The sequence below is a fragment of the Haemaphysalis longicornis genome, unplaced genomic scaffold (genome assembly GCF_048455015.1).
Source record: "Haemaphysalis longicornis isolate Haplotype H1 unplaced genomic scaffold, Haemaphysalis longicornis Haplotype H1 scaffold_7, whole genome shotgun sequence".
NCBI classification, from domain to species: domain Eukaryota; kingdom Metazoa; phylum Arthropoda; class Arachnida; order Ixodida; family Ixodidae; genus Haemaphysalis; species Haemaphysalis longicornis.
In genome coordinates, this window is record NW_027526422.1 from 139463535 (window position 1) to 139517922 (window position 54388).

Here is a 54388-nt window from a genome sequence, read left to right on the forward strand (position 1 = left end):
CACCCTCCACCCAAAGGTGGTCTCCACCCTGTGATCAAAACAATGTAATCACAGAAGTTCGAAAATATAAGTACCTTGGTGTTACCCTATCTTCTAAACTCAATTGGTCCGATCATGTATCCGATGTCTGTATATCGTCTCTTCGTAAGCTCTGGTATCTGAGGCGGAAGCTCAAAGATGCTCCAGCAAACACTAAGCTTATGGCGTACAATGCTTGTGTTCGAGCGAAATTAGAATATGCTTCAGTGGTTTGGGGTCCCTTTACCATAAAGGACATTTCTCAGTTAGAGAAGGTGCAGAGAAAAGCCGTCCGATTTATTTACGGAAAATACCGCAGGCATGACTCACCCTCTCTTCTGATGAAAGAAATACAATAATATTCAAACGTTAGATGATCGCAGACGGGTAAGTCGGCTGATATTTCTCCATGATTGCTTGTCAGGCAAAATAAAAATACCTCTTCCTGGCAGCGTTAAACCACGTGTAACTAGGGCTACGAGACGCACTCATGAATTCGTATTAACACCTATTTTCGTTCGAACGGTTGCCTTCAAAAACAGTTTTTTCCCCAGGACCGTTGAAGAGTGGAATTATTTGCCTCTTCATGTTTTAAAAGCAAAAGATTTTGCAGAAGCGTTACAGCGTCATCTTTTTTTAAATTAATATCTTCTATCGTGTGATTTTGTTATTCATGTGTAAAAAATGCAGGGTACCATGAATTGTTTCTGATATATCTGTTGCTTGTGTTCCCTTTCGTACTTAATTCGTACGTATGTTTTGTATAAGCCCCTCCTGCTTGGGTCAAATTCTTGACCTGCAGTATCTGTAAATAAAAAAAAAATACAGTGGTGTTGGTTTGTTCCCGCGTTTCTTTACGTTCCGTAACCTAGATGGCGCCACCATACCGTGGCAAGCGTTTGGTTTATTTTTGCCCGCATTTAAACCTGGCTTGTTTTTGTTGTGGGAGAAAATATTCGTTCCCTGAAACAGTGCTCGCTCGACAAATGGGGTCGCGCAAGACACCGTAGCTTGCGTCAATCGGCCAGTGTCGTCTGAGACAACCCCAAAACCCGTAGTGCTGTGCAGCTAAACCAAGCTGTGCGCAGTACGAACAGCAGAACGCATCAGTACTTCTATGTTTACATGTGGTTTCGTAACTTCCACTGTTTGTCCCATCATTCTTATTGCTTTGTAAAGAATGTGCCCTAAATTTAAGCGCAAATCCCTCGTTCGTGTAGTTTGTAAGCTCTACCTAATTTGCGTCTGCTTCTGCCAGCCTCCGCCAATCGCAGAGCTTAGCTCATGTGACATCACAGGTTCTGTTGCGGGAAATGAGCTGGTGGGTCGCATGACCATTCCCGTTTTTCCTAATTATGTAGCTTATTTGAGCGAAGTTTACGTTAAAAGTGGTGTCAGTATGATTCTAACGAGACAATCTTTTGAATGAATCAAACTTGTGTTTTCTCTTCATGGCTCCTTTAAGTGTATGAGTACTGATACCTTGCGGTTGTTCCTGGGCACTTTAAATAAATTTATTGTGTGATTTATTACCATTAATATTACTCACAAACAAAGTCCTGTTCTTGCCGGCCCAAATCTTGCCGGGACTCAGTTTTCACTGCACGATCGAATTGTGACCACCCGCCGGCGGTCGGCTTACTGATTTTTTTGGCGCTGTGATCAAAGAGCCGTGCAGTGGGCGCAGCCAACCAATTCCGAAAAAGGAGGAAGGCGATAAACATGTTTATTGCGGGAAAAAGTTGAGTGGATTCTTCAGGAGGTGAAGTCCTCAGTACAGGACCCCATATGCCTTGCCAGCCGCTACAGACCGCTCTACAAGCCGAAGCTGGTCGGACAGGCACGAGCTGGACTGGACAAGGCGCGCTTCCAGAGCTCGGCAGAGTTGTAAGGATTCGGCTTGGAGAGAGGGTGGGAGGAGCATCTACCAACCATGTGGAAAAGAGTGCAGTCTGCTCCACAGAAGGGGCAGCTAGGAGACGTAATTTGTTCGGAGTAGTGGCACACCCTTTTCGAGTGCGGAAAGGTGTTTGTTTGCAAGACACGGTATTGTTGTGCCTGCTCGATAGATATGTGTCGGTGGGGTTGGGGAAGGGACTGTCGGGGCAGGCGTAGATGTTGGGTAATTTCTGTGTATGTCAGGAGGGGACCAAATCTCTACGAGGCGGGACTTTCTATACACCTTTCCTATGCGGGCTCCATGGGCGCCGCCATTATCTGAGGCGCGCGCGCGCAGCGACGTCTGGCGTCTGCTTGGTGGGATATTCCATCTTGGACTGTTTCAAGGTCTCCCCGAACGCGCCGAACGTGTGCTTTGCTTGTGTGTACGTGCCTAGCTCGCCCGTTCTATTGCGATATTCCGGCTGCAGAAGCATCCGTTATATACGGTTTTTGGTCCAGTGTATGTGCAGTATTTCTAGGTATTGTGATCTGACATTACACCTGCGTTACGAGCCGCAATTTTGCGATCGACGATCACGTGCGGCGGATGTCGTCGAACGACGCAGGCGGCTGCACGCCGTCGACTTCAACAGCCGCTGCACTCATCGAACCGGTCGACCTTGGAGGTAAATCAAACCATTTTATTACCTAAAACATTTCGATTTTATTCGCCACATACGAAGCTGTACGTGAAACAATCGCCTATCGCGATGATTTTGAAACAGTCGTGCTTGTTTACGTTTACCTTCGAACTTATGCGACCCAAGGGCTCTTCAGTGATGACGCTTGCCGTTTGCTCGACGTGTAGGCGTTGCATTTCTTGGACGATACAGTAATGTGTCTAAGCGTCTTTGTTACCGTAATTTTGGGTATATGCGGGGTGCTGGTTCTGCTGGCGAACATGAGCGCGGCCAACGAGGGCTTGCTCGAGCATATCGCAGACGAGTTCAGGCACCCGCGCGGGCGCTGCTGGTGACAAATAGTTGGTGACGAACTGATTAAACGCACGTTTTTGTCGATGAGAGCATTGCATGGTATCGGTGGAACGACTTCGAGCAAGGAATCGTCGCCAAATCCACCCCGGCAACGCCCGCGTCACAACTAACACTGGTAGCAACAACCGTGATTCTAGCTACTGAGTGAGCGGGAGCGGTTTTCTCGGTTGGGTGAAATGCAAGACAGACTGCACCCACCGTGCGTTGTGATGCGGGTTGGGTTGTCGAGGGTGGTGGTGATGGCGCTTACTAGACCTTGCCCGACTTCGCAGTGTGTCGGCGGCAGTAGTCACGAGTAGCGAGTGGATTTTTGTGTTCGTGTGCTGGTCACTGTCGCTGCTATTTTTTCGTTATCAGTCGACGTGAAATCAATCGACGATCAATCAATTCCTAATCAACTACATGCAAATTGGTAGCGATCGATTGCTAACTGCAGACATTCAATGTTTATGTATTTCACCGAATCTGTGCTACACTAATGTAGCCGGACTGTCGTTTTTTAAAGGGGAGGGGGGGGGGTGGGGTGTTACAGCTATTATTTGTAAACGGCCCAACTTCCACTGTAATACTGCGTTTTCACTTACCCACTCAGCATTTCTTAGAATAAGCTGTGTCGTAGACAGCATATGCAATGGTTTTCTTTGTTTTTTTTTAAACGACGCCTGACGAACATTTTTTCTTGCTTCTGTCTTCTAGACAAGCAAGTGTACAGCCATCCTGATGAGATTGCCTCATGGACAGACGACATCCGTCAATGGCCGTGCGTGCAAGCACCAGACGTACTGTATTATCTAATTCAGTCCAAGGCCTGCGACCTGCAAGCAATGAAGAACTACAAATCTTCGGACGCTTACAATTATGTGCAGAGTGGCTGGGTGGGCAAGTTGCTGCTGCACAAGATTTCTGAAGATTTTAGTTACGTCAAAGGAACCGTGTGCCCATCACAGGCTGTCAGCTCTGCAGCCAGAAACGCCTGGGTGTGCGTTAAGAAAAGTGGCGAGGTGGTCACTGCTGGCTGCTCCTGCATGGCAGGAAAGGGCCGGTCATGCAGCCATGTGGGAGCCATCCTTTGGAAGGTGGAGATGGCTGTTCGGCTCGGTTTAACAGCAGCAAGTTGCACAGATACGGCCGCGCAGTGGAATAGAGGCACACGACGGAATGTGGAGCCAGCCCCGCTGGAAGACATTAGTTTCAAACTCCAGAACACCACTGTAGATGACCCTCCAGCAAAACGCAGAAGAGAAGCGTTTGCAGTGATGACCGCAGAGGAGCTAAAGAAAATGCATGAAGGATCGCCCTTCCCTGGTCTCTTCAAGATTCCAGGTATGTTCAACATGTTTTAGCATGCCGTTAGGGGAGCTAACTAGCATTTCTTGCTCATGTGGACATCCTCATACCGAAGGTGGGCCAAGATACTCAAAATAGTGTTACAGAATAGAAACGTAGCGATACATTTGCTTTAAACATAAAATGCGGATTCCGGGGTGCATACTTTTTTCACTTAACAACTATTTCAGAGATACTTCTGTAAATTCACCGAAAAGGGACCTCAGATTCAGGTAGAAAAATATAGGGATTGAAATACTTTATATATTTTGTGCAAGGAGATTCACCAGGACGAAATTAATAAATCCTGTGATGTAGGCAACACGGTGTGCATCGCAAAGCATAATTTTATCTTAACAAGAACAAATTCTAAATGAACATGTGCACTAATCTTGTATAAGCAATATTTTCAAGTCATAAAGGAACAGCAACACACCACTGTTTTAAGTTTTTTTTTTCCTGGTAGTGTCAGGTTGGTGTGAGCACAACTTGCGAGGCATATGAGTGAGAGGTGGTTCTACCGCCCTTGGTGATCAGATTTTCCTGTTGTAATGAATAAATGCCGCATTCACGGTTTTGTGGTCGTGAATCATGAAAATATGTTGTATCGAGTTATTTAGAGAAGCCGTGAATGACATCAACCAGCATAAAAAAGGGATGGCAAAATGGAAGACTTCCACCACAAATGACCCACTCGAGTTAACATAGTGTCCGCATGGTAGAAACATGTCGGCTCACTTCAAGCAATTAATGTAATAAGATACTTGTCAGGCTGAGTATCATGATGCAATCGATACATCACAAAGGTGTTTCTTTACAGAGGTGTGCATACATTAGTTAAATGAATGTTGGGACAGAAATTAAGATACCCAAAATATCTCTAAAGTAATATGATAATGCCCAGCCTAGCCTAAATCATATTGCTCTTGTGACTTAAAAAGAGTTTTTTCTCAGCCATACAGTAATATTATGTTAAATGCATATATTTTGTCTTGCCATTTGGCAGCTAGAGTGGTAATTAGTGACTAAGAAGCTAGTTTCTCATTTTAATGCTGCGTTCTGCACCAGAGATAAAGTGCTATTCGTGTAGTTGCAATAAACATGGTTACAAATTTCGTAGCAAATTTCATAGTAATAGCAAATTCACAATTTGCATGGTTTTTTCTGGCTAGAATTTCCTGTTCATAATGGGATGTCCAATTTTTTATGCTGCAGCTGTATTTCTGGTTGAGGGAAAACCAATACTAGGGTTTTCTGCTTTCTTTGAGTAGGTCAGAAGTCTGTGTACTCAAAATTAATCCAGGCTTGCATTACAGTGCATGTCAGTCAGGTGTTGCTTTTATGGTGAACTCTGGAAACTAATGTAACTTCTGCATTCATTACACGCAGGCACTCAGCTCTTTGAAACGCTGAACGCACCAGAGCGGCACCGTGACCTTCGACCAACATCTGGTCAACAAACTGTACATAACCACGGAGGTGACAACTGTGCTCAGTGCCAAGCTTTTTATGACAGTTATGTCATGCTGTCATCAGCAGGTGCCACTGCACTTCAGCACGAGACGTCAAGCCAGTCGACACCACTGTGGTTCTTTTCAAGAAGACTGCGCTTGACGGCATCGAACATCAGTAAGGTGCCAAAAAAGGAAGCAACGGCTTGCGACAAAGCAGCGGAAAGGATGATTTCCCCCATTTTTTCTGGGAACGCGTCCACACGGCATGGCAAGCAGATGGAGCCAGTCGCGCGAGCCCAGTTTATTGCGAAGACTGGGCTTGTTGTCAGCGAAACTGGCAACGTTGTGCATTCTGAAATGCCGTGGCTTTCTGCCACGCCCGATGGGGTGATTGAGAGTCAAAACGCGATTCTTGAGATCAAGTGCCCAAATGTCACCGACTGCTTACCTCTGATAGATAGTGGGAAATATGATGTCAGACGAGACAAAGATGGGCTTTTAATTCTGGCACAAAATGGTCCCAATGGCTATTACAGCCAAGTTCAGTTTCAAATGTTCTGCACGAAGAGTAGTTGGTGCTTTTTTTATGTGTGGAGTGCACAGGGTGATGTTACTGTCCTGGTTCCTTTCAGCGCTCACTTTGTTGAAAGTAACTTGGCACGGCTACAAAAGTTTTATTTTTCTGAAATGCTTCCCCGACTCACAACTATGTACTGCAGTGGAAAGCTGGAAATTCTGTACCGTTACGGCCAAATCTGCCGAATGTAGATGTGCACTCAGTAGTGTTCTGTGCAGCCTGCATTGTGTAATGAATAGGTAAAAAGGAGCAAGAGACAATTGTTCATGTCGTTTTTACACTACAACAGTTTATGGCTAAGGTTCTGTGGATTTTTTGTGTCCGCCAACATATTTGTGGGTGCAAAACTCAGTTCCTGAATGTGATGCAAAAGTGTGGGACTTTCATGTGTGCGCTCTTGTTTGTCTTCAAAGTGTCAAGTCGTGTTTGCATGTTGTTTGTTTGTGTGCTTGCAAGGCTTCATTTGGTTCCGAACTTGCATTAGCTCGAAAAGTTTCCCTCCTCCGTTTTGAATTTCGCTTCTCTTTTCCCATCGTAATGTCCCCGGGAGGCTGCATTTACTCCAGACATGCGGACTTCGAAAAGTTCCAAGTCTGCGGGACGTGTAGACTGCTTAAATGTGCCGTGCCTTGATTCTCCACCACGAACGTATATGCCTATCTCCCTAATTCCTGACTATCTACTTAGATTATTTCTGTTTATTTCTGCTCACACCTGTGCTTGCCGTACGTATTTTACCATTTGTAGTTATCGTTTCGTGAAACATTGGGTTGAATCACCAAACCTTCGTTATCTATTGGATGATGCACAAGAGCCGTCAAGATCTTAATCGAACCTGTCGATCACATTTCATGCCTGAGGTGTGATGTTTGTGGTTCAAGTGAACTTTGATTGATTGTGGGGTTTAACGCGCCGACGCAACGCAGGCAATGAGGCCCGCCGTAGTGGAGGGCTCCGGATTAATTTTGACCACCTGGGGATCTTTATCGTGCGCCGAAATCTCGTACACACGGGCGTTTTTGCTTTTCGCCTCCATCAGAAAAGCGGCCGCCGCGGCTGGGAATCGAACCCGCGACCTCAAATGAACTTTCATCTGTGCCTTATTGTGTGATTTGCACAACATTCTTGTGCCCCATCACTTTGCCAGTGATGTGTGCGGTTTTTTTTGCCTTGAGTCTTCTGTGTGCACCTTACACGAAGCCCATGTTCTTTTTAGAGACCCACTGTTCGTGTCAATGTCTGAAGTGTAATTACTGTGCATTTCTTTTTCTGGTGTGTACCATGTGACCTCATGTGGCAGTGAAGGTTGGATTTTCACGTTAGAACAACTTTGGACTTCCTCAACAGCACCTCCGTTTGTATTGTGTACATATTGTACATAATGTGTGCAGTTTCTCTTTCAAGCAGTCTGGTGAACTGAAATACAGCGGCTTGAACTTATTATTTTTCACAGACTGAAACGGTTGCTTTTTCTGGTGAACACTTCCGGAAAACATCGACCTGTCACGTGCACTGTGTATTCTTCACTTGCTTGCTCCCTAGTTCCTTCCTGCTGTTTAACTTTCCTGATGCCTACCATTCTGTGTAATTGCAGCTGTTTTATTCACCTTTATTTGTGCACACAATTGCCCATTCTTCTGCAACGCACAGCGTGCCTGTTGCCTAAAATATGGAAAGTAACTGTTTTTTACCCTGAAAATTGGCTTGTTCTTGAAAATGTATTTTGGCTTTTAGCCCCATTTGTTTATTTCATTTTGGTTCTAAACCTTCCATAGCTGGAGCAGATATTGCTCACCACTTCTTCGTCTTCTTTTATGGGGGAAGGGGTGAACACAGAATTTTTAAAAGGTACGACTCCACAAACAAGGAGGGCCTTGTAAATAAATTGCTGTAAAAAGATTATGCACTAAATTTCAAAGCACATATAGTTTTGCAAGCTTACAATCCATTCAATTTGCATTTGATTTCAGTCGGCCTCAGGTGATCACATAAGTGGGCCATATCGCAGTCCTATTGTCTTTTCATTATATGGCTAATTTGAGTGAAGTTTGCAATAAATGCAGCGTTATTCCGAAACAATCTTCTGAAAGAACCGAAATTGTTTGTCTGTGTAGCCCCTTTAAGTCAAGTTTATAAAAATCTCAGTTCGGGGCTCTGCCCATGCAACTTCAAAAAAGCACCATCAATGGACAGGCTGTTAGTCCGACAAAGACAAAACACGACTTTGTTCAGTTTGAAAGAACTAGCCTGTGGTATCTCGTTCAGCTACCTTCCAGCAGTGAAAGATGTTTTGTTAACTGAAAAAAAAAAATGCCAGTAATATTGAAGCACTTTCACATTTCACGCTACAGTAGCGTCTCAAGGGCCAGAGTGAAACCGTATGGGCCAGCAGTAAAAACGCAGGTACCAGTGTGTTCACTGCGCGTAAGCATTCAAGTGATTTTATTTATTTACACTGTTAGCCCTGGTTGGGCTATTACAGGGTGGGTTTGCTAAAAAAACAAAATACGCACGCAGACAAGGATTCTTAATATCCTCGTGCTGCATAAAACGAGAAAGTTGCATACTACAAATATAGCACAACAAACAAACAAACATATAGCACAAATACATTTTTAAACGCAGTGACCTAAAAAAAGCACAGACAAGCAGCAATTATTCAACAAGGGTGTGCGCAAAAACTAGCGCACAATGTATGTTGCAGCACAACGAGAGCCCTTTGATGCTTTTCTGGTCATGAAACTGTGGTCGAAGGTTGATATAGGTACCAAAGCTGCTTCTAGGGGCACTGCTGTGCACAAGAGGGCAACAAGCAGTCGTGAGAGTTAGGATTTCATGCAGGCCGTTCTAAAGTTTGACAATTATGTGCGTGCTACTCGTACTCCTATGTTATTATTTGTCATAGATGATCAGTCATAGCTTACTTACTAGTGCAGGCGTACGGCCAACTTGTGTGTTTGGGAATACCTTATGCAAGGAAGATCACTACCTTAAAAAGTCCACGTGTTGTGGTAACTTTCTCCATTTATAGGTACCTTGCAACTGGATCACCTGCACACACGCAATTCTTCGAAACGATAGCTGAGCCGCATTGGAGAAGCACAATCCTTGACTCACAGATGCAAATTGCTATGTCAACCAGCTCAAGTTTTCTTTTTTACAGTGAAGCTATTAGCCTCTCGTTGGTCAGAAAATTTCGTGTCGTAAACAAAAAAACCCAGACAGGACACATCAATTCCCGCTCAAGACGTCGAGCGCATGCGTCAGGGTAATCTGGCGTACCGCATAGAGCTCGGTATTCGTGTAAAGAAAAAAACCACAAAACAAGCATCGAAACCGCACTAAGGATAATAAGGCGCGAGTGAACAATAGGTACCATGCCCCCCCTCTCCCCATGTATTCTGGCAACGCTGCCCCTATAAACATTGCCTAATGCGTTGCACACTTTTCAATGGGAAGGGTAAGGATGCTTAGTTCACGCACTCATCCGCTATGGGGCGCGCGCCGGCGGACATCTTGCCTTGCGTCACTGCTCGCGATTCGCGAACGCTGCACCCACTTCTCCGACGTGTCTGTCAGCTTTCCTGCTGGGTTTCAAGAGCCGTTTCGCTCACATCTTAGTCGCGACGGGGTGGTAGTTCTGGGGCGCGCTGGGGGTGTCGCTCACTTCATACTTGCTCCATTTTTCCAAAGATAACTGGCAGAGGCAGAACTTAAATAGTGTAAGAACATTTTAATTGTTGGATAGCCAAATAGCGAACAGAAAAACGATATTCTCGGGTGGTGCACCCATTATTTTACTGATTTTTTTTCTCTCTGGACAATTAAGGGAAGAAAAAATTGCGTGCACATTTTTTGTTCAGCCGCTAATTACTTCCACCATTACTTTTCCAGAATTATCACGTGCTTGTAACTTTCAGAAGATTATAGAAAACAAAAGGATAAGCAGCTGAGGATCCCGCCACGCCGTCAGGGTGCTTCTACAGTACAGTCCTCAATTTTAAAAGTGCATACCGATGCGGAGTGTGAACAGCAGAGACAAAACAAGACCGAAATGCGGAGGGGATAGAGGTGGGATGCCCCACTCAGAAAATTTCAGGGCCTGGGATCCGAGTAGATAAGCGCGCAATGCCGGCACCAGCCTGCGGCAGCGCAAGGGATTTTGCTTCGTGACAAAGGAAGTTTTATCAGCGACAGGCCAAGACAGACAGGCATGGTGAAAAACAAGAAGGCGTAGGAGCGCCGCCTCGGGAACGCTAAACAAACTTTCCACTATTTTGCATAGTCTCCGAAAAGTGGCGCTGGCTGGCGGACACGAAAGCACGCTGGAAGGCTACGGAGCGGGGAAGGGTAGGAGAGAGCAACAGGAGAGTGGCTGTTTGGCCATTTTTCGCTCACGCGTTAGGCAATGTTTATACAGGCGGCGTTGGTTTATGCTTCTGCACCTGAAGCGACAGCTCGTTACACAACACCATTTAAGGCATTGTTGGGCTCATGTTGCGTGTTGGCTACTTCATACATGAGGCACAAGCACATGAATCTAGTGCGACAAGGACTGTGCAAGTTTTCTGGCGGGCAGTGCCAGTCGAGTAGCGTTTGAACCATGCTTTCGTTGCCGTTATGGCTGTGCTGGCAGCCCCCTTCTGACACCCAGCTCTGCGTTGCGGCCACTTTTGGCAGCAAATGACGCTCCCATAACGTGATGGAGAAGTTTCTTGACCAGAAAAGCATTGAACTCTGGTAGCGCAGAAAAAAAAAATCAGTAGCACAGCATGATCAACAAGAAACCATGGACAAGCAGCAAGTATTCCACCAAGATGTGCGCAGAAAATACTGCGTATAACGTCTTACAGTGCAACGTCTTGATAACACAGAAAAAAGAAAATGCAAAGGAGACGGCAAAACACTATACTCGAGGAAAGAAAATATGGGCGTAGCTTATGACCACTTTATAGCGAAACGATATTGGAGCAAGGCTTATTCAAACTCATGAATAGAGACTGACATAACTACAGCCTGTGGTAATAAATTCCAGTTTTCTATTCTAAAAAAAACATTTCAAAGTGTCTACCCTGATAGAATAAATGGAATTAGAGGCCCCACTACAAATGTCCAGACATGTTTTTTGGTGGTGGCTTTTGGTTGGTGGCCACGAATAGCACCAATATAATCCTGTGGCGTCATAGAAAAGTCGCAAAAAGTGGCTGTGAAGTTGCCACTGCTTGGTCTGTTTACTCAATATCTCCACTATTCCTCTGAAGTTTGCAATACAATTGGTATCAGTGTTATCGGGACAAAGCAGTCTTAACAAACCAAGCTTTGTGGCCCCTTTGTCTTTGTGGCCCCTTATAACACTGGTGGCATGGCAATGGTGGATGGACTCTTGCCGCTTTCGTGTCACTGTTATTCGTTCCCCCTCCCCTTGCTCCCTCACATTCACCGCGTTCGGAAGAACCAGACCTCCCTTTTCCCATTGCTTCCTCAAACTTTGCATGTGTGTTTTCCACGCTGACTGTGCAAGAGTGTACGTATGTTACCAACATGTTGCTCCGAGGCGGAAGAGCCAGACATTCCCTCTCCGCTTACTCCTAACTCCTCTCCAACTTTTTTTTTTCACACGTGCACTGGTTCCTGCAGAGGACCCTCTTGGATACGGACAGATGTTTTGCCTAGACCGTCGTTCTTCAAGCACTTATTCGCGAATAAGCTCACTTTTTAGGTTGCAGAGACCTGCACAAACAAAAATCATCCTACTGATAGTCTTCTTAGACTTAATTGGCAAAGCTTGCTTGAATATCCGGTACGTTTTGATCCGGTTAATGGCCCTTTCCACATGAATGCGGACAGAGGCAATCCGCCTGGTCTCTGTCACCTCCTTTTCCGTGAGCTGCTTCTTTCCTGCAAAATAAATGCGAAAACATTTTTAGCCGCCATGCATTGCAAGTTAAGGACACGTACCTTTCGTGAAGGCTGGGGTGTTCAGTTTTATTCCCTGCACCTGCAGCTCGTCGTCCAGGATAAAGCCTCGGTCGGCCATGATTTCATCCCCTGGGACAAGATAGTCGCCTACACTGCTGTCCCTAGTGATGAATTTATCTGAGGCACGGCCCCCATATGCCTTTGAGACAAACATAATGTAGCCACTTGGCGCAATTGCTACAAGAAATTTGACGGTGTTGTGGGCTTTGTAGTTGCTATACGTCTGCGCCCTAGCCATGAGCTTTTTGGCACGCTGTAGCATGACCTCTGTGCAATCGAGAATGCATGTGGTGCTGTCGTAGCCATTCTCGATAAAAGACGCCGGCATGCTGTTGGTAATGTGGCTCCTTGGCAGCCAGACAACCACATACTTCATAACTTCGGAAAGTATGCCAAGCATGTAGTTTACCTGGTTGCCAACACTGGACACCGATAGCCCAAAAATGCGAGCCAGATGCCCATAGAGGAGCCCAAGGCGAAGCCTCATGAGGCACATCATTAGTTGGTCAGCTCGGGACAGTTTGCACGACTTTTTTCCAAGTGCCCCCACTGCCTCGACAAGCTTTCTGAACACAGCTTCTGAAAGTCCAGTGTAGAAAAAAATGTCATCTCCAGATAGCCCTTCAACAAAAGATGGCTTCTGAAACCCAAGTGGTGGGCTTTGACCATATGTGTGATCTTGATGACAGGGATTCTCCCACTGTGTTGCAGTGTCACAGGTTGAGGCCTGTAAAGAATGCAAGACAAGAGCTTAAACATGAGAAATTTCTTCAAAATTTCAGCGACCGCCATTATGACACACCAACTGAAACTGCAGTTAGCTTTACGTAAATTATTACTTAGCTCAACACACCAAAGGTCCACAAAGGCTGAATAAATTGCATGCATTTTGTTGCGTCCCCAGTGACGCTTGCATTTCATGCTCTCATCTACTGCACCGTGGCATTGATGTAAAGGCTGGTGACTTCCAGCACTTCGGTGTTCCCCATGTGTATGCATGCATCTCAGGGAAAAAAAAGATTGCAAAATGACTCAAAAGGCTGCACCAAATTAGAATCTGTGAGGCCTGTGTGCAAGGTAGCTGTGAACAGTCGTCCATAGTCATTACCGTCACACATTAGTGGGCAAAGCCAACTGATTTAGCCAAAATGCACTAGAAAAATAGTTCGAACAATGGCACATAGACGTAAGCAAAAATGACAACATATTTATTTAAAGCTTTTGAAAGCTTACAATGCCCGCACATAAATGGTTACACTACAACGCTATTGTGTATTAGCTACAAAAAGAACGTGGCAAGCTATTTTAAAGGGACCCTGCAACACTTACCATCGACTACTCGTAATGTATTTGGGGGTAAAGTCTATTGTCCCAGCAATCTCCTCCCTCAAGAATTATGAAAATTCGTTCACTATCACCGAAACTACGCAAGATGAAAAATAGCGCATAAATGTTCCCTCTCAACTCAACCGTGGACAACGCGCCGAAAGCTGCGCGCTCTCTCCCGGAGAGGGGGGCGGCGCGCGGCGTTCTGTTCGGCGGCCTTCGATATGTCACAGGCCGGGGAGTTTCGTCCTTTTCCCCGCAACGTAGACGGGTCTATTTCCGGTCTAGTGCCACAAAAAAGCAGGCATGGTGGCCTGCTCGCAAGCAAGCGCTCAGGCTGGTAGGGCGTTTTTCTAGCAATAAACGATTGTTGCCGAGTGGGCTCGTTGAAAGTGGAATATTTAGTTCGTCACTCAAACTCCACGCGCACTCAAAACAAAAGAAACACCAAAAGCATGCGGACAGGTTCAGACATAAAAGAGGTTCATACACAGCGCCGACGACGGCTGATCGTCACAGGAAATGCCAGACTTTAGCCGCGAAGTTGACCGGCGACAGCCAATAGGACAGCCATGGCCCGATTGATGTCGCAGAGGCCATGCCAAGGGTGCATAATGAGGAGAATTGAAGAGACAGCGGTTGGTTGTTCCGCGACTTTCACGGCGATTTGCTCGCTTACCGCTTCACGTCCACGTGTAATATTTGGCTCGGGTGTTCCTGGAAGTCTAATCTAAACGTCGCGCAGGTTTACTTGCACTGCACGAAGAGTGTCGCAGGGTCCCTTTAAGTAGCCCAGAGCTAAGCCCTTGTGAGAGAAGGTGCTGTAAGGTATACAAAACACATTGTCAGAATGAGTGCGTTGACTGCTGCTGTGCAGAATTGATGAAATAAGCTCAACCCACCAGTTGGGTGTGAACTTTACAATGGTGGGTTTCAGCACTCCCCACTTGTCTTTGTTCTACAGTAATGCATAGGCGCTTTGACGAGAGCTTTTAGTGTCGAGACCCCTTTATTAAACAAAATGCCAAATTAACACCAGTCAAATGCATTGCATTAAAACAAATGAGAGGTTTTCTGTCCTGTAGTAGTAGCGTTTCAAAGCAAAGCTTTCTACCCTTAGCAACCAACAGTTATTTCGTGGCGTGTGGGACAAGCAACTCCCAACGCGGCGGGAGGGGAGGGGGGCAGGGGGCGCTTTTCACTCATGGAGCACAGTGTAGATGGTGCGGCGATAGGGCGCTATTACCCAGCGTTCCCCGTGCTCACCCCAGAGGCCGCGTCGGCAGGACACTTCTGTCGGCTTTGTCGTCTGGTTTAGCGACGGTGTTGGGCCTGTTCTGGCGCTGCTTCACGTCCGTTGTGCGCTTACTACGCATGGCTTGATTAAATTGTTCGACAGCACCTTCAGGGTAATCTGCACCCGAATAAATTATACCCGTGCCACACGTACACGAGAAATGACATTTAGTGCTTAATGCCTTAAGTTAACTTTCAGTCACCGTGTCTTCGTATGGAGACGCAACTTTCTTCGTCGTTTTCCTCATAAAAACGAAGAGTTCATGCTGAAGAGCGGTGCGGCTGATGTTTGAAACCTACGGAAGTGAAAGGTAGCGCCATGTTATGTGGAATGGCGAAACCGCACTCAGAAACATCGTTTCAAAATAGACGCCACCAAGTTTTGTGGGGGCTCCGGTGTGTTTCCGTCCCAAGTTCTCTTTTATATGCGGCGCAAATCATTTATAAAGGCTACTTTCATGTGCAGAAATTATTATTTCGCCTCCTTGTTTGTAAACTGCCTCAGAATATTTATTATTTTTTATAGGGAAAAGCAGGATTGAGTAATAATGTCTCTGTATGAGGACGCGACGCCATTTGCGTGATAAGTATTCCAGAGAGACTGAACTTTTTTTCTTCCCTCTAGACACTGCTATACCTCCAAGTATGGAATTTTTCTGCAGTGAATATAATAATTCGTGACTGAAATAATTAAATGGCATTAATTCGCTGCTACACGCAAAAATCTTATGCCATTCGCTCTAATCTCATTTTTGGTTTAAGGAGTTCCGCACAACTCATTCGCCTTCACGAATGCCTTAAATCTGCCTACTCTCAAACGCGAGGAGCACAAAATGAAACCAACGAAACTCTCAGCACCAGAGGGTTGACACGGAAACGTAGCTGAACTTTGAAACAAGACGATTTTCTCTGCTCTCTTGGTGGCGAAGTTCTGAACAAGACGAAGTTCACTAAAACAGCAGCAAAAAGGCAAAACATCGCGTTGCTCATCGTTCCAAATTTTACGGATTTGGCTACCGCTGGCAGGTGATGGCAGCTGCTGAAGCCACTTTTAGAAACAGCTCACACTGTTTCTTAGAAAACACTATTTCTCATAATGTTTCCTTTCACAAAAACATTTTTAACCCTTGACAGACATCTTTCTCTACATTAAAAGCTACTAAATATGAGTGCATTTCTCTTTTTGGTCATTATCACCATCATGCCAAACACATTTAATAGCTTTGCGTGTTTGCGTGCAGCACGGCCCGCCCAAATAATGTCGTTCGGTATCTTAAGGCCTAATACAATTAATGTCATTTTTCGTGTATATGTGGCACGGGCATGAAGTAGTCATACGGCAAAAATATGTCAAGGATTCATTAGCACGGTGGGAAAACAAAATGTAGAGACCACTTACAGACATCTGGCCGCTACAGAAACGCCACCTTTTGCGCATTGCTTGTCACGAATGGGACTCCGAAATTGCTGAATACCAATTCGGTTGTGTTTTAACCCGTATTACAAAAGACGAAAGGAGCAACTGGTTCTGATAAATAGCGATTATAAAATTTCTCTCAGCTTTCTCACAATCATCAAACTTACTAAACTGACTAGTTTAAATCTGTATAAATGGGAATCACCAAGCTCACATGCCGGATTGTTTCAGTGTCTGCGCTTGTGTCGTGCGGTGGTGTAGCCTCGAGCTAGCACATCAGGATGGCTAGGTTCCTCTGTCTCAGCCTTCAAAACACGCTCCTTTCCGTTTTGTTTCTGCTGACGCCCGGCCGGGCTACAGCGGCAGTGTCTGCCGCTCGAGCCTGGCCGTGGCCCACGCTGCTTCGTTGAGGACGGCAGCCCCACCAATCCCAGGGAACGGCTACCAGAATCTCTGGTTTCACTCTTTCTAGAGCTACGTGTGTGAATTCAAGTGACATCGCACGTGGAATTGTTGTGAAGGTCGTTCACAGTTTTGCTTTCAAGCAACCTTCACAGCGTGGATTGGAGCCAGCTTTTTTCAAAAGGAAGCCTGCATACAATGATTGTGAGGGTGCTTCACTCTACTTACTTTTGGTATTTGCTGCTCCTGTGGGCTAGTCTTGTCGGCAGAGGCTGGAGTGGCCAAAGTCTGTGTTGTCTGGAATAGTAAAGTTTGTGATTGCTCTAACTGTCGTGTATTTAGGGAAGGTGTGCAGAAGCAGCCTGGTATAAATATCATTCAACTTACAGCATCTGTAGGTAAGGGGTTGGTCCTTGCGCCAGCAGTAGTGCCTGGTTTAGTCGACGTTTGTGTTGCCTGAAATAAAACGGGTTCACAGTAGTGTAGTTAACTGAAACAATGAGACATGTCTGCACCACAGTGAATGCAATGCTTCATCTACTTACAGCATCCATGCACTGTGAAGAGGTTGCTGCACTGCAACCATCAAAGGTGGCCAGCATGTACGCTGTCTGCAGTAAAACGGGAAGGGGAAATTATGTGCATGCTAAAAAAAGCCTCTAGCATGCACTACTTTAGAAAGCGCTGTACACTAGAGTAGAAGGCTACTCAAGAGTGTAGCATGCACTAACGCATTAACTGCTTGGCTACTTGCACAGCTTCCCTTCCTTCCCAGTTACCCACAGGCCAAGAGTCATCCAAATGTCAAGAAATTTCTTCCTCCTCCCCTCTAGCATGCAAGCAGTTCAGTTCACATGCTCAACTTGTCATTTCGACAAATAACCAACTTTATGGGCTTCTTCGTTAAAAACAGCAGGTTTTTCTCATGCAGCAATGGGAGTTTGCCTCGATGCGAAGCTTTGCAGTGCCGAGTGCACGCCTAACTAAAACATACTGCACTTGTGAGGCATCTTCTACTTTAACAGCACTCTTGTTTGTAGCACCTTAATGTCCCATTTTTGTGCACTGTTGCCTTCACAGCTGTTTCTTTTTTTTTTGAGGGGGGGGGGCTAAGTTATGAAATAATCGAGGGTTGCACAAAAGCTCGCCTGGTCATGGTGGGTCATCGTAAAAGGAGAACAACACCAACCAATGAATTTTAGTCAAATAAACATTTCAGCACCCACATGGGATCATTGTTTATAATGCACGAAATGGTCCTGAACTTTCCAAGCAGTGTTCTGGCGTTCGAAAATATGGCCAAAGACGAGCTGCCTTCCACATGTTTAATTAAGGCTTGGGTTTGGGCAAGTTTGTTCAAATAATGTTCCACATGTTTGCCTAGAACACATGAATTTTTAGTTGGCCATTTCTCACTTCTTAATGCTCCCTTAGACAACTGTGTAGGTGTCCACTTGCACATTCAGCAAACATTGACCAGTGCATGTGGTATTACATTAACCACACTACTTGTACATACTTTATGGGTGATGTCTGGTTCAGGCCCATCAGGTGCCTCTGCAGGAACATCAGCGGCAGTTTCTTCTGGGGTCTGAAACTGTCAGCACAAAGAACAGACTAGTTGTAATGACCATTTTCAAAAACCTCGGCTTTATGCAAGAAGTCCGTGTTGCGCTTCTTACAAGGCTGGTAAACCGTTACACGTGAGCACTACGAATGGCACGTACCGAAAAAGAAAAAAGGTACTGACTACAGTGACGGGGCCCGTCGCTTTAAAATCTGCACTACAGTGACGGGGCCCCTGCACTACACGTGTTTTGCCAGTCAGTCGTTCGCACGAGCTGCCTGGCGCACGAGCTGCCTGGCGCTTGTTTATGGAAAGGCCGTGTCTAGCGTTCCGTCCAGAGGAAACACAACTCGCGTTGAGAGCAGTCTCTCTTGATTTTTACCCAACCGGCCAAACCGCTACCGCTCCCTGACTAGCCAGAATCACTGATAATTATTAATCATTATTAATAATTACAGATGGTCGGACTAACTCTAGCTCTATCCGAACGGATCTCCAAGCCGCCACCCGACGCCCGCTTCACAATATTTCAGCGAGAGCAGTCGGTCTTGATTTTTACCTAACCGGCCAAACCGCTTCCACTCACTGACTAGCCAGTCACTGTTAATTATTAATCACTGGTAATAATTACAGGAGATCGGGCATAACTGGCGATGGCTACGTCGACTTTGGCTCCAGTGAGCAGGAGTGGTTCGGCCGCTTGAGTAAAAAACCGACCGACTGCTCTCACCGCGTGAATTGTTTTGCTGTTACAAAACGCTAACCACGTGGCCACACACACACACACACACACACACACACACAAAAAAACACGGTGCGAGAATCGAACCACAGTCTACAACGTCCATAGTCAGCGGCAGAACCACTACACCAAATCCACCAACGAGAATCGGCGGCCAATCGGCTGGTTTTGATTTTGTTATATTAAGGGGGCCCCGTCACTGTAATGATTCTTTTAGAGTGACGGGGCCTCGTCACTGTAGTGCAGATTTTAAAGCGACGGGCCCCGTCACTGTAGTCAGTACCGAGAAAAAAAGAATCTGGAGTCAACCCTTCCCTTTCCTTTCACGTGACGTAATCGTACTGTATCGCTGCGTTCTAAACAAGATGCGGGATCAAATACCTTGCTGAGAGATGCTGCAGCTGCACACAGCGCCTCTAAACCCATGTTACACCTTGAAACCTGCATGTGCGCGAGAAAAGTGCCAGTGGTTATTGTGAAAGCTCGATCTTCTAGATGAAAGTCTCCGTCTCACCATCTGTTTTGGTGCGGATGTCGAGGCCTTTTCTGTGTCTGATCCCTCAGAGTCCAAGAGGACGCTTTCGGAGTTCGTTGCTTCCGGCGTATTCTCATCTCTCCTCTGCAAAACAGTCACGGATAAGCACGGTCGCATTTTACGGCACTTGTGAAGTGAACAACGTACCTTTTTTGTCGCCGTTTGGTAATCGTGCTTTACTAGGCGTCGCCTTCCAACTACAACCTACGATACAATAAATTTCCAGTTTTTAGTAACAGGAAAATGAATCCCGATCAACACACTGGTTACCTTTCTTTCGTAGCCGAGACGGAGCATCGGCACTGGGTTTCGGTCGCTTCGTTTGCCGTCCACGAAGTGCTCCGAGCACAGACGCGACGATTCTGTCGGCGTAAAACCTTTCCGGTTGACCGCGCTTAACCACCGCTGTCTTAAATCAGGGTCGGCGGGAAAACGATGCAACAAAAACATGTTGCAGCCGCACTCTTCTTGGGCGACACCGTGAGTGCCGCAGGTCTGCTTACGCAAGACATTTCTTTTCTTTTGGTTGTTGGTACAACCGTATGCAGCGCAGTGCTGCCCGGTTGAGAAAGAATTGCTGTACGGCATAAATGCCTTAGAAAAACGCAAAACCGGACCGAATAGCTCGGAAACGCATGCAGGGATGCATGGAGCACGCCACAAACAACAGTCCAGAGGCAGCGAGCAACACTGGGGCCACCAGTACTCTCCAACCGGATCGCTAATGGCGCGGTGCTGCGCACCGGTTTGAGGTTTCCGCTGGAAAGGTCTATACTCCTCGTGCGGCGTGTTATTTCTTGCGCCTGGTCATGCGTTGTCTCGTTCCCTTTCCCTCCAAGGTGGGCAAGCGTCCGTATGATCTGGATCTGTCGCTGCGGCGGGTAGCGGAGTAGCATTGCGCGAGCCGCAGCGTGAACCGTTCCGGCCTGGAAGTGCCGGCAGGACTGTTGGCTGTTCGTCACTACAGTAGTAGCCTGGGTAGCCCTTTACGGCCCAGCCCACACAAACGTGTGGGTCAACAAATTCGTTTACTCAGTGGCGCCTGTTTCGGTTTCACAGCCCTGGGTAGCCGCTGCGAACGCCTCCGAGACTTCATTGGTTTCGGTAGTTCACTCATTTTGCCACCAGGGGACGAGAAATCGCACATTGAAAACGGCGCCCCAGCAGGCGCGATCACGATAGCCGCCTTCAAGATTAAAACTGATATTTCTTCTTGCTATTCTCGTATTTTCTGAATAACAAGCTTAAGACACGACTTGCAGGACTTGGAAAAACACGATCGGGTAAAAAATACACCCGTTCCCTTCGTGTGGGTTCTGTCATTACGCTTGAAAAATGCACCCACACATATGTGTGGGCTGGGCTATCGTCGTTACGAAAATTTTGCTGGGCGGTATTGGCCGCGAGGCCCACCACTGGAGAGGCTGGCGCTCCGATCGTTTTGACGTCACTTGTAGGATCACCGTTCCTACCTTGCTGCACAGTTGGCTTGCAGCGCGTGACACTTTGCTTAGGATGCGCGTTCTAAAAGTATTTTCGTGTTAATTTCCGTCGTTTGAAGTTAATTCTCAGTGCGTCAAGCGCAGTTTGACGTCGTGGGGATTTTATAATCGTATTAACTGTAGTACATTCTCCGCAAACAACTTGAGCGTGGTGGCGTACGTGTGCGACCGAAGCGTAAGCTGCGGCTCCTTTCCCCGATCAACAATGATTGCCAAGCTAAGTTTCTAGATTTCCCTTTTTTGCAACAAATGTGTAAAGCAAGAAATCATGAAGCGTTTACTGCTCGCAGAAACGCTCCGCGCACACACCGCCGTGCCTGCCCGCACGGCCGACGGAGCAGCTCGAACCGACGCAGGTCGCGGCAGCAACAACTTGTCGCCGCTTTTTAAAATCACGCTAGTTGTGGAAAAGTAATTCGACAGCGGTGAATGTGGATGTTAGAGGGGGGGGAAAATAGTGCTAGGTAGTGTCATCAGTTGTGGCTTTCAAAGCGATGCTCAAATAACTGCCGCGATCTACGCCGACCGTCCCCGAAGGTCGGTCCCGGCACCGCCGGCCCGTTCACGCGCGGTGCGGCGAGCGGCCGAAGGATATGTGCCTGCGCCAAGCATCGGCCGAGGCCGTGGCAGGTTCTTGATCGTCGATCGCTTAAACGGACGCGGATACAAAGTTACACATACAAAAAAGAGGGTGACAGTGAAGTGAAAAGTTGTATTAGGGACTCTCATTCGCAACTGTAACGATAGCGGCGAAGAAATATCTTCCGCGACGTTAAGCCAAAAGTTCCGAACATACCATTACGTGCATCCGAAGCCGGCGGCGAGCGCTTCGAGAAGACCCTTTCGTCGCGCGCGCGCACGGGTTGCGTTTAGGTTCCCCCATCACTTTGGGGGGCCCCCAACGCTCGGTTCTTCTATTTTAAAATTCCCAATTACCCTAATTCAGTAACGACGTGTTTCCCCTCGTACACAGCCTCGCCTTCTGTGAGCAATCGTTAGTTTTATTGATGCTATAGGATGGCAGGCTCACTGTAAACATAAAAGAGCCCACGTTACAATTATACATTCCCACGCCGAAGTCCTAATGAAACCTAAATATAGCCATGTTCAAACCCGCTCGCAGGCGTTGAAAACTCGTGTTCGTATACCATTTATACATTGCGGACAAGTTGTCGCGAAAAGTAAACATATTAGCCGTGCAGAGTACAGGCTAGGACAGTGATCGTTAATCAAATCCGGGAATAACTATGAAAAACATTGTAGGGGTAATAGGCACTGCTTAAGCCAAACTGCGCATCATAGCAGTACTTGTAAGCATGCGCGGCGAAGCAATCCGATCACCGTTCTCACGTAGTCATTCATTTACCAGGCAAGGCGCAGTAGGCGCGGTGAGATCACAAGTGAGCGACGCGCTTCCGTCGCTGTTACAAGGTGTTTCCTTGCACACACAGTCTCGTACACGTCACGTCGCAAGTATTTCATAATGAATTTACAGTGTACTTTTCTCGGCATCAGTTGCATCGTCATTGGCGTTAGCTGGCTGCGTACGAGCTGTGGGGCGCGGCGGTGTCACCGGGAAAAAGCGAGTCGCTGATTGCTCGCCCGGATTATTCGGGTTGCAGACAACTTTTTTTGGGTAATTTGCATCAAATCCACAAAGAGCGCAGGGGGGGGGGGGGTACGGTGGCCACACACACACACACACAAAAACACGCGGCAGCATACGCAGATGAAATGGGTTGTAGCAGACGACAACCCGACCCGGCGTCCAACAAGTGACGTCATTCGTAGGTGGCGCCACGGTATGTCCCCGGGGCCAATAGGCTGGCGGGCTAGTGAACTGCAGCGCTAGAGATAAATAATTTTTTCTTGCTTTCTTGGTGCCTCGTTTATTCGCGGTTTTGTGCTGGTTCATTGGTAATCTTTTCTTGCGCCTTAACCTTGAACTAGTTCAGTAATTACTTGTGATAATATTATTATTTATAATTATTAATTATATTAATTAAAAATTCATCATTATTTATTTTCACAAAATCCTATTTATAATATAGGTACTCCTGAAAACAATATAAAACTTCTAAGTAATACATAAAAATGGAGTTTTTCTGCGCCTGATGCCGTTTTTAAGGTATTCTTTCTATGCGCAGATCATACGAATAGAAGCCCAACCCACACATATGTGTGGGTTTGTTTTCTGTGTGAAATACTCTGAGCTTTCCATTTTCACTTGTCGATGCATCATTGGGAAGGGGCAAATGCGCAAAACGTAATTACTTGTTGCCATTTTTTTTTAAATTTTGTTGGGCAGGAAAGGGGTAGAGGAGATGGCAAGTGCCATGGCCGCCTCTTCAGCTTCAGCTGGTGATAGTGTTTTGAAAGAGGCAGCGATAGCCTGACCTCCTTGGGCGGGGCTTACTGCCAAGGCGAACGCTGGATAGGAGGGGTATGCTGCCGCGTCTGTAAAGACTGCGCCAGCCCCTTGACTGTACTGTCGTACGATGGCCTTCACGTGAACCTTACGCCGTCCACTGGGGTGTTCAGGGTGCAAATTACGCCAAGAATTGTGCTTTAATGAGTTCCTGAGTAGGTCGGGGGAGGGGCTCTAGAAGTTGGTCGTTGTAGCCCGGAGTATTTATTCCCAGTCCTGAGAGGACCTTGCGGCCCGCGTTGGTAAGACCAACCGTCGGTATTGTTGTAAAAGATGTCCTTCAACTAGTTCAGACGCCGTATTGTGGATTCCGAGTTGAAGGAGTAGGAAGGTGGATGTGTTTGCCGGAAGGCACAGTGCGTGCTTGTATAATCTTTGGATCATTGTATTGACGCTTTCTTCTTCGTGTTTGTTGAGCAGAGCATATGGGATTGCGTTCGTGATGCGGGAAATAATAATGGCGTGCACGAGACGTAGCGCCGCCTTATCCCCGAAGCCGCGCCTCTTCGTGATGATTCAGTGCAGCATATGGGACACCTGGTCCGTAGTGTGCTTCAGCCGATTTTGCGCGTTCAAGGAAACCTAAAATTGAATTCGAAAGGGGATACCGTTCAAAGAACAAAACTTTCGAATTGATGTTCCTGCTAAATATATTCACGTAAACGCACCCCCAGCAGTTAAAACAGGCCTATGGACTCCACACTTTACTCGGAGAAATAATCTCACAATGTTTACAAATCACTGCAGTGTCCATCAACCGGTGGTGGCAGTTAATAGGGAGCTATTCACTGCTGCGCCTCATTGACCTGGTGTACATTCGACGCGTCAAAACTTGCAACACGTTAACATCGTCATGTACGGGGAACCAAACAGTCGTATGAAGAGCTTTATAACCAATTCCAACTTAATACGCGTAATAAATTACAATGTTGAAGTTATTATTCAATTGATACTACTTGACGAGTTTTACATTCGTGTACGGAAGCGCTTGGCTCTGGAAAAGGTTTTCTGGTCGCCAATAAAGTAAAGCACTTGTAGAACTAGTCACACTGGGCCAAAAAACCGTTTCAGATCACTTCCTCAAGAACTCTAATATAAATAAAATTATATATGGCATTATTTACCCTGACGTTAGTGGCCATTACCTAATAAACTTCAAACATCAAACAATTAGTTGTGGACGCCAGTTCAGGTGGATGGTTGCACGTTTTAACGCAGGAGGTGACCTAGATACGAAAAATATGGCGGATTTGGGTAGTTTTTCGGCGCAAGTCACTGGAGTTCAAATCACAACCTTTCACCCACACTCCAAATACGCTGCACAAAAAAAGAAAACCAGGTGAATTACTATTCGGTTGGGCTTCGTGTGAACACAGAAAGTTGTAAGCCCAATAGAAGGTCGATTCTTGAGAACTGGTGTGCTAGTGCACGTTGTGCAGATACTAGTACACGTGTCGTAAAAAGGAGACTCACAAACCTATGCAGCACCGAGAGACATCTACAGTCAGCTGTGTCATTCGCATAAAGGGCTGTGGCACCAGGCAAGATATATAGAAATTAAGAATGTTTAGGTAGAAGAACATCCGTAAACTACGTATGCTTTGAAAATTCCTAAAAGTTTCTTTTGCGGACCTTACACGCAACCAGCTTAAACAAGATTCGTAAGAAACTTCTCCAGCACCGTAACTCTTCAACGGTGACAGAGGCTTTTAGGAGCGAAGTGTTGCACGTTAGTCGGAGGATATCCTGCTGAGAAAAAAATATTAACGGTGGGGAACTTCGTGGGAAGGCTCTGACAAAGTTTTTGCAAGCGCCAGGCGTACGTACGTCCCACACTATGATAAAACCACATGCAGCTGCCCCTGCTCACGTGTGGTACTCACACTGAGGCTTTTTCAATCTTCGCTTTCACGCGCAATCATTGCGTTTAATTCGCCTTGGTTCGTTCGACCAACTTGGAAAAGGCAAGGCCCATCTATCAAAAAGCGGCTTGAAGCATCTCCCCCGCAACGTCCTAGCGGCGACGACCGTTGACCGACTTAATGTTCCATTCATCTCGGAACGAGCTCCGAAGGCTGCAGGCGAGTCGCTGTTCTCTGCTTGTGAGCGTGACGCCACCCGCTGAGCTGAAAGGGGTGCTTCGCGAATATGGCTCGGCTACGTCCCTCGCCTACGCATACGCGGGACGGCCGACAACGCACTGCTCAGCGTTGCGGTGGTTTCCGAAGACCCTGTTGCCTGAAGATACCGTATTCGTCAGGCAATAACCACCCTTGCGCTTTCCAAGCGACTTTCGCATAGAGTCTTCAAAAAACAGCGTTGAGTCGAAAAGTAAATGGAGCAAGTGGGTAAGCAAATAAATAAAAAAAAATTTACTCTACCCGACCGTTCATTACAAAGTGAATTGTAACACTGTAGCAAACCATAAAAATATCACAGGTAATTGCAACGGTAATTTAACATACTTTGCATTGGTTCTGTCATCGGAAATCGCCCGTCCGAAGCAACAAAGTGGAGGACTGCGCAGAAACATTACGGGTCCTCAATTCTGTGCCGCTGTCGATGGTGCGAGTGTTTAAATCCTTGATTTACTTCCAATGTTACCACGCAGGCATCTATATAGTATCCGTCGGAATTGTTCGATTTCAGTAGGGCTAGCTCAGACATCGACCCACCATTTTTGCATAGTGCATCCTCTTAGCGCCATTCAAGACCACGATGATAGCTCGTTCAGAGCGCTGCCATTAGTAAGGCGGGAAATGCAATTTAATTGGTCGCGGGCCGATATCGCTACCGCACGTTTTAGCCTACACGCGAGAAGTGTCGTTAGGGAATGGATCAGAAATAGTTACCTCCGCCGCCTCCTCATAAAAAAGATCAGTTTTTTTTACATTAAATGAGACACGCTACATAGTGCACTTTTATGACGATTGTTCTTCCCAACAAATCTTACAGAATATATTGCATATGAACCTTATACATACCATCGCTTGTGTGCCGTTAGTCGCTCAGACGAACCATTGCTTTAAAATAAAAACACTGGAGTTTTACCGGAGGTTTACCATACTTTTTTTCTTGAGAAAACACATACACGGCTAGAAATCTGGGGACAAAAAGCGAAGTGTTGCCTTATTGGGGCTGCGTGGGTAAGAAATGCTGTAAGCAGGATGAACGTGATACTTCATAGAAACAAGGCGATCAATAAATTGTGTAGGTAAATGTCATTACGAGTGAAGGAGAAGGAAGACCCGCTTTATTAGGCAGAAGCACGGCCGCTCAGTTCAAGCAACACGTTGATTGCGTAACATATGCTAAAGGGACTTCTTCGGAAACAAGAATGCATGTGGTGCCCTCCCAGTAAGTCAATATGAAGCTACAAACGCCGCTTCCCTCGGCCCCGATGACACAATGGACCCCTACTGAAGGAGTCACGAACGCCATTATTCTTTTACCATGGCGCTTGCTTACTAAAAAATTATCGATATAGGGCAAAACATTTCTTGTTTGTGGGGATTAACGTAACGTATTATTACCATAACTATGAAGAATGGTAATTATTTAGTGGTTTTTTTTACTCCCTAAAATAGATGGTTAGACACCCTGTTTCCAACGGAAAGGCCTAAATTGTAACACTTTATACAATTTCAGCACTTCGTGAAGGACAATGCAAAGTTGTTTTAGGGTCCTAAATTGAGGCCGTTAAGAAAAAACGTTGCACGGCCAGCAGCGTTCTGCCGCACTGTTTAAATAGTCATAGTATTTGCTGCAAAACCTTCTGCAAGCCACCCATGATTTTGTACTTTATACTGGCTTGTAAGTAATCTGTTACTGCTCCCTGCCTCTCATACGTTTGCACAATATCTCTGCTACACACAACAGTTTTCATTTTATGGTTGCTTTGTTTTACTGCTCCCACTTGGGGCACTTGCGGTTTAGGCAAAAACGTGCCGTTTGCGGTATTCAAACCTGTCTGTGTTTGGGCGTGTTACCCCGCATGTACACTTTTCGTGCAGAGTTTAAAAAGAACCCACAAGCCAGTAGTGGGAATAAAACATATACGCCACAGATTAAGCTGCCTAAATTAAAAAAAACGGAATACGGGCACATGCCCTGCTCTTAAAAAAGAGTAACAGTTTGGTTATGCGCAGTTTTTACGTCATAAGACACAAGAGGCGCAAGGGTGATTCATTTTCGTTGGTATAATTTCGCTAAACTGGACACGGAAATAGAAACCAAGAGTAAGAAAGGAACATTGTTAGACATACCAGTGAGGCTCATCTGCTGCCGGAGAGAGAAAAAAAATGACTCAGTCCTCTACGCACTTTGAAGAATCCCTAAGTTTCGACATATAACACTGCGGAGAATATGCAGATCGTCCAACGCATTCGCCAGGTTGTTGGCGGTATGTATTGAAGCTAATTAAGCGTCAAGAGTATATAACTGCTACAGTTATTACAGCGAAAAACGTCAAAACTGCTTCGTCACAACACTGGCACATACCCGAGAGCCGGATTATTATTATTTAGTGACTCAATGACTAAGGCGTTGTGCTGCTCAGCCCAAGGGCGCGGGTTTGATTACCGGCCGCGGCGCCGCTCTTCAGAATGAGGAATCTAGCAAAATTGAATACAGCAAAAATCCTTAGGCGCATGTGAAATATCCCTAGGTGTTGATATTAATTCGGAGCCCTCCACAACTGCGTGTCTATAGTCAATGTTATCCTCACCATGTGAAATACCTGTAGTAATTTACATAATAATTTTGTATAAGTAGAAGCTGCCTACATTCCAGGAATGGCGAAATTCTTGCTTGTCTGGTGTTTCGCTCAGTCAGAGCGGTCATTCCTATGCACTGAACATTCCCCAAAGAATCAATTGTTTTTTGTATCGAATCTGTATTCTACAGAGGGGATGCCACATATGAGGATACGTTTTCGTTCACGTGTACATATTTGGTGTCCTCGTTGGCGTAATAAGAGAGCTAATTCCTTTCTGTTTTCTTCACTGCATTCTAATTCCATCTGGGAGATGAGAGCTTTTAAAATAAATGCTACACAAAAGGCAGGCGTTCCTAGAAATAAACACTGCTTAAAATATAACCTCCAAAGTTGTACTCAAAGCGCAAAATACTTGGCCGTCCATTGACACCCGAGAGGTAACAGCAACCTAGTCCGCAACACGTTTGTCTTGCCACAAGCAGCATAAATGCTGACAGTACTGTCTGGCAATATGGTGTAAAATATACGTGTGTTGCCACCGCAGCGCGCCACTTTCAAAACGTGTAGAAGAGGGCGCTTATTATCGCGTTAATGCGGCATGAGGGGAACGGAGACCGACGCTGCGTAGTGTCGACGAACTCAACCTCTTTTCACTTAACGCATATCGTTTGTCTTGTGCCGACGCTTTTGTGATCTTGTCTCTTTTGTCCTGTTGTGCAGGCATCGCGAGAAGTGAAGTGAGAGTGAGGAGAAAAATAAAAGACGCGAGACAACGATGAAGCGAAGATTTCATCTCCTTTATTTAAGCGTGGAGGGGACGTAGAGAGAGAAACTTCGGTCTTCGTCTTGTTTGTTTATACGTGCTACACTTCTTCCTGCCTTCTTGAATACCGCTCCTTTTCTTAGAAGAACGGAATGACGTGTGTGACCCGGAGAACGCAACTGCAAGGGTGTTTTGTACGAACCGGCAAGCGACTACGCATGCGCCTCGCGGCCCCCCGAAGAGAGGAAGAGGGGAAAACCAACTTTAATTTGTTTTCCACACCGCCTCTGGGACGGGCGTCATTTCGGTGTTTTTTTCTCTGCCGGGAAGTGGAGAAAGGGCGGAGAGGGTGCGGAGTATAAAAGACGGCCGCCTTTCTGCCAGACCCCATACACACCGCGAAAATTCTTCAGCAAGCCCTGATCCTCACGCGAGTGAAGAGTTCTACAACAGCGTCATGGACGGAGGTTGCAAATGTGGAGGTATGTTGTTGCTCAACTTTGGCCTTTGTGTATACACTATAGAAAGCATTCGCATTTCAGTTCACTGTTGGCGCGGACTTGGCGCAGTAGAACATCTGGAGTTATGACGTATGCTTCTTATGGCGCCTACGCCGCTGGACAACAGAACTCGAATACCTGGAAACGTTTTAGCGTCTAGAATGGAATAGAATGCGTTCAGAATAGAATCGGAGAGAAAGCCGGACGCTTCAGTGGAAGCGTGACGTAACATCGGAGCGTATACAAATAATCTAAATTATATGCGTGCAACCTACATTTCACGGGAAGTAGCGTACTCAGTAAAGAGCAGATGTTGTGGGACACCGCTTCGTTAAGCGTGAAGCGCCTTAGGGAGAGCCCTTTAGACGAAAGGGGTACCTTGATGTGACAGTGCGATGGCGAGCCTCCACCAGCAACAATTTTATTCATACAAGGTTTTTTTCGCTGGAGAAGGAGTCTTTTAAAAAATAAACAGGACGACTAGCTACTAAACCAACAATCTCATTAACAACAGCGTTCGCACATTCCCATAATTGACTTATCCAACTTTCCAGGACGTCTGATTTTTATTGTCTCTCAATTTCCCAAAATAGTGCAAGCTGTTTGGACGTTCATTTGTGATGAAACTGCAAACTAAGGTTACTGTGCGACATCTCGCTATTATTGGAATGAAAAAAAAAACGATTAGGAAAATCAGGTGATTGCTTCTATCCTGGAGATTTGGATGAAGCTACAACTGTAGAACTGCTTTTTTTAAATCCTCGTGGCTGTTTTCTTTATTCGGATTTTGTTGGCGCTAATGTGGGTCAACGTTAAATGATATGCAGACTTTCTTGTGTACCATCTGGGAACAAAGTGACGACATGGTAAATATTACAATGACAATGCTTCAATAAACTTCAAAATGAGTCAGTTGAAAACCACTTGAAGGAAGCGCATTTTGAGCCATAGCACCTCAGCAAAAGGGGTTTTGTTTGTGGGCCATGAAGTCGCTCTGGGTGAACCACTGTACGCATATACCGGTGACGGGTTTTTGGTCTTGCAAGACGTGTTTTTGGGCTGGCGTTGTTTGATAATTCGTGTACAGCGGATAATTACAGTACTAGAGTGCAAAATGCGTGTCTTTTATAGTAAGAATGAAAATAACATTTTATGCGGCATAGCTTTTTGGTGTCCATGATCTAGCGATTTTTAATTACAAGGTATAGGTGTCTCTTCTAGCCTGAAGTACTCACCCTGTTTCTTGTCATGTATTTTTGATCTCACCCAACTATTCAATGACACATTTTTAAAGACTGTTCTGACAAAAAGAAGCACCATTTACAACCCTAAGCTGGGGAGTAAGTCTATTAACAATTGCGCGCTTGGTGTGGCTGCGAGACGGGCTAAGTTAGGCTCTCCCTCGTACACATTGTGCACCGCACTCATGTGAAAGCATTTGTTCCTGTGTATTTGATCTTTTGTTGCAGCCGGCAGTCGCAGCCATCCCAAAATTGGACATCTTCCCTTGACCGTGCTTTAAACGAAGAATAAAATTAAGTAGCCTGCATCGTGTTGTTTAACCTGTGTAATCCTTTTTTTTCTATTTCGCTGTAATCTGCAGCCGTAGTTAGCGAGGTGTATGCGGAAATGAAAAAAAAATGCCCTGCGCCATTCGGTATCACCCGCACTGACTGGCGATATGTTGTCACATTGGCATCTTTTTGCCATTTAGCTTGCTCCCAATTTAACGTAGTTGAATTTTTGGCTTGTTCACGCACATAATTCAAAAGGTAATCATGCCAGCAATCCGCGGAATGTAGCTTTACGGGCTTCCCACTGCTTCGTCACAGCTAATACCCACTACTAGGTAGAAAAAGGCGCGCTTGAGTAGCCTTTTTGCTGCAATTTTACAGTGAAACAAGTGTATACCATCAGAATAACATTGTTCAAATGGCCTACACATTTCAGTCTTATCAGGTACGGTTACTAGGCAATGTTTGAACCTACGCGTATCTTTGTGTGGTCACTGTTCGCATTGCCATTGTAGAAATAAAAAATAATTTTTTCTACTCTTTAAGTACTAACCCTATAGTTCTTGATACGAATTCCGCCCTAAAGCAACAAGTATACATATGTGGGGTTATTTCATTTATTACTGTGCTTTGGTGATGCTAGAGTCTGTTCCCCTGTGGGTACAAGCAGGCACTTCCTTCGTGCACCTAACGCCATCTGCTGGCTCTCTTATAACATTCTCTGTATTGTTTTATGCACGTGCTAAAAAACCTGCTCTTCCGCCTCAGTAGCGTAGAGGTGGAATCGTTTGTATTAAATAGAACGCTCTGCCTCGCAGGACCCGTGATGTTTTTTTTTACTGTGAAATGCAGTTTTTGCTCAGTTCTGCACATTGCTTTGGCGTGTAAGGGAGGTTTGGCATCCTGGAGGTCGATTTAGAGGTGGGGAGCGACATATCAGCACGTTTAATTACATTCTGCATCCTATCGCACCGGAAGTGCCACGCTTGGTCTAAATTCGAACGCACTACGTGTTTGTGAATTTTGAAGAAATGGGGCCGTGGTGATAAAGGCGTGCTTTCTTTATTCTGCGGGGAGTGCAGGGTACCCGACTATGGGGAGGGGGGGTTTGATTGTGAAAAAAAATACGCTTATCTTGTTCGAGACCTAATCGCACGTCGTCTTTTCGTCCTTTGTCTCGCAGATCCCAACTGCAAGTGCACGTCGTCGTGCGGATGTGGCTCGGGAAAGTGCGGCTGTGGGAAATGCCGGAAGTGAGAAGGCCCGCTAACATGAAAACCAACGGTGCGTATACGCCCCTCAAGTGGAGTGCACGGACTATGGTCGTGGTCGCAATTGACGTGAATTTTTGGCATGTACGTTTTGAACGGCGCAGGAACATCTTAGCATTTATTTTACTAAAAAGATGCGGCATTTGCAGGGCCAGAGTTTTATGCACCGACTTTTTTTCGTATTTTTTGTGCTGCATTATGTGGAAGTAAAAAAAGGAGGGTGATTTTGCATTGTGACTTCTGAGCCCACAGCGACTATTAACTTAACCGGATTGCATCAAAACAAGCCAGGAAATTACTTGCTGCAACGTCTGTCCGAGTGTGCACTAATGATTCTAGCCTAGTCCTTCGAGCGACATTTTTTGGACTTCATGAGGAGATCGAGAACAATGTTACTATCAAAAGAATCTTAATCTTGAACGGCAAGGTTTGAAAAAAAATCTCAATATTGCTTCCCCCTCCGCATAAACGATGTTCTCGGCAAAAATGGGGAATGCAGAGAGAGACAGAGAGAAATCGAGAGGGACCCAGAGAAATTGGTTCCTGTCCGTATTACGCGAATTGCAAATTGAACCGTAATAAGGCGTTTTTAAGCATTCACGGGTAGAGATACCGCGGCATCCAATCCCTAGGTATAACTGTGCGCATTGGAGGGCATGTCCGTTTTACTGCAAATCGGAGCCTGAAGCTAAATTCTGTGGTTTTATTTCTGATTTGATTTGATTTTTATTTCTTTGCAAAAACCAATGGGAGATTGAGACTAAAGGCGAACGTGGCCTGACAGAGGCCTCAGCCACCCGATTTACAGCGAAGATAACAACACGTCTGTTCACAAATCTCAGGATGATAGCCCAATCGTAATAGAGAAATAGCACAAAGCAAAGTCATTGCTACACTTCTTATGTATTATACAAAGCATAGGTCTCAAATTCACAAAGGGAATTTAAGGGGTTTTAAAGGGATTTAAGTTTTGCTTCAGAGTAATTTAGCAGAAAGTGTTCCGACCTGTGGCTTTTTCCGCCTGATTTAAACCCGACACGAGCACAGGTGATTCCTCTGGCCCACAGTATATATGCTAAACATAACATCCCTAATTTGCATGAATTTTGAAGAACTAAAGAAGAATTTAGTAAAAACGTCACCATTATAAGGAGAGGCAAACTCATAACACGGCGAGGGATAAGTAGACATCGTATCCTGTTTTAGGTTTCTTGCCCTGATTGGGCAAACCACACTGGAGGCGTTTGACACGATGTTGTTGAGCAACACCTGATATGCGGAGAAAAGGGCGGACATCTTACCAAGTTATTATGGGCATGTAATTTCACAGTGACTCAGATGGTAGAACCCTTCGATTTAGGATTGTTGTGATGAGCAAAACGAACAATGATTGAACAGACCCGAAAACCAAAGTATTGTCCGAATAGGAAGAAAATGAAGAGGCTTGAAGCAGTAAGCATTTATTAAATTGACGTAGCGCCTAAAGTTATTAGCGTACGACGAAAAAATACCTGATAAAGCACGCTTCGTACGCTTCTGATGGATTTAAGGTCACCACAGGCGTGCATTACAGGCAAAGCACCTTGTGCGCATGTTAGTAAAACAACAGGATGGTACTGCTGGAAAACACTTTCTTGGTGGTGCTGGCGGTAATTTTGAATTCATTTTTGTGACATTGCAGAAACAACCATAACCGGATGGCCTGCGTATTGACACGAAACCTGCAACGACCGAAGTAACTGATCCCCAGAAAACCGGAACGCCTGAAGAATATTTTCAAGCCGCACGGCGCTGAAAATCGAAATGTAATAAATCGATGGCAGCAAAAGTTCGATGATTGGGTTATTGTTTCAGTGAGCACGTAGCGGAAAAAACATTTTAATAAAGCAAATTTGCCAGAACTGTCCCCTCTTGTCTGCAAGCTACAGTATCAAGTAAAAGTGGCACGGGACACAAGTTGATATCGACGTATTAGAGCATCAAAAAGACGTCTGCAGAGAATTGTTCATATCATGTTAGGCAATGAGATGAACAACAGAGGTGCTTACACTGCTAGATGACCGTGAACCTACTGACAAACATGTATGTTGTCTAGAGGTGTTATTACTTTTGTGTAGAAACTCAATACGGAAGCTACCGCTTCAATGCACTGCACTACTTGCCGATTCCTTATCATCCATCACTCACACGGTGTGGGCACGTCTACCAAAACAGTACAAGTTCAACATGATCACATGACAGTTACCACTCCAGGGTAAATGAAATACATTTTTCTCAGCAGTCAAGTAACATACCGAAATGTAACTAGACTGGAGGCGGATGTTTCCGTGGCTGACGGGGTGCTGGCTGCTGTCTGACGGAAACGAGGTAGGCCTATCTCCAAGGCGTGAACACATTCTTAAGTCTCTGAAAAATATGGTCTCGGTCGCCAACGCACTCCCTCCCTCCCTCCCTCCCTCCCTCCCTCCCTCACTCACCCACGCACTCCCTCTGAACTCCTTCCCTCTCTCCCTCACTCACACACTCCCTCACTCTCTCCCTCACTCACTCACTCACTGAGAAACTTTAAAACAACCTGTATCCGAGAATATGTCTTTTCCCCCTTTTCAGCTCCAAGAAATTCACTTACTGCTTGGTCAGGCAAGCGGCGGAAATGCCCTGAGTAGGCTAAAACGGGCTCCACTTTTAAGCGCCCTTGTTAAGGGGAAGTTGTTCATACAGTGAAAATGGTAAGACGCGAAGCGTTTCTGCGAAGCAAAAGCCTTCATTACGCGCCTAGTCAGAGATCAAATGCACAAAGAGTGCGCGGTGAGGGCGTGGATTTCGCGCGTTCCGTGCCGGCGCTTCAGTTTTATTCTAAGCACGTCCTCCAAATATGGACTAAGAGAACGCGCCAGCTCGAGCAGAACTGGACACCCAACTTACGCTGTTGCCGTATTCTCCCGGTAAATCTACAACACACCGCGGAATCGTGTATGCGAGAGCCTTACGCGAAAACAGCTCCTAGGGTATACAATGATGTGAACAGTCGGCGGTTCTGCGATAAAGCTCGGACAACCCAAAACTGCGCCGGTTAGGGGGAGGTTTTTGAAGTTTTTCTTCAGACGAGGAAAAAAAATTCGGCAACTCGGCGCAGTAAACGCAAACTGAGTAACTGCAGCGTCCGTAAGTGAACCCGCCGTGGTGACTTAGTGGCTAAGGTTGCGCTGCTGAGCCCAAGGAGACGGGTTCGACACCGGCCACTGTGGTGGCCTTTGTGATGGAGGTGCAAAAAGAAGGCACCAATGTGTCGATATTTCGGGGCACGTTAAAGACCCCCAGGTGTTGGAATTAATCCGGAGCCTACCACTACGGCACGCCTCATAGCCCAGGTGTAGCTTGCGCGGGTTCAACCCTTCAATCAATAAATCAATCAATCAATCAATCAATCAATCAATCAATCAATCAATCAATCAATCAATCAATCAATCAATCAATCAATCAATCAATCAATCAATCAATCAATCCTTATTCGAGCAATACACAATAAAAGCTTCGCCTCGTTCACTGCAATGCCAGAAGTAAAGAGATGCCAGGAGTAGATGCCAGAAGTAAAGAGATAAATGATTTTTTAATGCTTCCGACAAAGACCCACAGTATTTTCGGCGTGAACGCGATGTCTATTCAGAGAAGCCCGTGAAAGAATAAGAACGTGGAAAAGCACATTTCACCCAAGAGGTAAAAGAGCAGCAAGCCTTGAGAGATACTCGGATCTGCTCAGTATTAGTGCTGTTGCTAGACTTTGGAAACAAAATGCGGGAAACAAACAATAAAAAGCAGCCATGACATTTGTAAGGCAATAGGTACCGATTGCTGTCGTGTGGCACTGTTTTTAAAGAAATTTTTTCAGCGAGTTCACTGAAAAATAATTTTCAAGGAATAGAAAAGCTTAGACCACATAGCGTGGAAGTGTTGATGTTGTAATCAAGAGCTATCCACAAAACGTATTTAGCGAACACGTGGGAAACAAATGTGCATTCGTAGTTTTCCTCAACTACGTTGCCGTCGCCGCAGATGCGGCCTGTACTTGCGAATTTTTTTTTGTTAACGGTATACACACCATATTTGGCTCTCGCAGTGGCCCCAGTTATCAGTTATAACGCTGGCCGCTCAACACTACCCCCGGCTAGAGTAATTTCCACTGGTCCGACTCTATGGCGTCAGCAGCTTTATTTGTCCACCTTTATTTATTTCTTGGCATATTAATCAGAAACGCTTTATTTTTGGCCGAGAGCGGCTGTGAACGGGGAAGCATGAACGCGGTTTCTAAAGACTCCTTTTGCGGCTTCCATATTGCAGCCAAGGACAACGTCCTCGATTTAGTGTTCTGGCCACAGGTTACCTCATTTGAGTGCATTAAACACTACTCTGCGTACATTGCTACCTTACATATTTCTTGTCACCACTCCCCTGTCGCAATCGAATCTTACGTCCTTCAGATTAAAAAAAAATGCCGTTAGAGTTATATCTGCATAATCCGCAAAAAGAATCAACTTCGTACAGAGTTGCCGCAGTGTTTTCAGCCTCTAACTGATGATGTCCGTATGCAAAAACGCCCTACAGGAAAGCCAACTTTCATGAACGATTACGGTGATTGTGATTGAAGAGTGTAAAAATTAAAATGCTCTCCGCGGAGCTTGGCCACAACTAAATTAGGCCCCTTCCGCTAAGGGTTGGTGTGCTGCAGAACGAGAACGTGACGCAAGCATATGCCACGGGGCGTCGTATGTAGCCCTTAAGCAATGTTCTGAGGTGAACATTGACAGCCGTTACCTACAGCTAGGCGCGAGATTAGAATGACGTTGCCTTGCGTGGCTTAAGGTGCCGTAAGGCTGTAAACCGCGGGACGCTAGGCGTAATGTCGCATTTTGAGGTTTAGGAGGTTAGGCCTAAGGTCACATTTTGTGGTTGCACGCCTCGAACCAGCGCCCACTCGGAAAACAAAGGAAGCTCACACTAACGGGTGAGACTTGAAGGTAACGAAGCTGTGCGTAACCTTTCTCCCGATCACGTCGGTATAAATACACGATTGCAGCCGATTTGGTCCTTCTACGCTGCCACAACGACCTTCGTTTCTTCATTGTTGCTATACGCCTCGAGCGCGGCCTGTAGGGGCGCCACTGAAATCTCCCTAGCGGCCCGTTTCGAAAGCAGCCGCGGGAGTCCGCGCCCCGCTCCCCAGTGCCGCCGCTGCTTTTGCGGCACGTTCACAACTCAGATTTACCGTTTGCGGGCGTTTGAAATCCGTGTTTATGTGGAGCAGTCACTCTGTTCGCAAATAAGGTGTGTTTACGAGAGTGTAAATGTTTCTGACGCGATCTTAGTGTGGTATATTCGGTCTGTATAAACGCCAGGTGTGTGCCACAGGCCAGCGTCGCAGAACCGGCGTATGATAGAGCCGATTGTAGTTACACTGACCTGAATTTACTAGCCGTGTCTCCGTAACCACCGGTTCCTGAGATGTTCATGCTACGGCTATACACTACGATTTAAATCGGTTTTGTGCGCTTACATAATCAGCGGAGCACTCATACCTGACAGCACGCCGGTTACGTTTGCCAATATTGTACCTCAGATATTGATCACCACCATTTACAAGCCAGTCTGTGATAATTTCGGGAATATTCAACAAAAGTACGATGGAAAATTCATAATTATACTCGGGGATCAGCACACGACAGAGTCGTCTTGTCGGGAGGTGAGCGCCCGCAAACATTCATCTGCTACATATATCCTCTGCGAGCAGCGCGGAGACGGGCTTAGAATTTAATCCGCGTCCGCGTCTAATGCTTCTTCGAAATATCGTCATATGGCACAGGGAGCCTGTAGAATAAAGCAGAAACGGGAATCAGAGGGCCTTATCACATGACACACTCTTCCAAAGACCCCTTTCATCGCTTGTTGAAGTACCTACCCTGTATACTTCCAAAAATGCGTCCGCCATACGATCTGCTCTTCGTTGAAGTAGAAAAGCAAAAGGAAAGTGAACGCGAGATTTGTGTGTGGGATTACTAAACCATTCATTGCTTGATTCCGCTCCACATTTGTACACAGCGTCCCCTTCCCCTCCCCCCCATCGATGTCTTGCGAAAAAGCAGTGCATTTCGCGTATAGTTGGTCTAGTGAACTCTACCTGGCGTAAGTTTCGACGAACGTCTTGAGCATGTGAGAAACTGCACTGTTTTTTTTTTTTCATTTCTGTTAGAGCTATTATGTTTCTTAATTCCGCACTTGCACAGCATTTTTTTCTCGTGTTTTCATTAACTTGCCTTGGTTCTTGCTATATGGCGTGTGTGGGCACATATTTAACGACGCACAGGCTTGGAATTTACTTAACATTTTCGCATGGTTTATATTCTTATAACAGGCATTAGTTATTGTCCGGGATTGGGTAATCACATCCCCGAAACACATTTTTCTGCGACGTATATATTCGAAACGAAGCCGCGTTCGTTGTCCACGCTGCAAAATGAAGCCAGCCTCTCATTGTGCAGTATCAGGTCTAAACGAGGCTACAGTAGAATTCATTTGTGCTTGAAGTATTCGGAGGTGACAGTGGTGATATGCTGCTGCCGTCGCCGACGCCCGGAAGAGCGGCGACGAAGCGCGCAGAACCGCGTCCCCGGGCAGCTCTTGCAGGCGATCGCGTACTCTACGAAGACGCAGCTGCTTTTTGAGTGAGCTAAACGTACTCTTTGCCCATAGACGTCACCATAACAAGTTTTTTTTAGGGCGTGGAAAGGCGAAAAGAAGCGAAACAGAACCAAAACACCGCACGAGCCCCTATCAGCCACACAGCGCAAATCCCGTCAACGCCGCGGAGAAGCGCCGGCAGGCGGCGCAGCGATCGCGAAGCTCGAGGCGTATAAGTGTTAGCGTCCTTCGTTTTCTCTAAGTCCTAATCATTGGACATCACCTTGAAGGGGCGTACGCTATGACATGTATTTCTCGTTCCGAGCATGTGTAGCCACGATTAGGGCGAACGCTAGATTGTTTCTCGTTCCCGGAAAGTGTTGCCACGATTACGGCGATGCTGGAGTTCTTTATTTTTGGCCAACTTTTGCAAATCTCTCTAACTGGGTATGCTTGGCTTGACAAACCTGCGCAAGGGACGCTGGTCGGTCGTCGCGAGGCACGCACAAACGAGCGCTGGACATTTTATTGTTTTTTTTAAACTGCCCGGTGGCCTCCGCGAGGCACACGCTCACGTGTCCGCGCTCGGCCTTTTATTGGTGTTTATTTACTGCGGACAAAAAGAATTACGATAAGGTAAACATATTCGCTGTTAGAAAGTACTGACTGTACACCAAGCATCAGGTACTGATTCACGCCGTAGACCCACAACCATACGTTAGAACTACGGAGTGCATACCAGAGAGTTGCTGCGGTATTCTAGAAAAGTGGTGCATACCTCCAAAGTACCACATACTCGCAGCGTCGGATGGACCTCCAACAGATCTATCAAGAGGAAGCGTTGCGTTCAATCATCGTCGTCGTTATACGGATGGGTCGATCAGTGAGTTCGGGACATTCATCGCAGCATAGTTAAGCGGGTACAAATAACTTGAGTGTTTTCATGGCCTGCCGGTAGAGCAACCTATAGTCAATGGTAACACCAATGGCCTGTCGGATTGGGATGCCCCCCCCCCCCCCTCTTGCATCCAAAAAATTAACTTGAAGCGTGTAGCTGTCCGTTGCCTTCCCGAGAAGAAAACAGATCAGGACTTGTCCGCATATATCTAGCTCCGATGCCATACGGCTTAGTGAGGTTAGGAGGACAGGTGAAGCTTTTACGGTGCTGAGAAATGGTCACGCCCTATATTACTGTTGTCTAGTGGACAGAAGAGAACTGGGAGGGGATTTCCAGTCAAGGAAAACATGACTTGCAACATAGACGAATACTATAAAATCAACGAAAGAGCAGTGGTTATTGTTATTAGGCTTAATAAGAGGTACAAATTTAAGGTGGTACAGGGCTATGCGTCTTCATCCAGCGACGAGGACTTGCTAGTTCAACGCTCTATGAACATGTGGAATCGGCAATGGCTAAAGTAAAAACAAAGTATACCGTAGTTATGGGAGACTTCAATGCTCAAGTAGGCAAGAAGCAGGCTCACGACAGGGCAGATGGTAGCTATGGTCTGGGCTGTAGAAATAACAGGGGGGCCTACCAGTTGAGTTGGCAGAACGGAATAATCTACGCATCTACGTGGGCACGAGAGTAGCTACGAGAGCACGAGATCAGCACGAGAGCAGCTTGCGCACCTGCTTACGCAGGTGCGTAAGGAAACTTGTCTATATGCTAATCGATGCGATTCTACTTGTCTATTACTGCTCCTGTGAACGCGAGTTCTTTGTGATACTCTCCGAGATTGCATGGATGCTGCCCATTTGTTGCTCCGTTCAGGGGATATCGAGGCCAACCCTGGTCCCCCTAAACCATATGTCTCTCTCCGATTCGGCTAATGAACTGGCAGTTAAACATTCAGTGGAAACTAGTGAAATGTTACAGATGCTAAGAGATATTAAAAAACGAACTGAAGAACTGGCACAAGGTCAGGCAGAGATTAAAACCAACCAAATGGCACTTGACGCCAAGTTGTTCCAAATATTCAATTGTATTGAAACCCTTCAAGCCAAGTCTAACAGCATAGATCATCAGGGACAACCTTCAGGGACAGCATCAGGGACAACCTTGCTTCTATTCAGGAAACTCAACACGTAAATTTAAAGTGCCGGCTAGACGATCTTGAAGATCGATCCTGGAAAAATAATGTGGTCTTTCACAGTAGTCCTGACTCGCGCGAAACGTGGGCGCAAACTGAACAAAAAACACTTGCGGCTATTTCCGCCGCACTAACAGCGACTTCCCTCCAATGCTGCAGAACGTGAGCATAGTTTGGGCGTATTTTCTGAGGCGAATTGCCGCCCCGTAAGTATGAAGTTAAACAATTTCAAACCCAAGGAAACAATATTCTCTTTGCGTCCCAAATTTAAAGGGAACGGCATTTCGGTCTCCGATGACTTCGTCCCAGCAACTCGATATGCTCGAAAAAAAAAATGTTAGAATTCGGCAAACGTCAACCGCATCCCCCCCCCGTATACGCTAAACTATAATACGTTGCTCGTAAATAATCAGTACTGTACGTATTTATGATGCGGAGACCAACAGCATTCTTAACGTAACGTCCCGAGCTCCAAACGCTGCTGCATCGGTCCCATCACGCAACGCTGCTACCAATGAGCATGAAACAGGTAGCGTGAAAGACGCAAATCCTCGGTATGTTACCGCTGCAGCGCCAGCACCACGCAACTCCTCAGCATAGGAAGTCAAGAGGAAAGATGGTCTTGTTTCCCCAGCCTCAAATGTTGCCATAATTCTAGCGAACACCCGAAATGTCATTAACAAACGTGAACCCCTTACCTTTGCTATTGATACGTGTAACGCCGACATCTCATTAACAGAAACATGGTTGCATTCAAATGTTCATGACCACAAAATTGTATTGAATCAGACAAGTTTTAATATTTATCGACGCGACCGAACATTCCGTAAGGGCGGTGGTGTACTGCTCGCAATAAGGAAATCTATACCGTCACGTGTAATTCATGTTCAGTCTGAGTTTGAAGCTGTCGAGGCATGTGTTGAAATTGGTGATCGCACATGCATCGTTGGGGTCTCTTACCGTCCTCCCTCTTACCCCCCTTGCTTTGTTTGCGAATTGCACAATGCCCTCAATTTTGTTACCACACGACACCCCAATGCTTCAATAATTTTATTAGGCGATTTCAATTTTCCGTCAATTTCATGGACTGCTGTACCTCCGAAATCCACCTCGTCCTCTACTCAATGTACCGAAGTTTCAGACCTGTGCTCTTTATTTTCGTTGTCCCAACTAATTCTCGAGCCAACAAGAGTCACAAATGCAGTTGCAAACACCCTTTATCTCGTCCTGACTACTAACCCCGAACTTGTCCCTGAAGTATCATACTTACCAGGACTTAGTGATAACCTGCTTGTCTCATTTTAAGTTGGAACCTTTGTCACAAAAACGATCAGCAGAACCAAACCAATACGTGATTATTGCAATGCAAACTTTGACATTATTAACGCCGAACTTTCCCGGTCCATTGTGCCTTTGTTAGAACACTTTCATTAAAGGACGATTGAAACAAATTAGAGAGAGAGAGAGAGAGAAAATGACATTTATTGAAAATTTCCGGCGGGGATCCGGGTGACGCCACGCAGGGCTTCGCCACCTCCTGTCTATGTACTAAGCAGACCCCGAAGCTACGCCTGGGCACCGGTTCAGGCTACTAGGCGAGTCCCCTCCCGAAGGAGGGTCTCCTTTTCGCCTTTGCCGGGCCAGAGCAGCCTCGAGCCGCTGGACTGCCAGCAGTTGCCGCTCGTATTCGGGCGAGCTCAGGAGTCCTATATAGTCCGGTGGTAGCTCTTTTGGGCTCCCCACTGCACTGTGTCTTTCGCAACCCCACATGATGTGGGCCAGGTCTGCAGTCACCAACGCGCACACACTGCACACTGCACTTTCTTAAGTTCCAGGGCACACGTGGCGCGCGAGCGCTGGAGTCAGCACGGATCCAGTCTGTAGTTGACGGAGGAGGACGGCTTTGCCCCTCTTGAGCCTCGGGTGAGGTGGGGGCAGGGCGCGTCTTCCCGCACGATGCCAGTGAAGAATGTCCCCGTAGTTGGTCAGGGGCTCCATGGTCTCCGCCGCAGACGATGGGCAGGGGGGCACCGCACGGTGCGCGAGCTCGCGTGCGATGGCATCCGCCTCCTCGTTGCGGTTGACGGTGCCACCCGCAATACCCCTCATGTTTGCGGGGAACCAGCGGATGCGCGTTGTAGTCTCGTTGCGCTCGGGGAGCAGGCTCGCTGCAGTCCCGCACACGGCGTTCCTGGCGTAGCTTGCTACTGCGGTCCTCGAGTCGCTGAGCACCGTGGTGATTGTGGGGCTGCTCGCTAGCGCTAGGGCTATGGCAGCCTCCTCTGCCTGCACGGCCGTTCGGGCCTTGATGCTGCAGGCGTTCATTAGTTCCCCGGTGGTGGCTCGTACGACCACCACCACATATGTGTTGGGGCGGTCGCGGTGCTTGGCTGCATCCACGTATTCTGCCCCCTCGTCACTGTTGTGTGCCTCGGCGAGCGCTCGGGCTCGCGCCGCTCTCCTCTCGGCGTTCCTGTCCGGGTGGACGTTCCGCGGCAAGGGGAGCACCTTGATCTTGCGAATGATGTCGTCCTCTATGGGAACGATCCTATCTTGATGTTGGTCAAGTTGAGGTGGGTTGATGCCCAACCTCTGGAGGATGGCCCTGCCGGTCTTGGTGGAACCGAGGCGTTCGAGCTGGGAGACCCGCTGCGCTTCACTCACCTCGTTCAGGGTGTTGTGTACCCCCAGTTCGGCAAGGGCCTGGTTACTCGTGCTGTTGAGCAACCCCAGTGCTGCCTTGTAGGATTTGCGGATGGCCGCATTGATCCTATCCTTCTCCTGTTGTTTCCAGTAGTGGAACGCACCAACGTATGTAACGTGGCTCATGACAAATGATTGCAAGAGGCGCAGCAGGTTAGCTTCTCGCATTCCCTGTCTGCGCGTAGATATTCGTTTGATGAGACGCGTAGCGATCCCCATCTTGGTGACCATGCGGTCGATTGCGGTTGTATTGCTGCGGCTGGCTTCGATGTGCATGCCGAGCACTCTGATGCTTTGCACGTGGGGTATGACTGTGCCGTCCCCCGTGCACAGCGTGATCTTTTTGGCGTCCTCCGCTGCTCGCTTGCGGAGGCGCCCGTGCGGTGGTAGTATCAGCAACTCCGATATCTGCGGAGAGCATCGTAGTCCCGTGTCTTTCAGGCAGTCTTCGATGTTGTCGATTGCCTCTGGTAGTGTGGATTCAATGTGGCCGTCACTACCCCCGGGGACCCAGAGGGTAATGTCGTCCGCATAGATGGTGTACTTGACTTGAGGGAGCTGGTTCAAGCGTTCGGCGACTCCAATCATCACCAGGTTGAAGAGAAATGGCGAGATGACTGCGCCTTGCGGAGTGCCGATGCTGCCCAGCTTCCGCTCTTCCAGTTGTAGGTTTTCAATCTGTAGCATCACCGTGCGGTGTGACAGAAAGTCCCTGATGTAGTTTTAGGTCCTCTCTCCGAGCCCCAGTCTGTTCACTTGAGCCAGGATCGCAGAGTGGCGTACGTCGTCAAAGGCGCTCTGTAGGTCTAGGCCGAGGATGGCGCGGTTGTCCCCGGTGTTGACTGTGGTGGTATCCATGGCTTCGTGCTGGATTAGCAGCATGGCGTCTTGCGTGCTGAGCTTCTCTCGAAACCCTAGCATCATGTGCGGGTACATGTTCCGGTCTTCTAGGAACCTTTGCCACCTGTTGTTTAGGACATGTTCCAATACCTTTCCCGCACACGAAGTGAGGGAGATGGGCCTCATAATCTCAATGCCGGGTGGCTTGTTCGGCTGTGGTACTAGGATTGTTCAGGCTGCCTTCCACTGCTTGGGTAGTGTTCCGGCGCGCCAGCACTTGTTGTAGTATCTGGTGAGGGCCGTTATGGCCTCGTCATGTAAGTTTCGCAGGGCCTTGTTGGTGATTTGGTCAGGGCCGGCTGCGGACTTGCAGTTGAGGTCTTCGGCCGCCTTGCGAACCTCCCACTCTTCAATATCCTTGTCGAGCAGGGGGTTGGGCGGTCCCTGGTAGTCTATGTGCGTTTAGCTCGGGGTGCTGGGGAGGTGACGCTCGTTCAAGCGTTTACACATCTCCTCTTCTCCGAGTTGCTTGGTGGTAGCGTAGACAATATGTGAGAGTCTGTGCTGTTGGTAATCTTTGCTCTTAGATTCGTCCATCAGGTGCTTGAGCAGCTTCCACGTTCGGCCAGCGTGTAACCGCCTGTCCGCTTCATTACAGATGGCGTTCCATTGTTGAGCGCAGAGCTGCTTGCTGTAATTTTTGATGCTGCGGTTCAGCTCCGCTACCCTCTTTCTGAGGTTGCGGTTGTGCCTCTGCCGCTTCCATCTCTTCTGTAATGCTTGTCTCGCCTCGATCATGTGAGCGAGGCTAGGGTCCATACGCTGAATGGTGTCTTCCGTTTTCACCTCTGTGGTAGCCTGCGAAGATGCCTCTACCAGCCTCTCCGCCCAATCTTCAATGTCCGTGATTTGGGTGCCCAGGCTCGTTTCGCGAAACCGGCACCAATCCGTTAGCCTGTGTTTGATTTTCTGGTAGCCAATGCCTCCCTTTGCCAGGGTGGGGATCTCTACCTCGATAATGTGGTGGTCGCTGCCCAGGTTGTGGCCCGTGTTCCTCCACTGCACGGGTCTGCCATCTGGCAGCCGCACAAATGCGAGGTCAGGGTTGGTGTCCCAAGCAACCGATGTGCCGATGCGGGAGGGGTTGGCCGGGTCGGTGCGCAGGATGAAGCCCGCATCCGTCGCATCGTCCAACAGGTCCCTTCCCTTGGCTGCCGTGATGCCATATCCGAGTTCCTTGTGCTGCGCATTAAAGTCCCCGCCGATCACTATCGTGTCGCTGGGGGCCGTCTTCAGTGCTTTATGAAACCCGGCTTTGAATTTCTGTTGCCTGTGTTGCGGGTTGCTGTAGGTGTTGATGAAGAGCATGGTTTCAGTCTTCTTCTTGCCAATCACCACCTCGGTCACGCAGAGCTCGATTGTCGTGCTGCGGCCGAGAAAGTGTTCGTGCTTTATGAATGTGATCCCCTTGCGGACAAAGGTGCAGACCCCCTGTGCTGCTCCCTTGCCGCATTCCCGTGCGCTGGGAGGGCTGGCGTGTGTGCGGTATCCCGGCAAGGTTGGTGCTTGCTCCGTGGGTGTTTCTTGGACCATGATAATGTCAGGGGGAGATTCCATGGACCTCAGGTGTTGCTGTAGCACGGCTCTTCGACACTGGAAGCCATTGGCGTTCCAGTGCCAGATCTTTAGGCTTGTCTTGGTTGGGGTGGGCATGGTTGTTGTTGTTGCGTCCCGTTGTTGCCGTGGTTGCCGTGGTTGCCGGTGGCTGCAGAGGTAGCTCCGAGTTTCTCGAACAGAAACTTCTCCAGCCGGTCGAATCTGGCATTCATTCTGTGTTCGAGAGCGTCCACGCGTTTCTCGAGCCTGTCTACGCGTTCTGTGATACGTCGAATGCGGACCGCACAGCCGATGCATGGTGTATTAGTCTGTGTTGTTGGGGACGATACCGAAGAGATCCTGTCGGCTTCGTCTTCCATGTTCAGAGACTCTTCGCTCGCTTCCTCAGGGGTGGCGGGCTTGTTCTCTGGTTGTTGCTGTTGCAGGTGTTTCGGCGTGAGGGATAAAGGTTGGGGTACCTTCCCTTGGACCCATGGTGTTGTTGCTGTAGGCTTGTTTCCTGTAAGCAGGATTTCTTTTAGTTGCTTGGTCAACTTGGCGATCACGTCCTGCTGTTCTCGCACCATTTTCTTCAATATTGGAACGCTTTTAAATACAGTAATCTTTCGTTATAACGAAGTCAGCGGGACGGCAAAAAATTCGTTATACGCGGTATTTCGATATAAGCGACCACTCGAGAAAAGCTAAATTAGTTAAACTTCAATTGCGCCGCAACTACGAGGAATCAAAACACAATGTATTCAGTCAGGCAAAACTTCATTTATGTGCAAAAAAGGCAGTGAGCTATGGCTGTTTCATATTCTTGCAGGGCGCGTGCAACGCGTTCTCCAGCCCCAGAGGAGAAGGCAGTGGCCACTTTTATGGAGAAGGGGGTGAACCCGCCATGTTGGCCGCCTGACTCGCCGCTGGGTCGCCGCCGCTCGGCGACGCCTCCGCTCGCCACTTCGCTCTTAGCGGGTCCAGCTCTTCATGCGCTTCGAGTATTGTGGCCTAAAATGCATGCGTTTGGGTTGGGACCAGAAGAAATTTTGAATAAAGCGATACTTCAAATAAAGCGATTTCGTTGTAACTCGGGATTACTGTATCAAGTACAGGAGCTGATAACCAAATACATTCCCTTGCGCAGTTTCCGTTCTAACCCAAACGAACCATGGTTCAACAACAACCTTAAACGGCTAATTGTGAGAAACGTTCCTTCAGGGCAGCTAAGCCCTTTCCTTCCGACCAGCGATGGGCTTCTTATAAACTCGCTAACAATGCCCATGTCGACGAGTTAAAACGTGCGAAGAATATTTATCTGCAACATACACGGCCCTCTATGCTTACTAACGATCCTAAAAAGTTTTGGCGTGTTATTATACTAAATTCCCTAGAGCGTAACACTAAAGAGCTAGTCTATTCCAGTGGCTTCCTTTACCGAATGTGCACTGACCATGCGTACGTATAGTGTTTTTCTAAAAATTTCGTCAACTCTTCTCGTGATTTACCTCGTGTAAAACCGAATATCATTACCCGCCAATGAACCTTGTTATAGTTGATCCACAAGGTGTTGCCAAAATTATTGAATCAGTGAAAGTGTCATCAAGTCTCGGCTCTGACCATATTACTGCAAAATTCTTTAACAATACTGTACTCTATTCCTCGGTTATTATGGCTCACATTTTTCAGCAGTCACTAGACAGCCATACAGACCCTGGTGACTGCAAGGTCGGGAAGGTGGTGCCCATCCATAATTCCGGCAGAAAAGACTCACCCAACAATTACCGACCTATATCGTTCACCAACATCCCATGCAAAATCGTAGAACATATCTTGTGCTTCCCCTTAGTAGGTTTTCTTGAAGCAAATTCTTTTTTCTTGCCTTATCAGCATGGTTTCAGGAAGACTTTCTCTCGCAAAACGCAGTTATTTTGTTTCACTCATAAACTTAATATCATTCCTTAGCGCGGTTCATGCGCAGATTGCGTTTTTCTTGTTTTTGTGAAAGCTTTCGATAAATTATGCCATAAATCCCTTCTCTTCAAACTTAGCCAACTTAACATAGACAGTAACACGTTTTTGTGGATAGCACAATTTCTTCTGAACCGCTCACAGTGCGTAACATGTAATCACCAAGAGTCACCTCCTAGCCCTGTTCACTCTGGCGTGCGGCAAGGCTCGGTATTAGGCCCCCTTCTCTTTTTAATTTGTATTAATTAATTTGTAAAAAAATTGAATTGTATTAAACTTGTATGATCTACCTGATTGTGTTTCGCCAGTATTAGCCTATTGGCTGATGACAGCGTTATTCTTCGCGGAATATTTAGGGATAACGACGCTAATATGCGTCAGAATGATATTGACGCGGTATCCGCATGGTGTAGGAAGTCGCACATGGAACTAAACACTACTAAATGTAAAGCTTTAAGTGTCTCACGGATTCCATCTTCTCCAGCCCTTTATCATCTCACCAGTGTACCCCTCGAAGCCGTAACCTCATATCGCTACTTAGGGGTTCACATAACTTCGTCACTTTCGTGGTTATTGCATATTGAAGGAATAATTAAAATCTTGGATACCTTCGCCGTAACTTTTCAACTGCTCCTATTTCGCTTAAGACACTTTTGTACACACCCTTGGTAAGATTTAAATTAAAATACGCTGCACCCCCAGGCAGCCCAGGACTGTTCGGCCTAAAACAGGCCGGTGTACTTAGGCCGGTGATTTTCTGTCCGGCCGTTTTCCGGCAGCCATGTTCGGCCCATGTCCAAATGTGGGCCTTTTGGCTGTATACGGCCGTACTCCCATGGCTGTCCAATGGCCAGTGTCCGTCGGCCAGTCGACCGGCTTACGGCCATACGGCCAGATTCCAGCCGTAGGGCTCCTGCCATTCCAAAGCCACCCGTGTACGGCCGAAGTACGGCCGCCGGAGGACAGCCGAGATACGGTCGTCGGACTCCAGCCGGACTAAAGCTGCCGGAAATACGGCCGTGCTACGGGCATTGGCGTTCAGCCACAGTACGTTAACTGTACTGAGGCCGGTCACTGCATGTCGTGCAAGCAGATGACTCATTCGCGCAGTGCAGAAGCAGCACAAACCCAGCATTTTGGGTCCAATGCAGCCACATCAAAGTGAGCTCGCGCGCAACCACCAGCCGTCAAGCTTTCAGCGCAGCCTTGCTTAATTACCAGCCTCAGTTGACAGCAAAATTCGTTTATTAAACAGTGCTCACAAATTGTCTTTTCCTTTAATTGCTGTGCCTCTTTTACTGCCGAACACAGAAAATATTCAGTTCTTTGTAAAGCTTGAATAGATGTATTGTCCAGGTCCTGATATCCTCTGTGGGGCGGCTTACCAGTAATAAACGGGGAAAGAGGAGGCGGAGGAGGGGGGGGGGGGGGGGGGCGGCGGAGGGCGCATACTTTAGTGAGTTGAATTTCAGAGACATAAATTGCGCCGCTTTTAGCCAATTTCTTTTAGGGCAATATTCCGGAACACTTTCATGCTATGACTACATAAACTATTTTATAACAGTTGCTTGACCAATTTTGATGTATATGAAACCGATGTGAATGCCTTTGACGAAGCGTTTTGGTTCTCAAGAAAACACTCAGGAGCATTTAATATAACTCCTTCACAAAAAAGTGTGTCCATTTTTTGCCCATTTTTTTGAAAAGACATTTTCTACTCGATCAACTTTGCTGATGATCTTGCGCAGGGCTGATCCTAAGAAGCAGCGAACAGGTACTTTCATTTTCAATCTATTTTAATGTTGTTTTCATGAGTTACGTCCACACCACTTAATAGTACAAAAGAACTTAATTTTCTTCTAATGTGATACTTAGTTCCAAAAATTCTAGACGCGTTGCGAATGACGCCCTGCTTCAGGCGGCTGCAGTTGCATCCCTCTGTGTTCACGCAAGGAAAGGCGTAAAATTAGAGTTACATAATTTGTTTCAAACCAATAACATAGCAATGGTAGCATGCATACAGGTAACCTTGCATACTGCAACAAATAGGGCAATAAATATTTTATTGGTCAAGGTTGAATGCGTAGGGTTCTCAACCTATCGGAGGCAGACTTGCGCCTCTGGAAGTTTATTTTATTTATTTATTTATTTATTTATTTTTTTTTTTTATTTATTTATTTGATGCCTGCTTGCCTTTGCATGCATTACAGAAGGGAGATACATAACACTAAGCATTAAATATGAGACAAAATAACAAAATAGTTCTACAAAGCGCGCTGAAAATCGTCAATATAAACAGTTAATGCAATCATACGTGGAAGATAACTACACTGCAGTATTGATGTAAAATAAAATGAATCGCGCAAGGCGTCACCTTTACAGGAAACTTAATAATTTGCTTTAAGCTAGCGGTCCCACTTTGCGATATGTAGAATGGCGCTTGGACATACTTATCCCCTTCTACTCCAGTTTTCGAATGATAGATATTACGAAAAAAGTTCAACCTGTGGTTTCGTCTGTGATCTTCCACTTCCTGCCATTTCAGTTTACTTTTACTTTCTCTCATGCTAAGTTGAGCGTGCCAATTACCTAATACGAATCGCACTGGCATATTCTGTATGTTTTCGAGCGTATCAACCAGCTCTTTGGTGTAGGGATCCACGAAAACACATGCGTACTCCAAGATTGAGCGCACATGAGTGAAATACAGTTGTTCTTTTCAGTTAGATGGAGGTTCACTGAAATTTCGTTTCAGAAAGCCAAAAACATATGCAGCCGTAAGTTTTATGGTGTGAACCTGCCTATTTAACCTCTAACCACTCCCTAAATAAACTCCTAGGTATTTATATTCCTCGGCCGTTGTCACAGCAGCATAATTTACGATATACTTATTCAATTGGAATGAAGGTTTTCTTGTAAAGGTGCCGTTAACACACTGTTTAACACCCAAAAACTTCTGAATCAGCACACCAGGATATTATTAAATTCGAATAAAGCTGCAGGTATACGGAATCACGTTCATTCGCTATAGTCCGGTAAACTACACAGTAATTTTGAACAAAGCTATAGGGGCAATAGTAATAACAATGAAAAACCGATTCATTCAGTTCATAGGATGAAATGTACTACGCAGAAGGTGATATGCAACACCATCTGTCACCCGGTTCCCTAAATTAGGGTGCACTGTCGGAAGATATGGGGAGTCGACTCCAGAGAGCCAACAAACCCCACCGAATCCACAGGGCACAGGTGACAAAAGGGGTGGCCGTCTGATGTGCGGCTTTCGCCGACCAGAGCGGCAAGAATGAGCAAGAGCCCTGAACGAAAAACAGCACAAAGACTTATATTTAGACAGGCAAGTTACAAACACAAGCCCGAGGTAACGGATCGATAATGACAGACAACTTAGAAGGAATTCAAATACAAGAAACAGTCCAATTCGACAAAATGATACAAACAGGAGCGCTAACAAATGAATATTACGAAGCGTAGCAGTTAACAAAAAAAAGAAAACGAACAGTTCGATGCTTATAAGAGACAGAGTCCCAGCATATTCACCGACCGGGCCGGACGATGCACCGCTGTCAGAGGCGATTCCGGCTACCTGGGAAGCGCGGCTTCGTTGTAGGCCAGGCCATCCGGGACGGTCACGGTGATTCGAGGCCCGGGAGTACGTTGGAGTCCTCCAGGGCGCGGGTCGCCGATGGTGTGATGCACAAACTGACAGGTGCCGTTGTCACATCACGACTGCCAAACGTAGCTGGTTTGCTTAGGCGCGGCTTCTCTTTTTATAACCGTGCCGGCGCGGAGATGGAGAGGAAAGCACAACACACAACGCGCCCGCCGCCGTCAGCGAATAACTTCACTCTTCTCCCTTCTAGAATCATCGACGCTCTTTAGCACTTACAAGGCCACGCGCACCTCCTCGAAAGTACTGGAAGCTTCAACGAAACCGGAGCGGCGGAGGTTTTATTTTTGTTGTTTTCTCGCCGGCGAGCCGGCGAGTGATCGTGTTACCGTCTCTTCGTTCGAGAAAGCTCCATATTGTCTCGGGGCGAATGGAACCGAACTGAATGAATCGAACGACTGCAAGAAGAATTAGGCGCTGTACAAATGAAATGAAAAATTTATAAGGTACTTTTAGACGTCGTACGCTCGAGTTTGTGACACCATCATTTGCTTTTTTGCAGTCCAAGAATATACAGTCAACCACTTTAAGCTTATCTATTGCAAGAGCCAAATCGTACGTGAACTCAACAATCTGCGTTGAGCAAGAAAATCCTGACAAAATCCATGTTTCCTAGAATGCTGGCGATTATGTTTAATCAAATGAGTCATATCCCAAGAGTAGCTGAGCTCACCTTCAAACATCGGGACTAAATTAATAGCTAGGCTTCGTCAGTGACAAGGCTCTGTTGTTATCGCAAATTTAAAGTAATTTTTTTTTTCTAAATAGGCAGTCGTAAAATCCCATGGAGTAACATAGTGCAGGGCATGAACTTGATCCTACCAATGCACGAGCGAGTCTCTTCTACGTTTATCACCTACAACATAGTGCAATATATCTTGTCGCAGTTTAATTGTAAGCAGAATAACTTGCGCTTTTGCTCGCACTTGCCTTTCTTTGGTGGGGAGTCCTTGACATGGTGGCGGTTTACCTCCTGCGTGGTGGCCGCTTGCTCGACGCCCTTGAAGGCCAGTTAATTTGGTGAACCATCTCCATCTCGGATCGGACATCTCTGCCGGGTCGATGTCTCCAATGCTTTCCATTTCTTGAGGGCGCGAATAGCCTCGAGCTGATGCGTCGAAGAAGCCGGCGGCAGAGGCGTGGTAGCGGCGATGACTGGCGAGGCTTAGCTCACCCGTCGGTGTGGCACAGTCTTCTTGTGGCAATAAATGACATTTCGCTGGCCTAAAAGGTTCCCTGCTAACGTCCAGTGAGTACTTGCACCTTGCCCGTTCACCGAGAACACTCATTACTGTTTGACAAACGATTTTCGTTCATTTAAAACGTAGAAACACGGAGCGGATGAAACACGCGTCCTCGTCGTTCGGCTCACTAACGGCTTTTTCTCCCCCCAGGAAAAAAACCGGTCGGTCTCCTTTGTCTGTGCATGAATTCTCGGCGCCCAGGCGCGTGCCGTTGTTCGGCTGTATGGCGTTTGCCGAAAAAATGACGTATAACCAGATACCTTACGTAGGCCGGTCTCCTCTTGAACACCGGTTGCCAAATATTCTGTGGCCATTCGCTTGCCGTAATTCGGCCGAGGACAGCTAACCGAATGAAAAACGTATTGGCGGTGAGCGCGAACACGGGCGGCGCTGCGAAGCGCGCCTCCGTGACGTCAGCTTAGGGATTCTCGCATTTGTCGTCTGCTTCACCCAGGCTCGCTCTCCCTGCTGTTTCTTCGCGCTTGGTGAACATCTGATGCTTGTCTGTACAAGAATTGGCGTGTGGGTAACTTTTTATCATAATAATAGGCTTAAAATCGCACACACTAGCTCATGGGGTCAGTTAAAGTATAGTTTTGGACACCGCTATGGAAGAAACATTGTCGGCGTCGCCCCATTCCTTGCGAAGCCGGTCCTGCGCGGAGCGCGAAGAGTCGGAGCTAGGGGTCAGCTTCTCTATTAAGCAATCTTTCGAACAAATGGAACAGTCCGCTGCTAATTACCGACAACAGCGAAAATGGAAGACCAAAACAAATTCTAGGCCTTCAGGGCTGTTGGCTTTGGCAGAAGGCATTACGATTCCCGGTAATTATATGTGGGGTAGAACAGTTTTTGCAACCTTGCCGAACGCTCGAACATATTGTGCCACATCACTTTACGGTCTCAAGGCATGAAGGTTTGCCGACATGCACTATGGGCCGCAAGAACTGTAGGTTGAGTTCCAAATAACCCACTCAGTATATAGGCGCGTGCTGATTTTATACGAGGCATCTAACCAGTATGGAAGTTTATTGAGAAAAACGAGTCTCGTATACGTTAAAGATACAGTAACACTGTTTGTTCAGACCTGGAGGGATATTTCGGTACGTTTTCCGCAGCTATATCTTCCCGATATTCGGATATGCGCTATTGGAAAACTGCACTCTAGATGAGGAGGAGGAGTAGGCGAGGAGGAGAAAACTTTATTTAAAATTAAATCGAGCTGGTTAGTGGACCGGGTCCTCAGTGAAGGACAAGAGAGTAAAAGTAATTTTCTTCAATTCACTGAACGCCATCACGAGTGAATAGGAT

At 46.8% G+C, this 54388-nt stretch overlaps 1 protein-coding gene and 1 long non-coding RNA gene across 2 annotated transcripts; one reads left to right on the plus strand and one right to left on the minus strand.

Moving 5' to 3' along the window:
* Positions 1 to 7939: 7939 nt before the first annotated feature.
* On the minus strand, positions 7940 to 20331 carry LOC144147065 (uncharacterized). Its single transcript, XM_077679102.1, has 10 exons — positions 19846 to 20331; positions 19723 to 19779; positions 19555 to 19659; positions 19422 to 19481; positions 18251 to 18328; positions 17277 to 17342; positions 17119 to 17187; positions 16960 to 17028; positions 12270 to 13017; positions 7940 to 12209 (listed from the first exon to the last, which is right to left on the minus strand). Exons 1-10 carry the CDS (start codon positions 20161 to 20163, stop codon positions 12004 to 12006), a joined length of 1776 nt encoding a protein of 591 aa, XP_077535228.1. The 5' UTR covers positions 20164 to 20331; the 3' UTR covers positions 7940 to 12003.
* An 8996-nt stretch (positions 20332 to 29327) lies between these two features.
* Positions 29328 to 34171, plus strand: LOC144147066 (uncharacterized). The gene is made up of 3 exons (XR_013317808.1): positions 29328 to 29467; positions 32183 to 32283; positions 33952 to 34171. It is a non-coding gene; the product is annotated as an uncharacterized LOC144147066 (long non-coding RNA).
* The last annotated feature ends 20217 nt before the right edge of the window (positions 34172 to 54388 follow it).

Excerpts from the sequence above, each read along its gene's own strand:
- LOC144147065 (XM_077679102.1), bottom strand. The coding sequence starts at position 20,163 with ATGCCGTACAGCAATTCTTTCTCAACCGGGCAGCACTGCGCTGCATAC. Across the intron at positions 18,329-19,421 it reads CTGCAGCATCTCTCAGCAAG|TTTCAGACCCCAGAAGAAAC; the intron begins GTATTTGATCCC and ends TTGTGCTGACAG. Across the intron at positions 17,343-18,250 it reads AACCAGACATCACCCATAAA|ACAGCGTACATGCTGGCCAC; the intron begins GTATGTACAAGT and ends GTTTTACTGCAG.